Genomic DNA, 70,300 nt, shown 5'->3' with positions numbered 1-70,300 from the left:
CACAGATTCCCAGCCAGCCTGTGCAATTTAGTGAGACCTTGTTTCAAAATAAATAGAACTAGCCGGGCGTGGTGGCGCACGCTTGTAATCCCAGCATTCGGGAGGCTGAGACCAGAGGATCACAGTTCGCGGACAGCCTCAGCTACTTAGGCCCTCCACAACTTAGTGAGACCAGTTTCAAATTAAAGAATAAAAACTAGGGCAGGGGGTGTAGCTTGGAGGTCGAATGCCCCCGGGTTCCATCCCCAGACCCACCGCAATAAATAAATAAATAGAACTGAGATGTAGCTCAAAGGTAGAACACCCCTGGGTTCAATCCCCAGTCACACACACACACACACACACACACACACACACACACACACACACACCAGTGGCTCACATATATAAGGTCAATACCTGATCCTTTATAGATAGAACCAGCCCCTGGAACAACTCCACTTCACAAAATAGGGAATAGTCCTCAACCTGGGCTTCAATTTGAATTGCCTAAGGAATACTTGTGTGTGTGTGTGTGTGTGTGTGTGTGTGTGTGTGTGTGTGTGTGTGTGTACTAGGGGTTGAACCCAGGGGTATTTTTTTTTTTTATCTCCAAAGTACACCATTAGCCCTATTCTTTATTTTGAAGTAGGATCTTGCTAAGTTGCTGAGGTTTGGCCTTGAATCTAAAATCCTCTTGACTTAGCCTCCCAAGTACTGAGAGTATGCCACCATGCATGCCAGACAATAACTTTATTTTTTAAGTCCTGATGTCCAGACTTCCCTCCACACAGGACACACGAATCTCTGGAGTGGATTCCAGACTTTGGTGCTTGCTCTTCAGGGTTCCCCAGGTGACTCAGAATGTAGCCTGTGTTGAGAACAGCTTAGAATTAGTTGGCCTCTACCCACTGAGTGGAAATGCCTCATTTCTTTTTTTTTCTTTCTTTCTTTTTTTTTTTTTTTTTTTTACCTCTGAGCTACACCTTCAGCCCTATTTTTGATTCTTTATTTTGAAACAGGGTCTCACTGAGTTGCAAAGGACCTCACTAAGTAATAGCTGAGGCTGTCCACGAACCGCGATCCTCCTGTCTCAGCCCCCCAAATGCTGGGATGACAAGCGTGCCCCACCACGCCCGGGTCAAAACGCCTCGTTTCTGTTAGGGTAGTCCACTGCGCTTGGACAGAAGCTAAGCATCTAGAGGTGAGTCTGCCCTTGAGAGGCCATTGAAGCCAGCGTGCTGGTGCACACCTGTCATCCCAGTGCTTGAGAGGCTGAGACAAGATTGCAAGTTCGAGGACAGCCTCAGCAGTGTAGTGAGACAGTCTCAAAAAATTAAAAAAGGCTTATGGATATAACTCAGGAGTAGAATGTCCTTGGGTTCAGTCTCTAGTAAAGTGCGTGCACGTGCGTGCGTGTGCGCGCATGCACACACACACACACACACACACACACATGCACACACGCAGGCGCGCGCGCGCGCGCGGCAGTTAAAGAGCATGTACGTATGGACCTGGAGTCAGGACTGCTGGGACCTGGGTTAGCTTTACACACACCTCAGGATATAAACGGGGGAAGTTGCTCACCTCTTTGTTTCTTCATTTGTAGAGTGTGGTTGATAATAACATTCTTTTTTTTTCATAGGTTCTTATAGGAAGTAAACGAACCAATCTGGAAGTGCTCATTAAATGTTACCTATTTTTACTTACACTTGTTTATTATGTAGAATCATAAATGTCAAAATAGGAAGGAAGAATGGAAATCTGGTTCTACTTCCTCATGTTAAAATAACAAACTTTATTTTCATAGTCAGCGGAACCTTTTGTCTCATCTGTCAATGTCCATCAACCCATGATTTACTACTGGTTGTTGTAACTGCAGTGTGCATGCCCAAGTGCCCTTCACTAGCTGAACAACAACAACAAAAGAAACAAGTCTGTGGGCAGGCATGGTGGTGCATACCTGTAATCCCAGTACTTGGGAGGCTGAGACAGGAAAAATCACAGGTTCGAGGCCAGCCTTAGCAACTCAGCGAGACCCTGTTTCAAAATAAAAAATAAGCTGGGCGTGGTATTGCAAGCTTGTAATCCCAGTGTTTGGGAGGCTGAGACAGGAGGATCTCACAGGTTCAAAGCAAGCCTCGGCTACTTAGTGAGGCTCTCAGCAACTTGGTGAGACCCTATTTCCAAATTAAGAAGGGCCAGGAGTGTAGCTGAGAGGTAGACTGATCCTGGGTTCAATCCACAGTGCCAAAAAAAAAGTAGAAAATTATAAGAATGACACGGTGGCTTCTGCCCCACCTGGGAGGCTGAGCAGGACTCTTGAGCTTGGGGATCCCAGGCCAGCCTGGGCAGCATACTGAGACCCCGTGGGGTGAGGGAGACACTGCAAACCCAACTCAAGTTGAAAGTGTCTGTCAGTGTGGGTGAGTTTGAACAAAGTTGACCTTATTTGTATGTAGACTGTCATAGCCCCTAATGATCATAATGAGATTGGGATTGGGATGAATATGCCCACAGAAAGCCCATGCGTAAGGTCGTCAAGCAGGATCCTCATGGGCAAGTACTGCTGCTGCTCATTTTATTTTCCCTCCCTGAAATGGAAGTATTAGAAAAAGAGCAGATTTCTTTTCTTTTCTTTTCTTTTTTCTTTTCTTTCTTTTTTTTTTTTTTTTTTTTGGTGGTACTGGGGTTCCTGGAAGCCCTTCTACCTCTGGGCTACACTCCCAGACCTATTTGTATATTTTTATTTGGAAACAGGGTCTCCTAAGCCAGCGCGCGCGGCTGGCTTCGAACCCACGTGATCCTCCTGTCTCTGCCTCCCAAGTGTGGGGATTACAAGCGTGCGCCACCACGCCCAGCAAAAGAGCAGATTTTTAAAAATTATTTCTCTGAGTTCTTTCCACACTCTCAGTTCTTTAGTTTCTTCTACGTCTGCAGTTCCCTTTTCTTGGGCAGAAGAGAAAATGCTCACAGAGCCATTACATCATTTATGTTAGACCAGAATTTGAAAATTTCTATGTTTGCCTCACACAGGTCCTAATAACACATCGAAACACCTGTTAATTGCAAACTAATGTATTTTTTTTTCCCCAAGAAGACAAATGTTTGATTCTAAGGTGTATTCAAATTGCTAGTGGAACTGAAATTCAAGGTGAGTCCCTACCTAACTGAGGAAGCTCCTGGTACTTAGGAAGTCGCCATCAATAGAGTGGTTAAGAACAGTCCTTAAAATTTAACCTGCTAAAAATCTCCTGAAAATCTTGTGCAGCTGCAGGTCTGGTTCAGGCAGCCTAGGGTGGCTCCAAGCCTGCACTGCTGCTGGCCCGTGGACCACATTTCAAGCATCAGAGGTCTCTGCAGTCAGTTTTCATTCAAGACCCTCTGTACCACTTTCTACTTGCGTGTCCTGGGCAAAGCTTAAATAAGTGATGCCTTAAAAATCATCATTAGTAAAATGGTATATAGAATAAATAGGAGCCTACGTTGGGCCACTAGGGAATGTACAACGTCCTACCTACCTCTATAATTTCTTAACCCCTAGTATCTTCAGATGGTAGGAGAAAGAGCAGCTGAAGCGTACAGTCTTTGTGATAGCTGAGTATACAGCTTTCACTACCTTGACAAGATAGATGACATTTGTCTTAGACTACTCTCATGGGGTGTGCCTTCAAGGTACCAACCCCAGAGCTAGGCATGGTGGCATTCACCTGTAATCCCAGTACTTGGGAGGCTGATATCTCAGAGTTGAGGCCAGTTTTCCGTAATTTAACAAGACTCTCAAAATAAAAAATAAGAGGGGCTATGGGCATAGCACAGAGGTAGAACACTCCTGGGTTGAATCACAGTAACACACGTGCACACACACACCTCAAGTAGCAATTATTCTTCAGTTTCTATATTCAAGTTCCCACTACAAACAACCCAACTACTCTGTCTTTCTCTTTATAGTGCCTAGCACCTTTTGAGATAACCTCGTATATTTATTATCTGTCTCTTCCCCTTAGATATTCCACAAGAGCAAAGACCTGGATCTCTTGTTCATTTCTGTGTCTTCAAGTGCTTAACCTGGGGCCTGCGCAGCACATAGTATGTCCTAAGAAAGTTACTGAATAAATGAACCCCAAGATAGGTAGCTAGGAACTTAAGAAATGGTATGGAGAAGCCGGGCATGGTGGTGCACGCTTGAAATCCCAGCATTCGGGAGGCTGAGACTGGAGGATCGCGGTTTGCGGACAGCCTCAGCTACTTAGGCCCTCTGCAACTCTAGTGAGACCCTGTTTCAAAATAAAAAAAAAAATAAATATAGGGCAGGGGGTGTAGCTTGGAGGCCAAATGCCTCTGGGTTCCATCCCCAGACCTGCAAAACAAAAAATAAAACAAACAAACAAAAAAAAATGAAAAGAAATGGGATGGAGAGAATGAGTAGTTTTAGAGGTGGCTTTCAATTTCACCTTATATGGCATCTTCAACACACACCGTACATATTTAAAGAAGTGACAAGACAAAGGATAATGTCTTTGAGCCTAGGGACAGCAACTTGCAGGAAGCAAATTGGTCAATGAAGACTAGTCAGGAAAGTTTGTTCCTACAGATTCTCCTGGTCCCATATCCAAGCTGATAAGGTTAAAGGTGGCTTTAATGGTTAACCATTGTTCTCCCTTATAGAAGAAGTAGGGCCCTGGGCTTGCTAAGACTATGTCTTGCTTTCAGGCAACATAGGGAGGGGCAGAGAGTTCTGTAAGGGTTTCTTCTTTACTTCAGTTCACTAATCCTTCACATTTTGGGGTGGCATATTCTGGTCTCCCACAAGTGTGCAATTCAGAACTTACCAGATTTCTTGACCCTCAGACATAGGCTCCAATCGCTATTAAAATAATTAATTAGAAGGTCATCATACTAGACAGGCATGGTGGCTCAGGCTTGTAATCCCAGTACTTGGGAGGCTGAGACAGGAGGATTGAAGGTTTGTAGCCAGTCTCGGCTACTTAGTGAGGACCTCTGAAACTTAGGCCCTGTTTCAAAATATAGAATAAAAAATCGGACTGGGGGTGTAGCTCAGAGGTAGAATGCCCCTTGGGTTCCAACCGTAGTACCACAAAAAGAAAAGAAAAAGGAAAAAAAAAAAAAAAAAAACCAGCAACCATTATATTGAGGAAGCTCCAGGGCTCAGGTTCTATGGAGCCAAGCCCAACCCAGTGTAAATGGTAAAGTGAAATATAAGTGTAACCAAGCAGACTGTGAACTAAGCTCTAACTAGGGCCTTTCCAACTGGAGTGATCCAAGTAAGTCTATTCCACTTCAACACATCAAGTTAATCTTGGCCTCAACTTCCTTTCCTGCCCCTTTGGTAGAGCCTGGAACCACATACAGGCCAGAACTGTCCAATTCATGAATTACTGTCTGCTCAAATTAAGGCTTTAAAATCTTAATGTACCTAAGTTTCTCTTTGAACATTACCAATTCCAGTTTGTCCAAGTTCAGGATCCTTGTCCATGTCTATAAACGCTTAGGGTTTCCTCCCTAACACAACCGGCTTAGACTCCTTACATGCAAATGTTGGACTTACTGGATCCAGTTCTCCCCCCAGAAACCATCTATTTTTTTTTTCTTTCTAATTTGCAAGAAGGCACAACAGATCCAGTCTCAGCAATCTTTTTAGTAAACTACTGAATTTGGGTGGATGCCAGGAGAGCTTAGCCTATGAACTGGCCTTCGCAATCTCCTGCCTCCTCTCACTGCCCTTTGCTCTGCAGAGTGAATTCCTCCCCTGGCTTCCTGCACAGCTGTTTAAGAGCCTTCCCAGGGGATTTCTCCCTCTAGCAGCATTCAAAATTATTACTTAAAATAAAAAGTGCCTTTCCCCCAAACAGGTCCTGGTGAATAGGTGATCTCCACACCATTGCCCAAGTAATGACTTGAGTGGGTGTACCCTTTGAGAAAAAGGCAAATGTGTGGAGGGAAAAACTGTCCTTTGGTGGAATGCTAGACATAATTTACAGCAAAACTTCCCAGAGTATCTGATTATCTTTGAGCTGTTTTACAACTCTGTAGATTGCAGATAACTGATGATGGTGCCAATAAGTCTGTCAAGAGAGAGACCACTCTCCCTTGCTTTCCAAGGAGAGATCCAGTTTTGCAGCCTTTGCATATTCTTTTGTGTATTTCTGTTGTTTGACTTCTCTTTTGAGTTGACTATGCCTTTTTTTTTCTGGTTCCCTTATTTAATTGATGTGTTAAACAAAATTTTTGGCAGGTGTTATTTTATTGCTGTATAAATTTTGACTTTTTTTTTTTTTACCTGTTTTGAAATTTATCTTTCTCAGGTATCAAACAAGTTGGAGACAAGACATGATAAGCACACTCAAAAGGGAAATTGAGAGGTTGTTGAAGGGGCTATTTCCTGGGCTACGGGCTCAGCTAAGCAGGCAGTGATGGTTTAGAGCACCGCATGAGCAACAGAGGAAAAATAGGACTACTTCTAGGCTCACTGGTCACATGGAGAAAGCTATAGCTACACAAACTGCAGCTTGGCAGGAAGGGGTTGGGGTAATAAATATGATGTTCTCTTATGTCCTCTGAACCTCATGATCCTAGAAGGTAATGGAGACAGGGTGTTAAGTTCTAACTTATTTTCCATTTCTTCCCCCCATTCTTCTCAAAGTAGCCCAACATGATCATACATTTCCAGTAAATTTAGAATCTGGCTTAAGTCTGATATTACACACACACACACACACACACACACACACACACACACACATATATATATATATGTATATATGTATATATGTATATATGTATATATATACACACACATATATATATATTCACACATATATACACATATATATATACACATATGTGTGTGTGTGTGTGTGTGTGTGTGTGTGTGTGTGTGTGTGACTGGGGATTGAACCCAGAAACATTCTACATCTAAGCTATACCCCCAGCCCTATTTTATTCTTTATTTTGAAACAGGGTCTCACTAAGTTGCAGAGGGCCTCATTAAGTAGCTGAGACTGGCCACAAACCTGCGATTTTCCTGTCTCAGCCTCCCAAGTACTGGGATTACAAGCATGTGCCACCACACACCCAGCTACACAAAATTTTTTTATGCAGTCTGAGAGTATGATATGCTTCTGTCTACATGGTTAAGTAATTTAGTTCTTCAGCAAAGTCTTCCAAGGTTCTTCCCAGCTTCTGAGCCTTAAACCTTTGACTAAGAAGCAAAAAGAAATGAAAAAGAAAAAAATTAATTTGTATACCATTTATATGTAATTTTGCTTCAAACAAATTATGTATGTAAGTGGTTCTCAAAAAATCCTAATAAGGAAATAATTTTAAAAAAGCAATAATGATAAAAAATAGACACCATTTATTGAGTAGGTATGTCCTAGGCATTGTGCTAACACGGGTAGCTATACTATCTGTGTCAGAAGATCACTGAGAGGTGTTTATGCTCCCCTTTTTAGGAAACCTTAGGTTAAGAAACTCACGCAAGGGCAGAGAGCCAGCACACTGCAGAGCCGGGATGTAACCAGAACTCAGGCTCTTTTCATCTATCACTCTGCTTCTCACAGTGCTCCTGCAATCCTTATAAACTGTCATCCGACTCTTGACTAAAGGTCGTCGACAAGAACTCCGTCCTCCTCTAAAGCTCACTATCGCAGAGTGCAAGGGCTGTAACCAGTGACAGTTTCCCGTGTTGAGTCAGATCTGTCTCTCCACAGTATCCACCGTAAGTCTCCATCTGTTTTCTGGGCTACCCACGCAAACCTAATCCTTTCATGGAGCACAGGCTCTCTCATATTTGAAGCTATGGCACTGAAGGATACCACAATATGCTGCTCCAAAATATGACTCTTGGCATATGCATTAGTTCGAGCTAAAGACAACTGAAAAGCAGCAGATAGAGGAAAACCTATGAAAAAGGGCACAAATTGTTCTTTCATAAAGGAAATGTCCACTTATAAAGGACACTTGAAGTGCTTTTGTCTTGATATTTCTCTAACAATATATTGTTCTTTGTTGAAGATATCATATAAGCTGGAATTCAAGACCATCTTCTGAGAATTACTCATTCTCAGGGTATCTCCCATGTATGTATGAAATGTAGATGTTAGTAAATATCTAATACTGGGCTGGCGGTGCATGCCTGTAACACCAGGTACTTGGGAGGCTGAGGCAGGGAGATTACAAATTTGAGACCAGCCTGGGAAACTGAGGGAGAACCTGTCTCAAATGAACAAATAAATAAGGCCTAGAGATACAACTCAGTGGTAGAGTGTCCCCAAGTTCAGTCCCCAGCACCACAGAAAATAAATGAAAAAAACACCTTTCTCTTGTACATTTGTCTTTTGTCACAGGGGCATGTTCCAACTAAGGGATTTCCTCCCCTACAACCCCAGGGCCCCACACTTGTTTCCAAGTGGTCAGTGTTCCCCTTCATGCTAAATACAATTTGTTGAACTAATGCAACCTGAAAGGGGACTTTCATCTCATTCCTCATATTTTTTATACAAGACCTGACCACCATGGAGAAATGAAATGTTATTTTCTTTCTTTAGGAACTGCTGAAGATAAAGACACACACAGTCACATGATATACATATGTAGACATAGATCCTATCTAATTGATAAACTTCGCACCCATGGTAAAGTCATTTTGTTGCATCTATCTAAGACTGTAGTGTTGGAGTGGTTACATGAGGAAACAGCAGCAGAACTTAGACAGAAATGACTTTTACTAGTAACTACAGGCATTGCAGCTGTCTATGGATAAAAAGTAATAGAAATTGTCTACTGAGATGTTTACTATTTAGAAACCTGGAAAGGTGGCCTTAAGAAGACAGTTAAGAAGCTGAGCCCTGGTGGCGCTAGTTTGTAATCCCAGTACTTAGGCTGAGAAAGGAGTAGGAGGATCGCAGGTTCGGGGCCAGCCTCAGCTACTTAGTAAGGCTCTCTGCAACTTAGTGAGACCCTGTTTCAAAATAAAGAATAAAATGAAGGGTTGGAGGTATAGCTTGGAGGTAGATTGCCCCAGTACCGCAAAAAAAAAAAAAAAAAAAAAAAAAAAAAAAAAAAGGAAAAGGAAGGAAGGAAGGAGGAGGAGGAGGAGGAGGAGGAGGAGGAGGAGGAGGAGGCGGCGGCGACAGTTAAGGGCAATGAGAGTGGTGCAGGGATGCTTTAAATACCCTTCTGTCCAGAGAGGGTTTCAAGCTGGGTTACCAGTGATCTTCTCCTGGAATTGCAGTCGCTGTGTTATTAATTAGAGACACACACACAAGTGTTCAGCATTCGTATTTATTAACCACTGGCACGTGGGCACCTGAACCTTCTTGGGTCTCAGTTTCTTCACAGGTAAAATGAGGCTTGGCTGGGGCTGTAGCTCAGTGGTGGGGCGCTTGCCTAGCATGCTCGAGGTCCGGGGCTGATTCCCTGCACTACAAAAACAACAATAAAAGGAAATGTGGGACTTGCATCATAGAGGGCTCTTTGTGGAACGTGCTCCCGGCGTGACAGCGCGGCGTGCCAGCGCAGGGCGGTCCACTCCAGGAGCCAGAAGGCTGGGACTGGGAGGGACTAGGAAACAGGGAGGCGGGGTTTTGTTTCAAAAGGGCGTGGGGAGGGGGGCGCATCACACAGCCAGCTGGAGAGAGCGTCCCGAGCGTCGCGTCCTGGGGTCCACCGCCTCTCGCGGCAGGCCAGGGTCGGGCTCAGCTACCTGCGCGCTCCCCCAGGCTCCTCAGGCCACGCCCACCAGGGGGGGGACTCCCAGGCTCGCCGGGCCACGCCCACCAGGGCGCTCCCAGACTCCCGACCACGCCCACCGTGGGCGGGGACTGGGCGGGGCATCGGCGCTGACAGCCGCGCCCCGCCCCGCCGCCCGCCACGTCCCTCACGTACCGGCCGCGGCGCGGAGCGGCGAGCTGGCGCCCGGGGCTGCGGCTCCTCCGGCGGCGCTCGGCATGAGGCTGGCGCGGCTGCTGCGCGGAGCCGGCCCCAGGGCCAGCCGCCACCTCGCCTCGGGCTCGGGCTCGGGCTCGGGGCCGGCGCCGGAGCGCGGCGTTCCGGGCCAGGTGGACTTCTACGCGCGCTTCTCGCCGTCCCCGCTCTCCATGAAGCAGTTCCTGGACTTCGGTGAGCGCGGCGCGGCCTCGGCCTTTGTGCGCAGCCCGGGGGCTTCCCGCTTCCCGGGGGGGGGGGCGCTGCAGCCTCCCGGCCACTGCCCCGGGCGTGCGGCTTCCCCAGCTAAGGTGGGCAAACAGCTGGAGGGCCGCGGCCGAGCCCGCCCCGCCCGCCGCGCACCTGCACAGGTGTCCAGGCCCGCCCGCCCGGGCGCGAGGGAGGCCAGCGCGCGGGGTCGCGATCTGGGGTCGCGGTCGGGGTGGGCAGCGCGTAGAGTTGGCGAGGTGGTACCGGGAGCGGGTCGGGACGGGCCCAGTGTTTGTTTAGGGTGTTTTCCTTGCCAGTGGCTTAAGTGTGCTTCCACCAACACACGTTCATTTCATCAGCCTTAAGTCTTTAAAGTGCAAGGGCGCAAGACGCTGGAGTCCCATTGCTTTTCACGCTAGGTTTTTTTCTGGAAGTTGTGCAACCGATTGCAGAAGGAATTCGAGAGTTGGGCATTCGAACTTTGAATTCTCATCAGGGGCTGTAAGGGGAAAAGGAAAAAAACCCTTATATACACTCTCTGTTTGAGTAGAAAATTTACCTTCTGCTTTGTGTTATTAGGTCACTAACATGATCAGTGGGTTTGAAAGATACAGCAGCATGGCTGCCACCTTTATCTTAAAACTAGCTTATAGTGGCAGGTTTTTGTTTGTTTGTGGCTTAGAACCCTCAGTTTTTGTTTTTACTTTAAAATGACTATCCTGTGGGGAAAGAGTGAATTTGGTCTTGTTCACAAATAGGCCATTACACTTTCACAAGAAGATGTTTTCCTGTAAAACCATAGTTCTTGCTATTGACAATTTAGTTTTTGCTAAGATCTCCCCTGCTAAAGCAGCAAGATTAAATTAGCTTAACATACATTGTTGAAATAATATGACGTGTGAGTGTGTGTGTGTGTGTGTGTGTGTGTAGCTGGGGATGAAATCCAGGGGCATTCTACCTCCGGGCTACACTCTCAGACCTATTCTTTATTCTTTATTTTGAAACAGGGTCTCACCAAGTTGCTGAGAGCCTCACTAAGTAGCTGAGGCTGGCTTCGAACCTGCCTGATCCTCCTGTCTCAGCCTCCCAAGTACTGGGGTTACAAATGTGCACCACCACGACTGGCTCTAATATGACTTCTTAGTTTAAGTAAAGCTGCTTGCCAAAGGACACTAGCTATTCGGCTTAGCATTTTGATATAAGAGTGAAGAATGGGGCAGGTGGCTTACCAGGAATCAGACAATTGGATAGGTCCTACTTGAAGATGATTGCACAGGCACTGGACATTTGGCTTTCTGTTGCCTGAAAGCCCTCTGCACTTACTCTTTGCTTATGGTAATCAATATTAATAGTTCTGTATGGCATCAGTGAATCTTGCATGCACAGGTCAAATTTCTCTGTTTCTTAGATAAGGCTTATGCTTTTAATGAACCTAGAGTTGAGAAACACTATTTTTCCCCCCCCTGGTACTGGGGATTGAACATAGGGGCATTCTATTTCTGAGCTATACCTCTAACCTAATTTTAATTTTTAATTATTTATTTATTTTTAATTTTTATTATTTATTTGCAGTACTGGGGATGGAAACCAGGGGAATTCTATCTCTGAGCTACACCCCAGCCCTATTTTTTATTCTTTATTTTGAAACAGGGTTTCACTGAGTTGCAGAGGATCTCACTAATTAGCTGAGGCTGGTGGTGAACCACGGTCCTCCTGTCTTAGCTTCCCAAATGCTAGAATTACAAGCATATGCCACCATGCCTGGCTTTTTAACTTTTATTTTAAAACAAGGCCTCACTAAGTTGCTGAGGCTAGCTACAAACCTGTGCTTTTTCTAAATGATAGTAGCAACAGGGTATATAGAATAGGCTTTGCCCTATTTCTATTGTTAGACTCTGAGCTTGCTCAGATGTACTCAGGTTCTCTAAAAAGATTGTAAGAATGGAAATAAAGGAGACAGGAAAAGAATCTTAATTGCTGTAGAGAGCCATTGGAATATCAAGAATTGGGGGGGCTCAGTGGCACATACCTGTAATCCTAGTACTTTGGAGGCTAAGACAGGAGGATCTCAGTTTGAAACTATCCTCAGCAACTCAGTGAGGCTGCACAGCAGCTCAGCCAAGACCCTGTCTCCAAATAAAAGATAAAATAGTAGGGCTGGGTTATAGCTCAGAGGTAGAATGTTCCTGGGTTCAGTCCGTAGCAACACACACACACACACACACACACACACACACACACACACACTGGAAAGTTGCTGGGTGCGTACTTGTAATCCAGCATTTGGGAAGCTGAGACAAGAGGATCATGGTTTGTGGACAGCCTCAGCTACTTAGGCCCTCTACAACTTAGTGAGACTCTGTTTCAAAATAAAGAATAAAAAATAGGGCTGGGGGTGGTATAGCTGGAGGTAGAATGACTCTGGGTTCCATCCCCAGTAACACATACACACACACACACACACACACACACACACACACAAGAATTGGAAAGTCATTCTGGATTTGAGATCACTGGGTTATCTCTCTCCCCTCCCTCAGGCCTGGATATGTCTTTGCCTCCTAGTCCCTTGCTGTCAGTATGGTGATTTTTCCACTCTGGCCTTGCCATGTAAACCCCTCTGACTTCTCCTTCCTGATTTCTGGTGCCTTCTGGCTTCTGTTGACTCATTTTTCCACTGTTTGGTTTCAGGATCAGTGAATGCTTGCGAAAAGACCTCATTCATGTTTCTGCGGCAAGAGTTGCCTGTTAGATTGGCAAATATAATGAAAGAAATAAGTCTCCTTCCAGATAATCTTCTCAGGACACCATCCGTTCAGTTGGTACAAAGCTGGTAAGATTCCTATCATGGGGTAGCAATTTTCTTGGAGTTGTGGGCAAATACGTTTGTACCCTTTAGTGGAATCTTAAGGTAGTAGCAGTAGTCCTTCTCTGCTTTTCTGTGTGTCTTGGTGTATGTCCTTGCTTGTCCTCTGAATCCTGGACTTAACCACTCCTTGGGTTTGAGAAAACTAATCAGACCTGCACAGAATACAGATGTCAGATTTAATATTTATGTCATTAAATCTGCAGAGATTTTATGCACTAAGAAAAATATCTACCATTTGGGAATAGCTAAGATATTTATATATGTTACCTTTAATTCCTTCAACAACCCTGTTCTTTAGGTGTTACTAACTCCATTTTACAGGTGAGGAAGCTGAGGTACTTAAAGGTGAAGTCCTTTGCCTAATGTGATACCACTGATGGTGGAGCTTGGGATCCATCTCTTCTACACCACCATGCTATCCTCAGAATAGTAGAATGTATTAAAGGGTGTGTATAGTTTATAAACGAAGTTTTTCTTATTCAAGTTATCTTTTAATAAATCATAAAAACTATTCTCTTTTTAAAATTGACATGTACTTATTATACATATTAGTGGGGTTTGTTGTGCTGTTTCAATATATGTATATAGCATGTACTGATCATATTCTTCCATTGTGTGTGTGTGTGTGTGTGTGTGTGTGTGTGTGTGTGTGTGTGTGTTACTGGGGATTGAACCCAGTGGTGGTCTTGCTAGGTTGATGCGAGACTCACTACTTACTGAGGCTGTCCTTGAACATTACCTCCTGTCTCCACCTCCGAAGTACTGAAAGTATAGGCATGTGTGCTACTATAACCCAGCATATTCTTCCATTTTAAAACAGTTAGATGCAGGACCTGGTGGTACACACCTGTAGTCTCGTACATAGGAGGCTGAGACAGAAGGATTATAGGTTCGAAGCCAGCCTCAGCAACTTAGTGAGGTTGTCAGCAACTTAGGTAGGCCCTGCTTCCAAATAAAAATAGAGCTAGAGATGTAGCTCTAGCTCTATTAAAACCCACTGGGGTTTAATCCCAGCAAAACACACACATAAAACAAAAACAAACAGACAAAAAAGATGTTATTGGAATTGTATGAAAATTGTGATTTCTCTTTCCAAAAATGATAGTAAAGATGTTAAGGGTAAGGATTCATAGCAGCCACCAATCTTCAGCCTGTGTTAATGTGATTATTCTACCTCTGAACTACACCCGCAGCTCTGTCTTATTTTTTTATTTTGAAGCAGGGTCTCACTAAGTTGCAGATGGTCTCATTCAAGTTGCTGAGGCTGGTCATGAACTTGCTATCCCCTTTCTCAGCCTACCAAGTACTGGGATTACAACCATCCACCACTACACATAGCAAATGTAATTAATTTTAAAAGTATTATTCTCTCTCTCTCTCTCTCTTTCCCTCTCTCTTTCAATACTGAGAAATAAACCTATGGCTACTCTACTGCTGAGCTATATTCCCAACCCTTTTATATTTTTTATTTTATTTTGAGACAAGGTCTTGCCAAGTTCTCCAGTCTGACCTCAAACTTGTGATTCTCCTGCCTTAGTTGCCCAAGTCCCTGAGATTACAGGCATGCATAACCATTCCCAGATAAAAGTGTTCTTCTCGTAAGCACTATAAAAAAAATCTGGCTAGGCATGGTGGCACACGCTTGTAATCCCAGTATTTGGGAGGCTGAGACAGGAAGATCGCACAGGTTTGAAGCCAGCCTCAGCCACTTAGGCTCTCAGCAACTTAGTGAGACCCTGTTTTCAAATAAAATATAAAATAGGTCAGGGATGTAGCCTGGAGGTAGAAGGCCCCTGGGTTCCAGCCCCAGTAACACACACACACACACACACACACACACACACACACACACACACAGAGTCTGGTCAGAGATAAGTCTTAAGTGGAAAAAATTTAAGTGCAAGACATTTCCCAATTATAAAATAATTATAAATATGGTTTAAGTAAGAGGCATTGGTTTAAATGTAATAATCATGGAATTAAAGGAGAAAATATAATTTCCGAGGAAAGTTTTTCCTATTCCTAAAAATCTTCATTAAAAATAGTATGTGTACCAGGCATGGTAGAGTACACCTGTAATCCTAGTACTTGGGAAGCTGAGACAGGAGATTTGTGGGTTTGAAGACAGCCTCAGCAATGTAGAGAGGCTCTCAGCAACAAAGTGACACCCTGTTTCAAAATAAAAAGAAAGATAAGGCTGGAGGTATAGCTTAGAGGTAGAATGCCCCTCTGTTCAACACCAGTGCCCCCCCCCACACAAAATAATAGCATATGTTGTTATTTTGAAATCTGGTCTTGGCTATCATGGGATAGATATTCAAATATCTCTTGAATAAAGAACATACTTTGTCTTGACAAAGAAGAGAAATTTAAGGGTTAAAGCAGAACAGCAGCTATCAGAATCACTTGGCTTCAGAATGTAGTGAGGCCTGTTACTTGTCAGTAAGTTTTCCACATCAACATGGATTTTCAGATTGTGAATATACTTTTGTTACCACTGGATGCCTGGTAAAGGTAGGACAGTTGTAGATAAAGTACTTACAGACAAGTAAGGATACTGTTGTAAAGTGTAAATTATTTATGGACAAGCCAACAGTGTAAGGACATGTTGAAGAAGATACGTGAGCGCTTGTGAGGTATTTTTAGTCCTGGCCCTGTAGCGTCATTGTGCAAGGCTGCATGGCCTTCAGAAAGGCATTTGGCCTTTCTTCCAGGGCGTGGTGGTGCATGCTTATAATCGCAGTACTTGGGATACCGAGACGGGAATATCGCAGCTTTGAGGATGGCCTTAGCAACATAGCAAGACTCTCAGCTACCCAGCAAGACCCTGTTTGAAACAATCAAAAAGAGCTGAGGGTGTAGCTTGGAGGTAGAGTGGCCCTGTATTCAATCTCCAGTATAACAGCAACAACAAAATGAAAATCATAAGCCGGGTGTGGTGACGCACACTTGTAATCCCAGCATTTTGGAGGCTGAGACAGGAGGATTGTGGTTCACGGACAGCCTTAGCTACTTAGGCCCTTTGCAACTCAGTGAGACCCTGTTTCAAAATAAAGAATAAAAAAATAGGGCTGGGGGGGGGTGTAGCTTCTAGGCAGAATGCTCCTGGGTTCTATCCCCAGTACCATAAAAAAAAGGAAAATCAAATATCCCTTCTAATCTGCTCATTCATAAATAGGTGCTATCTTGAATTATTAGATACATTTAAAATCTATGTTTTCATGTCTTTTGTACTTTTGTTCATATAGTTTCCCAAAGGTGGTACTGCCCTGAGATGGAGGTGCTGAAAGGACTGGGTAGAGGGATAGTTGCCTTGGGTGCAAGTGGGGTGTTGAATAAAAACAAAGGGCCCAGGTGGGTGCTGTATACTTTTTTCCTGAAAAGGGGGCAGAGTCTGTGGTTTGAAAGAACCATAAATTTGAGAGTCTGTGCTTTAAAAGAACCATGTAGATGGTATGTTTTCAGTAAGTATTGGTTAACTGGATTTAAACATCTAAAATTAAGGATTTAAGTCACTGACCTTTTCTTTCTTTTTTTCTTTTTTTATGTACAGGGATTGAACCTCAGGGCATTCTACCTCTGAGCTACACTCCAGCCCCTTAAAAACAATTTTTTTTTCTATTTTGAAATAGGTTCTTGCTAAGTTGCTGAGGCTGGCCTTAAACCTGTGATCCTCCTGTATCAGCCTCCCCAAAGTAGACATATAGACAAATTACACATTTGTCTTACCATAATTGGCCTGACCTGTGCTACTTTTTTTTTTTTTTTTTTAAGGAGGGGATACTGGAGATGAAACCCTGGGACATTCTATTTCTGAGCTACACCCCTAGCCCTTAAAAAAATTTTTTTTAAAATTGAAATAGGATCTTGTTGCCAGGCATGGTGGTACACACTTGTAATCCCAGCATTTGGAAGGCTGAGACAGGAGGATCAGAGTTTGCAGCCTCAGCCAAATAGGGAGGTCATTTACAACTCAGTGAGACCTTGTTTCAATATAAAGAATAAAAAATAGGACTGGGGGTGTAGCTTTTTTTTTTTTTTCAGTACTGGAAGCCCTTCTACTTCTGTACTATACTCCCAGACTTATTTTTTTATTTTTGGAAACAGGGTTTCTTAAGCCAGCACGGCTGGCTTCGAACCTGTGCGATCCTTCTGTGGGATCCTTCTGATCCATGCCCGGCAGGGGTGTCGAATGCCCTTGGGTTCCATCCCCAGTACCGAAAAAAAAAAAAAAAATCTTCCTAAATTGCTGAGGCTGGTCTCAAACCTATATCCTCCTGTCTTAGTTTACCGAATACTGGAATTACAAGTGTGTGCCACCATGCCCAGCTCTGACCTATGCTTTTTTTTTTTTTTTTTTTTTTTTTTTGGTAAGGAGGGGTACTGGGGATGAAAGCCAGGAGCATTCTACCTTTGTACTATACCCCCAGACCTATTTTATTCTTTTATTTCGAAGTAGGATCTTACTACGTTGCAGAGGGCCTCACTAAATTGCCGAGGCAGCTTTGAACCTGCAGCCCTCCTGTCTCAGCCTCCTAAGTACTGAGATTACAAGCGTGTGCCACAACACCAAGCTTGACCTATGCCTTTAAAGGAGAGCATGCACACTTTCTACTACTTCATGCTCAGCACTTTACTTGAATATGATGATTATAAAAATCCTACTTCAACCATAGTTTATAGCAGTATTCTAAATTAGAAATTATAAAGTGTTTAAAACAGCTTTTTAAATCAGGCATGGTGGCGCACACTTGCAATTCCAGCTTGCTTGGGAGGCTGAGACAGGAGGATCACACAGGTTTGAAGCCAGCCTCAGCTACTTAGTGAGGCTATCAGCAACTTAGTGAGACCCTGTTTCCAAATAAAGTATAAAATAGGTCTGGGAGTATAGCCCAGAGGTAGAAGGCCCCTGGGTTCCACCCCCAGTACCACTAAAATATACAAACAACAACAAAATAAACCCATCTTTTTAGCTTATTTTCCTGATACTGAACTCTTGGAATATAGAACACACTTACCCTGTTGATTTTCCTTTTAGGTATATCCAGAGTCTTGAGGAGCTTCTTGATTTTAAGGACAAAAGTGCTGAAGATGCTAAAGCTGTTTATGAGTAAGTATATTAGTTTGATCCTATTCCAAACAGTTTTTTTATCCTTTAAACATTATATACAAATAATAATATTATTTGTCTATAATATTATTTGTCTATAACACAGGTTCGAAGCCAGCCTCAGCTACTTAGGCTCTCAGCAACTTGGTGAGACCCTGTTTCCAAATAAATTATACAATAGGGCTGGGGGTATAACCCAGAGGTAGAAAAGCCCCTGGGTTTCACCCTCAATACCACACACACAAAAAAAGAACATAATATATGTATTTATAGCAGCCTTATATGTGGGTAGGACAGGTAGCATAAATCAGTGAGTTGGACTGAACATAAGAAATGCTTCACACTCCTCTTTCCTATAAGAGAAGATAAAATTCAAGTGTGACGATCAGTGGAAATGTAGATGTAGCTTTGGTACCACTTGAACCGTAAACCTTCAGAGTGCATGCTCCTTCCAGTGGATAGCCCCCAGCGACCACTGATGGTGACGGTGTGGAAATCTTAGATCATCTCAGTTTTTCTGTGTTGTGTGTGTGTGTGTGTGTGTGTGTGTGTGTGTGTGTGTGTGTGTGTGTGTGTGGTACTGGGGATTGAATTCAGGGACATTCTACCTCTCAGCTACACCCCCAGCCCTTTTTCATTTATTACTTTGAAATAGAGTTTTGCTAAATTGCTGTGGCAGGCCATGAACCTGCGATCCTCCTGTCTCAGCCTCCCAAGTACTGGGATTATAGGCATGTGTGCCACTGTGCCTGGCTGAGTTTTTCTGTTTTTAAAGAAAAGTTACGTGTCTAGATTCTTCTTTGGGGAGAGGGGTATTAGAGATTGGATCCATGGGCATTCTACCATCAAGCTATATCCCAGCCCTTTTTTGTTTGTTTGTTTGTTTGTTTTGGAATAGAGGCTTATCAGGTTGCTGAGAGTCTTACTAAGTTGCTGAGGCTGTCCTCAAACTTGTAGTCCTCCTGTCTCAGCTTTCCAAGTACTGGGATTACAGGCAAGGGACACCATGCTAAATCTAGATTCTTAATCTAAATTCTCCCAATTGTTAAAGACTGGCAACTAGTAACAGTTGTTGTTGTTTTTTTTTAACTGAAGGGCTATAAAAACATGATTGTGGGTCTCTATGACCTGAGCCATATAAGGTAATATAAGTAATATGACTACTTTTATAATGAACATATCAAAATTGGTAAACCTCAGCAGGTTTTTGCTTATTCCAGTGAATGTTGCTCAAAATGTACCTCTGATCCTCAGAATTTGTTACACATTCTTTTGACAATCTTTAAATTTTTAATATGCTTTTATTGGTACATTATAGTCTCATCATAACGTGCACACAGCACTTAGTGCCCCCCCCCCGTCTCCCCATCTACCCCCATCCCTATACAGAGTACTGAGATTGGCATTGGTATTTTCACACATGTACACAGAGTTGATCATAGTAATTTCTTTCATATGAACCTCACTCTTCTTCCTCTCATTCCCTTAGATCACTTCTCTGGCTCCACTAAGTTTCTCCTCCACTATCTGGAGTGCCTCTGGTATCCCCATTACTCCCTAACTTCCGCGTATTAGAGAACACATATGACCCTTCACCTTCTGTGACTGACTAATGTCACTTAACATAATTTTCTCCAGGTCCTTGCATTTTCTTGCAAATGACATAATTTTGTTCTTTATTATTATTATTATTATTATTATTATTATTATTATTATTATTATTTTGTGTGGTACTGGGGTTTCTAGAAACTCGTCTACATCTGGGCTACACTCCCAGACAGATTTTTATACTTTAAAAAAATTTATTTGGAAACAGGGTCTCTTAAGCCAGCGTGCTGGCTTCAAACCTGCGCGATCCTCCTGTCTCCGCCTCCCAAGGGCGGGGAATACAAGCATGCGCCACCATGCCCGGCAATTTTGTTCTTCTTTATTGCTGAGTTTAATTCCATTCTGTGGATTTCCCATATTTTTGTAATCCATGCATCATTGATGGACACCTAGATTGGTTCCATAATTTGGCCATTGTGAATTGTTCTGCTATGAACATGGGTATGCATATACTACTGTAGTTCTCTGGTTTCAAGTCCTTTGGAAAGATACTCAGGAGTGGTATATAAAAAGAATAGCAATATTTCATTTTTTTTAAATTTATTTTTTATTCTTTTGGTGGCACTGGGGTTCCTGGAAGCCCTTCTACCTCCGGGCCACATTCCCAGACCTATTTTATATTTTTTGAAACAGGGTCTCTTAAACCAGCGCGGCTGGCCATGAACCTACGCGATCCTCCTGTCTCCGCCTCCCAAGCGCGGGGATTACAAGCGTGCGCCACCACGCCCGGCACAATATTTCATTTTTTAAACATGAGTTTGGTGTGAAAATAACATTCATCAAAAGTTCACCCTGTTTGTCGGTGTGGAGCAGACATACTGAGAAAATGTGTTTGTGCACAAAGAAGATTAGTGACTAGAATGTTATTAACAGACCGGGACTGGGACCCCATCAGTCTTACTTAAAAGTAAACATTAGCCAGACGTGTTGTGCATGCCTGTAATCACAGTAGTTGGGAGGCTCAGACAGGAGGATTGCAGGTTTGATGCCAGCCTTAGCAATTTAGACCCTCCTATAGAAACTATAGAATCTTCTGAAAACTATTGCTCAGAGTAAACCTAGAAAATAAGGTAAGCAATCATGCAGAATGAAATAATAAAGAGGTGACTAGAGCTATAATTTTTTTTAGGAACTTTGTTGTTTTTATTATGGTTTAATAGTTTGGTTTTGAAGCTGATTATAAACTAGGAATTTCAGACATGTTTGAGCAGTTAGAACATCCTTAGAATAAGTTAGTAGTACACAAGCCAGGTGCTGTGGCTCACACCTGTACTTCCAGTACTTGGGCCATTGAGAGGAGGATTGCAGTTTCAAGGCCAACTTGCAATAACTTTGCAAGGCCTTGTTTGAAAATAAAAGTAAAAAAGTTCTAGGGGTGTAGCTCAGAGGTAGAACTCCCCTCCTCTGGTTTCAATCCCTATTACCACACAAACATACAAAAATAGTACTAAAGATGAATACTCTGTGTGTGGAAGTGCTTGTTTAGAAGTGTAAATTCTGATGAGTATGTTAGGAGTTTGGTTTGTTACTTTACAATTAAGATTTCCTTATTTGGTTTCTTAAATTAATTATGCAGTTTCTCCTGAGTGACAGAAATGAAAAGGCTATGTGACTTGAAATTTTTTCTTTTAATACAGTAGTCTACTTTTCCTTTCCCATAGGATGAATGAAATTAAAGTTCTTTTCTTACTTTTTTGGTTTGAGTGGCTCTTTCTCTCTTTGAACTCTAGGGAATAATTCCAAAACAGACGGGCTTTATTGGCCCGTTCATCTTGATTCCTTACACAGCACGAGTTTCCTAGAAGCAAGTGCTCTGCCTTCTCATATGCAGAATGTCCTGGAATACTGTCCTCAGAGTGCTCAGATAACCTTAATTGATCATGGCTAAAGAAAACCTTTGACATATTTATGACTGCATGTATGGCAGCTGTGCTTGAGGAGTCCAAGAATTAAATTTTGGAAATTTAATTTCACAGAAGTCCTTATATTTTAATGGATTCAGTTTATTTTATGATACAGAATATTTTAAGTTAGGTATAGGAAAATATGCACTGATGCTCCTTTTACTGATCTAGGGATTTTCCACCTACAGTGTTTTATTAAGCTTATATTTTAGTATTAAATTCACTTGTTGGAATAATTGGCTGTTTTGACACTTTTCTTTTTTTTTTTGGTTTTGTTTTTAAGTTTTACAGATACTGTAATACGGATCAGAAACCGACACAATGACGTCATTCCCACAATGGCCCAGGGTGTGATTGAATACAAGGAGAGTTTTGGGGTAGATCCTGTCACCAGCCAGAATGTCCAGTACTTTTTGGATCGATTCTACATGAGTCGCATTTCAATTAGAATGTTACTCAATCAGCACTGTAAGTGTCCTGAAGCCAAGAGAAGAACCTAAAGAAATGTTATTGGTGGCCCATGCCTATAAATTCCAGCACTTGGAAGACCAAGACAGGAGGTTTACAGGTTCAAAAACCAGCCTCAGCAATTTAGTGAGACACTCGGCAACCTAGCAAGATCTTGTTTCAAAAGATAAAAAATAACAAAAGGGCTGGTATGTAGCTTGGAGGTAGAACGCTCCTGAATTCAATCCCCAGTATCTCACACACACAATATTTTATGTATTTTGGATTTATTTAGAGAACTTTTCTTCAGAGAGAACATTTAGTTTTAGTTTATTAAGAAAAGTAAATAAGCCAGGCATGGTGGTGCACATTTGTAATTCCAGTACTTGGGAGGCTGGAAGGGGAGGATCACAGGTTCGCTGTCAGCCTCGGCTATTTAGTGAGGCTCTCTACAACTTAATGAGACCCTATTTCAAAATAAAGAGCTGGGTGTGGTGGCGCACACTTGTAATCCCAGTATTTGGGAGGCTGAGACAGGAGGATTGTGCAGGTTCAAAGCCAGCCTCAGCTACTTAGTGAGGCTCTCAGCAACTAAGTGAGACCTGTTTCCAAATAAAATATAAAATAGGTCTGGGAGTATAGCCTGGAGGTTGAAAGCCCCTGGGTTCCAGCCCCAGTACCACAAAATAAATAAACAAACAAACAAATAAAATAAAAATAAAGAATAAAAATAGGATTGGGGTACAGCCCAGTGGTAGAAGGCCCCTGGCTTCCACCCCCAGTACCACAAAAAATGAATAAGTAAGCAAATAGATTGCCGTATAAAGGAGGAATTTTCATCAATTGTAGAATACTATGTTTATGCTTAAGGAAAATAGTTATCCTACTACTTGGTACCATTTAGAGAAGCAATATTCAGAGTTGGAAAAGGACATTAGATTTACTTATTTTATTTGTTTTTGATTTTTTATAGCTTTATTGTTTGGTGGAAAAGGAAGTCCATCTCTTCGAAAACATATTGGTAGCATAAATCCCAACTGCAATGTAGTTGAAGTCATTCAAGGTAAGTACATTTCTTCTTTCAAAACAACTACTACTTATATCATGAGACAAAATGTTAGGAGCAAATACATGGGGTTGAAAATCATTTATGACATTAATGCTGTATTATATATAGGGTCACTGTTTTGTTGATAGAATTCTTTGTTAGGCAAAATTTGGTGATACAATTGAGGGTATCTGTCTGTTCTACTTAAAAAAAAATTCAAGTTCTTACTCTTTGATAAGTCCTTTCTCTAGGAGCAGTAGTTTATAACACGCCAGGTGTGGTGGCACATGCTTGTAATCTCAATACTTGGGAGGCGGAGACAAGAGGGTTGCCAGCCTCAGCCACTTAGTGAGGCCCTCCTCAACTTGATGAGACCCTGTTTCAAAATAAAGAATAAAAAATAGGTCTGGGGGGTAGTTTGAAGGTAGAATGCCCGAGTTCAATTCCCAGTTTTAAAAAAAATAACAACTTAGATTGTATCTTTTCACCTTTTTTCTGTTTACACCACATTTTTAGGTACTGGGGATGGAACCCAGGGGCATTCTACCTCTGAACTACACCCCTAGCCCACTTAATTAAATGTATTTATTTATTTGTTTTGTGGCGCTGGGGATGAAACCCAGGGGCATTATACTTCCAAGCTACACCTGCAGCCCTATTTTTTATTCTTTATTTTGAAACAGGGTCTCACTGAGTTCCAAAGGGCTTCACTAAGTAGCTGAGGCTGTCTGTGAACTGCAATCCTCCTGTTTCAGCTTCCCAAATGCTGGAGTACAAATGTGGGCCACCACACCCGACCCTTTTTATTTTTGAATGGGGTCTCACTAAGTTTCTGAGGCTGGCCTTGAACCTGTGATCCTCCTATCTCAGCCTCCTAAGTAGTGTTATAGGTGTTTGCCACCATTCCCAACTGTTTCTACCACATTATACATATGTGCACAAAGTTGCTGTTTTGGGAAAAATGGTGTGCTCTATATATTTTTCTGCAGGCATATAAAAATCTTACTATGTTGGTACATGTAGACATATCTCAAGTTTTTGAGTGGCTGTGTAGAGTTTACCAGTATATTTAATCTCTTACTTTGATGCACTCTTAGGTTGTCATGGCTTTCTGTTACTAGCAACACTGCAATGAACATACTCAATTATATGCTGACTTTTGCTAGTATTTCATAAGGCAAGACTCCTAGAATTAAAAACATTAAATGCATTTAAAGTTTTGATATTTCCAAAAATAGATACTAAACAATTTCTTAAGCTCTTATCAACTCTCAGTTTTGATATGTGTACTATAGTGTTTTAGCCTGGTATTTTTCTTTTGCTGTACAACTATTTATAATTTTTTATAATCATAATCTCTCATTCTTCCTATATGGCTGTTAGGTTTTATCATGTTACACCGAGAAAAACTTTCCCCAAACCATAATTACTGAAGTATATTCCACAAAAAGTTTTACATTTTTATCTGTCGATACAATTGCCATCTTAATCTATGAAACAGAAGTAAATTGTCTTAACACTCTTTTTTGTTTTGGTTCACATCAGATGGCTATGAGAGTGCTAGGCGTCTCTGTGATTTGTATTATGTTAACTCTCCTGAACTAGAGCTTGAAGAACTAAATGGTAAGACTGATGCTGTCTTTTCTGTCATGATTAATGCTGTGCCTTTCTGAGAATGCATTATAAGAAGGATTTAGATTTGCTAGAAAAGAATGTTTTCATTAGCTTCTTCCCTGGCTGTGAGAGCTGCAGAAGAGCGGTCATGTGGACTATGCGAGTGTGAGCATCGACACATATATACGTATCTACGCAGACATAGTTCAGTTGGATTCTATGAAATTTTGCCTTTTCCTGCTCCATTTCCCTTGTAGGGTTTTGGTTTTTTTTTGTATTAGTGATTGAATCCACAGGCATTCTACCTTCAACCTATACCCTCAGCCCTTTTATTCTTTATTTTGAAACAAGATTTCACTAACTTGTTGAGCCTGGTCTTGATCCTGCAATTCTTCTATCTCAGCCTCCCAGTATTGGGATTACAGGTGTGCCACCATGCACAGCTTCCATTTCTTTTCTTTTCTTTTTTTTTTTTTTTTTTTTGGTACTGGAGGTTGAACCCAGAGGCATTCTGCTTCCAAGCTATACACCCACAGCTGTATTTTATTTTTAACTTTGAAAAAAGGTCTCACTAGGATGCTGAGGGTCTTGCTAAATTGTGGAGGCTGGACTCAAACCTGCCATCTTCCTGTCTTGGCCTTCCAATTACTGGGATTATAGGCATGTGCCGCAATGCCCAGCTTGTTTTCTTTATTTTTAATTAATAATTTTGACTCTTTGCTTTCTTTTAAATTTTCTGGTTATGACAAAAATGGTGCCAAGAAAATTGCTTTTTTTTTTTTTTAATTTTGAAAGAAGGTCTCACTGAGTTTCTGAGGCTGCCTCAAACCTGTGTTCCTCCTGTCTCAGCCTTCCAAGTACTAGGATTACAGGCATGTACTACTGTACCCAACTGCATTTGACTTTTATATACCCTTTTTTCTACTTCCTGAGGTATAGATGTGTGTGTGTGTGTTGCGTGTGTTTGTGTATTTTTTTTCTAAAGCAATGAAAAGATGGTATATAAAAAAGGAAAGAAGCTCATCTTGAGAATTTGTTTCTCTCTGGTCATTTGATCACCTTTTTAGACAAAGAAAGAGTTTAGATGTCTTGAAAGAAGATGGCCAAATCTCACTGTTTTTCCTGGAGTTCTTGTAGTTTGACAGATACTTTTAAGAAGGTTGTGGAAAGAATTTAATAGGATTTTACCTTGAGTGGGAGAGTGGTGGAAGAAGTTGCCCGTTTTAAAGTAGAGTTGTTTGGTTTTCTTTTCATGATGGTGCCATTCAGTAAATAAAAATCACAGTGCTAGCCGGGCATGGTGGTGCACACTTGTACCAGTACTTGAAAGGCTGAGACAGGAGTATCGCAGGTTCACAGCCAGCCTCAGTTACTTAGTGAGGCCCTCCACAACTTAGTGAGACCCTGTTTCAAATTAAAGAATAAAATAGGACTGGGGGGTGTAGCTCAGAGATAGAATGCCTCTGTGTTCAATCCCTGGTATTGGGGGGGGGGAGGAATCACAATGCACAAAAAATAGTTTGGGAACATGAACTGCTGTAGGCAGTTTCCAGAGGTCCCATTCATAATCCCTAGGGAGTATTTATTCAGAGAGTCTGATTTATTGGTTGAGTTTAGAAATCAATTAATTGGCTGAATTATTCTAAATTAGGGCAAGTCTCATTCCTTCACTCTACTAAAGGTCTGTGTGTAAGTCTACACACTCAGCCTCCCTCCTCTGCCCCAACTGGGCTCCTGTTAAATGTTCGAATGTAGAATTATTACCCCTTGAGGAATTGATGCTAGCTTAAAATTTTTATTAAGTTTTATGTCCATAAAAATGCCTGAAGTAAAACAGACAACATTCCACTACTGCAAAATATCTAGAAAATGGCTTTTTATTTAGTGTTTATGTGACTGTGACTGTGACTGTGGAATTTGTAGGCTTTAATGCTGCTCTCTGGAAAGTAGAATTCCTACTCAAGGTCAAGAGGCTTTCAAGAAGACTTGTTACAGAGAAGGATAGGAGGACGGGTTGGTTAAATTGTTAGGCCAAATAGTGAGAAAAGGCCACAGTACTCTTGCCTTTGTCACTTATAAATGTTTGTGATATGGGGTTCAAATACTAATGTAGTGAGGAAAGGGTATGGCAGATCTTCTTCAGATAGATAATGCTGTCTTTCATAGTTAATGTTTTCTTTTCATCACTACATAATTTATTCTTAAAAATGCTTTTAGCACATCTCTCTGTACTTTCATATTTTTCTCTTCTGCTCTGTAGCAAAATCACCAGGACAGCCAATACAAGTGGTTTATGTACCATCCCATCTCTATCACATGGTGTTTGAACTTTTCAAGGTTTGTAAAATGGTATTGCATAACGTTTATCAGTCCTTGCCTGAGGATAGAAATCTGCTCTGAAAGTCAAATATTCTTCTGGGTTCTATTTCATTAAATGATGTCATTTCATGTCAGTATCATGTCACATTTCTGGAGAACAGCCTTTGTTAGTACGGTTGGGCACCTCCATGAAGGGGTGAGTTCAGACTTACAAGTCAGACAGATCTAGGTGTGTGAATTCCAGTTGTATTACTTAGTATGTGTGCGACCTTGGCCAAGTCACTTAACCTCTCTGAGCCTCAGCTTCTTCTTATGTAAAACAAGCTTAATACCATCCAGAATTACTTATGTAGATTAGAAATAGCATACTAAAGTGTCCATGTCAACGATAGTACATTATACATACTTTAAAAAGTTATAGTTTTTTTTTTCTTTTTTTGCAGTACTGGGGATAGAACTCAGAGACATTCTACCTCCAAGCTTCACGAACCCACGCACTATTTTTTATTTTTTTTATTTTGAAACAGGGCCTCACTGAGTTGCAAAGGGCCTAAGTAGCTGAGGCTGTCTGTGAACCATGATCGTCCTGTCTCAGCCTCCCAAATGCTAAGATTACAAGCATACGTCACCATGCCTGGCTCATGTTTTTATAAACCAAAATATTTGGAAGAGTGATTTCTTAACCTTGAGCCCCATTGATATACCTTCCCCTCCCCTCTTTTTAGAGTCATTTATATTGACTTAGAGAGATTTTGTATATATTTGCTCTTTTTTTTTGTAGTACTGGGAATGAAACCCATGGGCTTTCTACCTCTGGGCTACACTCCCAGACCTAGTTTATATTTTATTTGGAAACAGGGTCTCACTAAGTTGCTGAGAGCCTCACTAGGTAGCTGAGGCTGGCTTCGAACCAGTGTGATCCTCCTGTCTAAGCTTCTGAATTACTGGGATTATAAGCGTGCACCACCACACCTGGTTTATATTTGCTCTTTATAACAAAATTTGAAAACTAACTAAGATTATGCTGGTATTTTATTTTTTCTCACTCCAGTGGCACTTGTTGGTAGGAAAGTGGGCGATGAGTGGCACAGGTTCCCGTATCTGAATCAACTGCCCTAAATCAGAAGCCTTGAGTCTCTTACTTTAATTTCCATGTCTTTAGGTGGTATTCTTCCCATAAAAGAAGAATATACTAAAACATAAACTAGATTATCTCAGGAAAGCAATGATTTCTTAGAATGTTATTTTCTTTAAGATAGTAAGAATACATCTAATACCTCACAAAAACCTAGCAAAGTGGTTTAGTAGTGCTTGGCACTTAAGGTGTTAAAATACAAAGACCTTGTGCTTTATGATGGTTTAGGAGAGAAGCATTCCATAGTCCATATTTTATGTGGTGCCAATGGTAACGGCTTTCACCTGGAAGTTAGACTTGAACCGCCTTGGGTGGAGATAACTTGGTCCCCTTCTCAGGCTGTTTGGACCTGAGTGGTGTGCTAGGGCCAGTGCACTCTTACTTCCAAGTTCAGTCCCAACTTTTGCCTTTCTTAGTTGCATCTGTTTTTTATTTTCTTTGTATAGTGCTGGGAATAGAACCCAGGGCCTCACACAGGCTAGGCAGCCACTTTGCCCCTGAGCTACACCCCTAGCAATTACTTTTAGTCTTTTTCAGTTTCTGCCCCAGTGCTACATGTCATGTTGCTATTACTTGATGCTTACAATATGTTGGCATTGAGTACATGTCCTTTAGAAATTGATCAAAACAGTTTTACAATGTAAATATTCTTAGTTTCAAGCTAGTAGTAAAGGAAGCTTTCGTAGTATTGCTGTTACTGCTATTAAATTTATGATGAGCTGCTTAAAAATAGAGCTGAAATTACATTTTCAAAAATAAGTTTTGAGCTGGGTATGGGGATGCATGCTTGTAAATCCTGTACGTAGGAGGCCAAGACAGGAGGATCATAGGTTCAAGCCAGCCTTGGTAACTTAGTGAGGGTCTCAGAAACCTAATGAAACCCTATTTCCAAATGAGAAATAAAATTGGGCTGGTGGTGTAGCTTGGAGGTAGAATGACTCTGGGTTCAATCCCCATTACCCTCCCCCAAAAAGTTGGGGAAGCTGGGTGTGGTGGCACACGCTTGTAATCCCAGTACTTAGGAGGCTGAGACAGAAGGATCACAGGTTTGAGGCCAGTCTTAGCAATTTAGTGAGAACCTTAGCAACTTAGTGAAACCTTGTTTGAAGAAATAAAAAAGGCTGGGGATATAGCTCAGAGAGGTAAAATGCCCCTGGGTTCAAACCTCAGTATCATCAATAAATAAAATTTCCCACTCTTTACCAAAATTATGAAAGTATTTGGATAAAATTTTCTGCCTTAATGCTAACTAGTTAAAAATGTTTACAACTCTAATTTTAGAATATATACAGAAGTTAGAATCTTTAAATCAAAGTGTTCCACAAATTCTCTCTAAAATTGACTCAAGTTTTTGAAAAGTAACTCTTTAGATATGGTTATATGAATTTTGATTCTTGAATTATTTCCATTTAATCTAATATTTAAATTCAAGTCATGCATAGGTACTTGAAAATGATAAGTTAGTTTATTTTTTGAAGTTGTGTTCTTACTGTATCCCTAACATATTTCAGAATGCCATGAGAGCAACTATGGAACACCATGCCGACAAAGGAGTTTACCCCCCTATTCAAGTTCACGTCACCCTGGGTAATGAGGATTTGACTGTGAAGGTAAAGTTTTATTTTGTAAATTGATGCACAGGCATGCAGGGAGAGCCATACACATAACTTCTAGGAGACATAATTTATTCTCAGGGGACAGAAATTGAGGCTCTAATAGATAATAAGCACATTGCTTCATTTACCTAGCGGATCATGGAATTATCTCCAGTCTATTTCTGTTATGGGCCTTACTCTAGGTAATTCAAGTTAAAGTAAATCCTGGAGACACACAGTTTAACAGTAATCATGAATAGATACTTTGATAAGTAAAATCTAAAACGTTATGGAGGGAGTAAATACATTTTTTTTAATTTGGCGATTGAACCCAGGGGCTTGCTATCTCCACGCTACACACCCAGACCTTTTTTTTGGAAACAGGGTCTCGTTGACGAGAGACTTACCGCTTGCTGAGGCTGTCCTTGTGTCTGTGATCCTCCTGTCTCAGCCTCCCAAGTACTGAGATTACATGCATGTACCACCATACCCAGCTAACTTTATTTTTAAACAGTGCCTTTCAATTTACTTTTACTTTTTCATTTGGTTCTCATAATTGCTCCTTAGGAGCACACGTACTTTTATTTCCAGTTTAAAGATGAGGCAACTAAGCACAATTAGCTTAGGATCACACAGGAAATTAGTATCCCAGGAAGAGGAATCGAGTGTTCTCACTCCGTGCCGGCCTTCCTACTATGTTGTTCAGATAGCTCAGTTTCTTAAGAGAATGATGCTGTCTCTCTATTTATTTATTTATTTACTTATTTATTTATTTTGCGGTACTGGAGATGGAATCCAGGGGCATTCTACCTTTGAGCTACGCCTCCAGCCCTATTTTTTACTCTTTATTTTGAAACAGGGTCTCACCGAGTTGCAAAGGGCCTCACTAAATAGTAGCTGAGGCTCTCTGCGGGCCGCCATCCTCCGGTCTCAGCCTCCCAAATGCTGGGATTACAAGCGTGCGCCACCACGCCCGGCTCCTCTTTTACTATATTTCTTTAAGGTATCCTTAGTGGTTGTTTTGGAGACTACATTTAACCTCTCAGCTTAGAACAATCTAATTCTGATTATGCCACTGTAACTCAATAATCTATACAGACTTTGCTTCTGTGTAGATCTTTCTCTTTGAGCTGTAATTGTCATTTTTGCACGCTGTATGTCCTTCTATACAGATTTATAATTATCGTTCCATGCAGTTGACTTTTAAATAAGAGAAAAAAGTTACAAATAAAAATTAAAGTTATACTATATTTACTTATATAATTACCTTTTTTTTTTTTACGGGTCTGGGGAAGGAACCCAGAGGCATTCGACCTCCGAGCTACACCCCCTGCCCCATCTTTTATTCTTTATTTTGAAACAGGGTCTCACTAAGTTGCAGAGGGCTTCACTAAGTAGCCAAGGCTGTCCGCCAACACAATCCTCTGGTCTCAGCCTCCCAAATGCTGGGATTACAAGCGTGCCCCTCCACACCTGGCACATAATTATCTTTATTGGTGTTCTTTATCTCTTAATATGGATTCAATTTACTGTCAGTGTTGGTTTTGTTTCAGCCTGAAGTATTCCCCTTTTACTTGTTTGCTTTTGCAGCCCTGGAGATTGAATCCAGGGCCTCATGCACGATAGATAAGTGTTTTACAAAACACTGAGTACCCATCAGACCTTTTCAAAATTTCATTTGGAGACAGGCTCTCACTAAGTTACCCAGGCAGGCCTTGAACTTATGAACTTCCTGCCTTCGCTTCTGGAGTACCTGGTGTTATAGATATGTGCCACTGTGCACATTTCCTTTAGTATACTTTTTAAAATCTGCTTATATTGGCACATTGTAATCTTACATCATAATGAAGTTCAAAGTGATAGGGACATTCATACACACAGCACTTGGTGAGCTTCCACCCGGCTTGCACTTGGCTCTGCTTTACTATTTCTTGATAGTGATGGGCTGTCTCAGTTTAGGCTTCTTTGAGAATATTTTAGCTGATTTTTGAATGGTAGTTTAGTTGGTTGTAGAATATTTGGCTGATAGTGTTTTTCATTTAACATTAAATATGTTATCTCATTCACTGCCTTCTTAGCCACCATAGTTTGGGGTAAGAAAATCAGCTGTTTATCTTAACGATGATCCCATATGTGTAAGGAATTGTTTCTGTTTTGTTTCTCAGACTGGATGATTTCAGGTGATCTGTCTTCCTTGTCACTGATGCTTTCATCACATGCTCAGATTTGCAGTTGAGTTTCTCTAGTGAATTTTTCAGTTCCTGTATTTTCAACCCCAGATTTTTAATTTGGTTTTCTTATATAATTCTTTTTTGCTATTTAGTAGTCATTTATCTGCTGTTTTGCGTTCTACAGTTTTAGCTACCTGCAGTAATCATGACCTGAAACAAACCATTCACAAGTTTTATGTTATTTATTCATTTTTATTTATTTTTTGAAGTACTGAGGGTTGAACCCAGGGATATTCTACCTCTGAGCTACACCCCCCAGACCTATTTTTTATTCTTTATTTTTGAAACAGGGGCTTCCTAAGTTGCGGAGGGCCTTACTAAGTAGCTGAGGCTGTCCGTGAACCCATATCCTTCGGTCTCAGCCTCCCAAATGCTGGGATTACAAGCGTGTGCCACCACGCCCGGTTTAAGTTTTATATTGTATATCATTCTGAGCATCATAATAAAATCTCACACCACCCTGCCCCATCCTACCCTGTCCCACTCAGGATATGAATCAGTCTTTTGTCCAGTGTGCCCATCCTATACACATGACTTACCTGTAGTCTCTTAGTATCTATCTTGTTTATCAGATTGACTATTGAAGTACGGCAATGCTTTGGTTCAAGTAACCTTTCTTTTACTAAATCATGGCCCCAAATGCAAGAGTAGTGATGCAAAGGAGACACCAGGGCATGAAAGATGGAAAGACAGATTAATATTGGTACTGTATGGCAGAGCTACGGGGCATAGAGTACAAATCATGTGATATATTTACACTTTCAAGCATCTGCTGGAGATCTGGGATATGCATTTCTGTTATCTCTTTCTAGTAAAGCATCCTCATATTTCCTTACATCTTTGAACATATTTGATATAGCTGCTTTAAAAATCTACATTTAGCCTAGCGTGGTGGTGCACATCTGTAATCCCAGTACATGGGAGACTGAGACAAGAGGAACAGCCTCAGCAAGTAGTGAAACTCTCATCAACCTAGTGAGACCCTGTTTTAAAATAAAAAATAGGACTGGGGTAGGTCAGAGGTAGAATTCCCCTGGGTTCAACCCCCCAGTACCACATACATACATACATACATACATACATACATACAGCTGGGCATGGTGGCACATGATTGTAATCCCAGCATTCGGGAGATTGAGACAGGAGAGTTGTAGTTCATGGATAGCCTCAGCTATTTAGCGAGGTCCTTTGAAACTAGTGAGACCCTGTTTCAAAATAAAGAATAAAAAAAAAAGGAATGGAGGTATAGCTCGGAAGTAGAATGCCCCTGGGTTCCATCCCTAGTACCACAAAAAAATAAAAAATAAGTCTATGTTTACTGATTCTTGCATTCCCTCAGATATAGTTTCTATTGATTGACACCTCTCCCCCCACCCTGCTTATGAGCCATAGTTTTTAGTTTCTTTTAATATCTTATAATTTGAACAAATCCTGTGAAGTTCATATTTTTTCGTGTGTGTGGCCGCTGATGTCTGTGCTTAGTTTAGTGGTCAGCAAATGATTGGGCTGAGATTTTTCTAAACGCCTGGAAAGTCTTCAGTCTTTGCCAAGGGACGGAGTGCCTTCAGGAGTGGTACTCTGGGCACTCAGTAAGGCAGTGCACGCCTTCAAAGGTCACTTAGGGTGGAGCACCAGGGCCTTCTCTGGTCTTTCCTGTGCATATGCATAGCCCTGGGCAGGAACTTGGCTGCTGAGCCTTTCAGATCCCCTGTGGCCATCTCATTCCCTTTCTTTTCCTGTTTCAGGCAGCCCTCAAATTAATCCATGACTTCTAATTGTTTCTGACAAGCATTCCTGGGGTGGGGAGGCGAGCACAGCCTTCCCGTGCTACCTGTCTACTGGCTTCACACTGGTGGCTTGTTGGGAGGGGGGGATTCATTAAAACACCACAGAGCTCACTTGCACTTATAAGAGATTCAGTAATTTTTGGTTAGTTTCTGGAATTCTGTCAAAGTTGATTCTGAGTATTTTGTCCTTTTTCTTTGTCTTCTGTTGGAGGAGAAAATTTTTGGAGGCCCTTCCTTTCCCTGCTATTTTTGCTGATGACGCTCAGGCTATTCCTGATGAGATGAGTTATGTTTATTACAATTCCTCTTCCTTTCTCTGTGACCAGTTTTACATATCTGGTTTTGTTTGTTTTAACTGACATTCTTAAGATCTTTTTTTTTTTTTTTCAGTTATGTCCTGGAATATACCATGATCTAACTCAGTTTGTACTTTTTCTCATTCATTATTTCCATGATACTTTCTTTATTCTCTTTCTGGTCTTCATATCAAGGATTTGGGGCCTCATGAAATCATTCCTTTTTTTCTAATCTTGTTTTCCTTCTAGTTTTTTTATTTTTGGTGCACTGTATTCATACATCATAATAGGATAAAAACTTGTGTAGACATACATGAACACATCGCCCAGTTAGCCCCTACCTAATTCCCACCCCATTCCCTCCCCATCCCTCCTTCCCATGCTTGGCTTAGTGGTTGACATCTAATATTATAGCAATTTATCCAAAATTAACAATTGATAATCTCATAACAGATTAATTTGTCTGATATCAAACTTTTGATCACTTAGAGATAACATTCCAGTATTTCTTTTTGCTTTCTTTCTTACCAGAGGATATTTTTTTTCTTTTTTTTAAAGATAAAACTATCATACATTTATATTTTTTTCAGAAAAAAATCTATCCTAACATGAAATATGAACTCTAAATACCCAAAACAATCTTGAAAAAGAACAAAGCTAGAAGATATACATTTTCTAATTTCAAACCTTATAGAGCTACAATAATTGAAACAGTGTAGTACTGCTAGAAAGGCAGATATATAAACCAGTGGAGTAAAATAAAAAGCCTAGAAATAAATTCTTCCCTATATGGTCAAGTTATTTTTGAAAAAGTTTCCAAGAACATTTGGTGAAGGAAATAATAATCTTTTCAGTAAATATTGTTGAAAAATAATAGTTACATGAAAAAGAATAAAATTGGACCCTTACATAACACCATATATAAATATTAACTCAAACTAGATAAAAGACCTAAATGTAAATCTTAAGACTATAAACTTTTAGAAGAAAACCTGGGTCATAAAACTTCACAACATTGAAATTGGCAGTGATTTCTTGGATATGATTTCAAAGGCACAGGCAACAACAGAATAAACAAACAAACTTCCTAAAAAATAAAAAAATATTGTAAATCCAAAGACAACGTAAACAGAGTTAAAAGTTACTCTTAGAATGGGATAAAATATTTCCAAATGCTATATCTGAAGGTATATTAATATTCCAAATAGAGATCCTAAAAATTAGCAACAATAAAAGCAAACAATACAATTTAGAAATACAATTTAGAAATAGGTAAAAGACTGAAATAAATAATGAATCTCCAAAGATTTTAACCTATAAATACATGAATATATTCTTCTTTGCTTAGTTGTCTGCTGGATGGAAAATCTTGTTTCTCTGGTTCTGGTGTGTATTACCTATTTCTTCTTTGTAGTTAATCTCTTTGAGTATTTTCTCTAGCACTGGTTTTGAAGACATAAATTCCTTCAGTTTCTGTTTGTCATGGAAGCTTCTTATTTCCCCATCTAATTTGATAGATAGTTGTGCTGGGTAGGAAATTTTTGGCTAGAAGTTGTTTTATTTCAGAATTTGGAGTATGTTACTCCAAGCCCTTCTGGCTCTCATAACTTGGTTTGGGAAGTCTGGAGTGATTCTAATTGGTTTGCCTCTGAATGTCACTTGGCCTTTTGTTTTTGTTGCCTTTAAGATTCTCTGCTTGGCTTCCACATTGGTCATTTTGACAATTATGTGGCGTGGGGATCCTCTTCTCTGATTCTGTCTAAAGGGAGTTCTATAAGTTTCCTGGACCTGTGTATTGATCTCTTGCTCTATGTTTGGAAAATTTTCTGCTATTATTTTTTTGAGGAGATTATTGATCCCTTTGGTTTCACCTTCTTTTCCCTTGTCTATTCCGATTATTCTTAGGTTAGCTCTCTTAAAATGGGCCCATATTTCTTCAATGTCAGATTCCTGCTGTCTGATTTTTTTTTCTAAGTTATAAATTATGCATTCGTGTTTGGAGTGATCCTCTTCTAGGAGCAAGATTCTATTCTCCATGTGGTCTAATCGATTGTTTATACTTTGAATTGAGGCCTTTACCTCAATGATTGTATCCTTTATGTCTTTTAGACTCTGTCTAAATTCTTTTCGAAGGTCCTGTATTATTTCTACAGTTATATTCCTGATTTGATCTTCTGGAGATCTCTGAATTTCTGTGTTATCAGGTTCTGATAATATGGGCACTTAGGGTGCTCTGTATCTCGAGTCTGTGGTAATCTCAGCTGCCACTACTCCTTTACTGGGTTGTATCGCAAAGTCTCAGATCCAGGGAGTTAATCGAGGCTCTGCGAGGCCATGGGGGTGCTGGGCTGGGCGTTTTCACATGGGAGCTGTGACTAAGGTGTGGTATCTCTGCCACTGCTGCTCCTTCACTGGGTTGGACTGCAAAATCTCAGACCCAGGGAGATTAGCAAAGTCCCTGGGCGTGTAGTACAGGGATTTCTCCTTTAGGGGCCACAATTTCACTCACAGTTATTGTGCATGCTGATCAGGAGCTGTCGAGGGCGGGATGAACTCGCTGTCACTGCTGGCAATATAGTGCCGCTGCAACGCCCTCACCGTGAGGCTGGAGCTGCTGGCAATATGGCACTGCTGCCACGCCCTTGGCTGTGAGGCTGGCGTATTTCTTTTTTGTTTTTGAGCTCTATCTGAGTCCCTGGAAGGCGTGATGAGCTTGACCACTGGGAGTTTTAGACATTCTTTGCGCTGAAAGAACTGCTGAATTACACCTGAATGATCTGCAGCTGCTTACCTCAGCTCCTTGTTTGCCTTTCCTCTCTATGAGGGAAGATGGTCCCAGCGCGCCCCGCTGCTGCATTGCAGGCTTGATTTCTGGTCTCTGGTTGTTCTTCTAGTCTTTTTTTTTTCTCTGTCCCTTGTGTTTACATTTTTTATTTCTCTGCTGATGGCATTTTCTGGCTATGAAAAGCGCTGATTTTGTGGCAATAGAGATCAAGTTTTAGTAGGGCTTGGAAACACTGCTTTTCTCAGTTGCCATCTTCCCGGAAGTCCTTCCTTCTAGATTTTAATCACTTTAACCTTTTATTCTATTCTGTGAGATTTCTGTGACTTTAAATTCCCATCCTTTCTATTGAATTTTACTTCTATTATCTTTTTATAAATTTCTAAGTTCTTATTTTTTTATTATTCTTCATAGTATTCTGTTCTAGTATTCACTCCTTTTATTATTCTGAAGATATTAACTACAGTTTTTAAGAAATTAATTTGCCTGTGCACTCTACACTGTCAGTTTCCTCTGAATTTGTTTTTGTTTATCATTCCTGTCATTCCTTTAAAAAATGTGAGGCACAAATAAAGTCATGTAATATGGTCAGTTTGCTGTAAATGTAATGTGATTATGTGTGTCACATTTTAAAATTTTTTTTTATTTTTTAATTTCTTTTTTAATTTGTATTGGTGCATTATATTCATACATCATATGTGGTAAAAAAAAAAAACTTGTGTGTACAAACATGTACACATCACTGATTTAACCCCTACCCAGTTCCCACCCCATTCCCTCCTCATCCCTCCTTCCCTTGCTCGGCTTAGTGGTTGACTTTGATATGTTTAAGTACATTGGCGTCACATTTTTTTTTTTACTCATATGTTCTTTCTTTCTTTTTCCTTTCTTTCGTCAGCCTCTTGCTTGGTGAGGTTTCCCTAGTTCAGAATAAATCCCATGTGTCCTCTGCTTTGGCACTTTTGTTGTATGATAGTGTGTCCTTTCTCACACCTTTTCCTGCTTATGTTTGATGTGCTTTAACATGCCAGTCTGTAGATGCTTCCCACTGCTTGAGATCAACCATCAGCACAGGGATCCAGGTTCACTGAGCTCCTGGGTTCTCAACAGAGATTCCTTCTTTACTGAAGGACTGGTTTCACTCAGGGACTCTGTGTCTATTTTATGTAAAGAAATGTTCATGATGACCCAGCAATTTCACACCTACATACGTACTCCAAGAATTGAAAACAAGTATTCAAGCAAAAACTTATACATAAATGTATATAGTACACTGTTTACAAAAGTCAAAGGGTGAAAACAATTCAGATGCCCATCAACTAATGGATAGGTAGACAAAATGTGGCATATCCACGCAAAGGAATGTCATTTGGCTATAAAAGAAATGAAGTATTGATCTATGTTATAAGGTAGATGCCACAACCTTGAAAATGTTATATTAAGTGAAAGAAGCCAGCTGCTTCTGATGTGATCCATTTATGTGAAATGCCCAGAATAGGCAAATACACAGGGACAGAACATAGATTACCATAGGACTGTTGTAACAGTTGCATATCATAAGTGAATATATTAAAAACCATTGAATTAGCCTTGGGTCTTACCACTCTGGCTGCTCTTTCAGATTTTGTATGTGCTCTCTATATAGCACATAATATAAATGTTATAGCCATGTGTCTTTTCACTTAAAATGTACATGTCTTGATTCATTCACTGTTGGCGATTTTACAAACTTGACAGTGAAAAGGCTGCTGGCTAAGAGACTGCAGGAGTTGCAGGCGCGTGCGGGGCTGGGAAATGCCTGGCTTAGGGCTGTCATCAAGTCAACAGTGGTTCCTGTCCTCTGGCTCTGAAATTGACATGAATTAGCCCAGGGAGCCCCATGTTATGGGGAACAGGAATTTATAGGTGGCAGCTCTTGGTTAGATGACATTGAGAAGTGATTTTGTTCATGAAGGGAAAACTTTGAAAATAGTTGGCAAACTTTTTTTTCCTTCTCAGCCTTCCTGCTGACATTACTTATCTTTTTTGTAATCTCTTCCTTAGCACAGGCTTATGTTCACCTTCTAGATTTTTTCTCCAAATTGTCATAATTAGAGGTTTCTGCTTAGTTTTCACACCCTCTCGGTGTATTTGTCATGAGAGTGCCATTCTTCTTGCCTAAGATATATGCGCCCCAGCAACTGTCTCTCCATTATTCCCTCCTTCCCTTTTCCTGAAGAGGTCAGATCCTCTGACCATCTGTTGCAGCTCTTAGTAACTCTTGGCTGCTTTAAGATCCACTGGTGCCAGTTTAATGTGTCACCATCTGCAAATCAAAGGAGATTCTCTTCATCTTTTTTTTTTTTTTTTTTTGGTACTGGTGATTGAGCTCAGGGGCTCAATCTCAGCTATTGCACCAGCACCATTTTACTTTTTATTTTGAAACAAGGTCTTACTAAGTTTCTGAGGCAGCCTCAAATATCTCATCTCCTGTTTCATCCTCCCAAGAACTGGGATTATAGGTGTGCATCTTCATGTCCAGCTCCCTTCACCAATTTTTAACCGTGTTCCCAAGTCTTAGTTTGACCCTCTCCCCCTCTGGTAAGATGCCACTTGTCACAGTCCCCTGTCCCTCATACTTGGCTCCTGTGCTGTTCTCAGGCAGCCTGAAGCTGGGATCACTTCTAGATTTGTATTTGCCACGTTGTTAGAGTCTCTCTGGTGAAAGGTTAATTAAGGAAAATATTTTCATTTATTCAGGTCTACCTTTTTTGTCTTAATATTTATTCTAATATATTGTTTACCGAGTACTTCTTACTCATGTTGCCTGCAAATGTGCAGCAGAGCATTGGATTATAGGACAAATAATTAACAAATTGATGGACTCGTGAAAACATCTAGAGTTCTTCTTCCTTACTGAAATATATTGCTTTATAAGTTTTTAAATTAATAGCCAAGAACAATTTCAAGTATAGTGCTACATACAGATTCTTAATAAAGTATTTTTATGTTTATATAATTAGTTTTAGATCTCTTAGAGGCAGATCTCCAAATGATATTTCAAGGCATATTTTTTAATTTAAAAAATTTAAAAGGCTGAGGATGTAGTTTAGCTGTAGAGTGTTGTCTAGCATTTGCAAAACCCTGGGTTTGATCTCCAGAACTACAAAATTAATTCTAAATAGCTGCAGAATTTCTGTTACACTACTACAATATACTGTGTAGTTTTTTGTTTAGGGTCTGAGGACTGAACCCAGGGGCACTATATCACTGAACCATATCCTCAGCCATTTCTATTTTTTATTTTGATATAAGATCTTGCTAAATTGCTCAAGATGACCTCAGATTTCTGATCCTGCTACCTCAGCATCCTAGGTAGCTGGGATTATAGGCATGTGCTACTGGGTGGGTCTGGTTTAGATTTTTAAATGATGTATAAAAATTCAGTTGTAAGCTACTCAGCTGGACTTATAAAATAGATATATTATTCGTTATAGATATGTTAAAAACATATTTGTTTTTTATATGCAACTATACTGTTACAGGTGATAGAATCAATTCAGATTTTGTGAAATGAAAATGGCTACAGTTGGTTATAAGCTACACAATAGCTAGGAAAATAAGTCCATATCAGCCATAAAGGTAAACAATAAAAATAATGTATAAATAAATTAATCAACCTACTATATGATTATTTGAACTGAAAAATGACAAAAGAATAATATAAGCACTTGTATACTATATTTCAAGTCACTGGAAAGTTTTCCCGGGTTCTACTTTATAAAATTGCTTTTAGATGTAGCCATAATGAAGTAGTTCTGCTTTTTCCTCTTAAAAAAATAATGAAATTATACTGTTTTTTAAACTTATAAGAGTAATCATGAAAAAAAATTTAGAGACTGAAAACTCAACAGAATATCACCTACTCCAGAGACAAAATTATGTATCATTCCAGACCTTTTTTTTTAAATGATATGGCTTTTTAAAAATTAGTATTCTAAATACTTCTTTCTAACTTGCCTATTGCTGCCTCGCAGTATTTTGTAGACATCACTCATGCCAAATACATATACTTCTACATAGTGTTTAGATAGCTAGATAATCTGTTTTAGAGTACTTAACTAATCCCCTCTTTAGATTGTTACCTAATTTTAGCCACTCTCCATACTATGATGGATTTCTCAGATATACTTTGCATGCTTTTCTATTTATTTTTTAGGATAAATTTCTGGAAGTAGCATTGTTGGATCAAAGGGTACTTGCATTTTTAATTTGATTCTAGTTATCCACTGCCCATCAGAAAGGAATAACAAATTGATAGGCTTTAGCGTATGCCTGGTTCTATGCTGTAATGTACTGTTAGTGGGACTTCAAGAAGTAAACACAGTCACATACTGTGAATTTTAGAATTTCACATAGTAGAGAAGTTGTATTAGCTCTACCAGTAGGCAAATGTTGTTTTTAAAAGTTGGACTGTGTGGTATTCATTTTCCAACGTATTGGTCTCCCGTTAGTAGTTACACAGGGGACACTGAGTATGTGTTGGTATTCTGCTGATCTTGGGACTTTGTCACAGAGCATTATCATTCTTATGTTAGATGAGTGACCGAGGAGGTGGTGTTCCCTTGAGAAAAATCGACAGACTCTTCAACTACATGTATTCAACTGCACCCCGGCCTCGTGTGGAGACTTCCCGAGCAGCACCTCTGGTATGTGATCCAGGAACCATAAAGTGTGAATTTGTGAATTGCCTTCAGCAGTTTCTGGCTGCCAGATGAGTCAGTTAAGTCATTTGTGTGGAGTACTCCACAAGGAAGAAGAGAAGTGCTTAAAAACAAGCACTTTTCTCTACATTTAAACAGTCTTTGGGGGGTGTATTCATTTCGAGTCACCCCTCCATGCCAGTCTGGTATGGAGCTGTATTTCTATTTTCTGTATTTCTAATAAACTTCATTAAATCTTAAAAAAAAATAAGCAGTCTTTGGAATGCTTTTTTTTTAAATTGAAATGGACACAGGGAAAATTCTTGTTTTGAAGCTCATGCTGCCAAGGTCAATGATGATATATTTGTGAAGAACCATATTTCTATATACTATTTCTAATGTGAAGAATAAATCACTGGCTTTACTAGTATTTGGTCAATATTAATTGAGTCCTTAATGTTGATTTTTTTCCTCAGATATTTGTAATTAGAAGGATCTTATATTTTAGACTCAGAAATAAGGCTAGAATTCCAATCTGTTTAATCACCAGTGTGAAGTAGCCTCAAATTATAATTGTTTTGATAGTGTTTTTATTGATCGTAGTATTGTCTACTTTCAAGTTTAATTAAGATCAAATTTTAATTGACTCCATCCTTATACTTACTCCTTCCTACCCCCCAGAAAAACACTTTGTCAAATACTTGCCCTGTAATTCTGAAGAAAACTGTTTTCCTAGGCTTTAAAACTTTTCTTGCAAATATGCTGGCATTAAGCTGTAACATGATGAAATATATCATAAGAAGGGTGTATTTTAGGCCCTTTCCTAGAAAGTTACCAGAAGGATTGTGTTCTAATAGTTTCACCTGTCTCATAGCACACATTCTGTGACTATAGCTGTAATGTAGTTCACATCTTACCAACCTTTAAAATGATTGTTTTAGGAATATACTTCTCCATTACAGACATGTGACTCCCAGGAGTAGGTATCCAAAGGCCAGGGGGCAAATGCTGAGTGCTAAATATAGGCCTCTTCATAGAATTTTAATTTTACTCTAAGAAATAAGGGGAGAGAAGGGAGGTGCTGCTTTGGCAATAAAGAGGCGTTGTTGAATGTCTGTGGAGAGCAGTGCCGTGACTCTTCCAGACTGTGGATAGAGACTGGTTTCTTTCCTAACTCGGCTGCGTCCCAGCACTGCAGCCTTGGGAACCAGTTACTGAGCTCTCAATACTCAGTTTACCAACTTTAAAAATGGAGTCACTGTGAAAATTGAGTCTAATATATGTCAAAATGCTTCCTGGTGCCTGGCACATAATATATGCCATGTAAGTGTTTGTTGTTTTAGGAATGCAAGGCTTATGTGAATTTCTAGGAGATCAGGAGACCTGACATGGAACTGGCTGCCCTATATGTCTCTGCCACCTTGAACAGGGTGAGATAGTTATTGGGCTCATGTGGATCCTCCCTCCTGCTGCCTTGAGCACTCTGTAAATGGACTCGAGTCAGTGAGAACTGGGAGAACTGGAGGGAGGCTGCTGATAAACACAAGAGAGGCCAGTCTGCCCACCTGACTATTGAGAGCTTCCTCCATGTCAATGCCTCTTGGTGGGAGTTCGCAGGGACAGAATATCCTCACACTGTAAGGGGAGCATGCACAGACCTCTCTCCCTGGCCTGCACATCAGCTGCCAGTTTTGTTCTGAGTCCTTGACTGGCCAGCCCGTTTTCCATTGTCCATACTGTTCAGGCTTACTTTCTACCCCTTCTTTCAGGCTCCTCCTCCCCCTGAGAAGGTCTCAGTGAAGGGCAGGCCACAGGGCGATGCAGACATGCTGGGTAGATCTGTCAGTGGCCCAGGCATTCTGTTTTCCTTTTCTTAACTGTTCATAGGGGAAGCCCCTGAGTTCTCAGGTATGGTCAGGGGAGAGGCAGTGAAGTGGGAACTTCAACCACCTGTTCATGCAGTCTTAGAAGCAACTTCCAGAAGCAATTAACATATCAGTTAAGATCCCAACAACAAAGACATGTGGCTCACACAAATTATGATAATTCAAGGAAAGCTTATATACAAAGAGACGGGATTCTTGTACTATCCCAACCACACTTATATGACTAGCCCCATTGTAAATAGGCCGCCTTTATTACAAAGCTATCACCACCCTGGATCAAAGGAATGGTGAGATGCAGTGTAGCAGAACCCAAAAGAAGGGAAAGTTGCAGAGCGCTATTTACTCTCCAGGGCTCCCTGCCTGTACTTCCTCACATGGAAGGAACCCGAAGATGAATACCCTGTCTCCCTCTGACCTCCTATGAGTTCCCCAAGGGCTGGATCCTCTGGAAGCAAAGGTCGTGAGAATTCATTGACATATGCATTCAGGTCAGCCTCCTAGGGCAGGGAGAAGTCTGCACACTGGATAGTTGATTTGGAGGGGCAACAGAAGCTCTGGCTAGGAAAGTCAAGTAATGATTGGGGGAAGGGAAAGCTAGAGCCTGGGTTTGTCAGCAGCACTGTGACTCCTGATTCCATTCAAACTTTTCAGCTAACATGCTATATGGAATGTCATTGAACACATAACTTGGTGGTATTTATTTTTACCATTTTAGATTATTATATTATTAACAACATCATTATGTTAATAATTATATCATTATTATATTATTTCTGTTATATTACTTTTACTATTTTTGCCTTTATCCAAGTATTTTGCTTTGTATGAAAACGGGGGTGGGGGGGAGAGGGCACCAAGTACAATTTAAATGTATACCATTTATTTTTAATAAAAAATATACAAAAAAAATAAAGAAAAGAAAAAAAAATAAAAGAGTCAGTAGGGTCTATCCAGGGAAAGAAGGAGGCCATTCCAGATACTGGGAACAGGATGAACAAAGACACAGAAGTGAAATGTTTTAGTAACTTGTGAGTAGGCAGTGTGGTTCGGCTAGGTGGGAAAGTGGAAGCAAAAGACCTGATTATATCAAGTCTAGAAAGCTCTCATTAGAAGGTTGCCTTTTTATCTCTACGGCAGCAAGTGGGGATGGTAGAAGTGGTGGTATGCTTTGAAGATTTTTAAGCAAGAAGGTGACCTGTCAGTGAGAATTAAGAAAGCAAACCTATTACAGATGGCTTCCAGGCGTAGAACCCAGGCTGGAGAGTCATGGTGTAAGTCATGGGACCAATCTAGTGAGGCTACAACAAGGGTTTTCTGCTCTTGCTGCTGAAAGATGTTTATAACAGGTTTTATAAAATATTGCCAAAACAGTTTGGGGATAACTTAGAGCAGGCCGGCATAGAAATGATGTGCTTTTTCCAGATCACCATAAGTCATTTTTCAGAAAGAATAGAGTTTTAAATAGCCAGAGGGGATTAGCTGATGTGGCGCTCAGCTATGCTTCAGCTCAATCATTGTGCTACTTACATATTAGCAGATCTCTCAGCTGCAGGCTCCCACAGCTCTGGGGTGCTCAGTGGCATTTATCTTAATTAGAAAAGTAGTTCAATGTGAAGCTTTCTGAATAGAAATTTGTTTTTCTAATCAAACAGGCTGGTTTTGGTTATGGATTGCCTATATCACGTCTTTACGCACAGTACTTCCAAGGAGACCTCAAGCTGTATTCCTTAGAGGGCTACGGGACAGACGCAGTTATTTACATTAAGGTAATTACTGTAATATTCTTTCTTTTGATGATAAATGTGCCAATAATTAAAGATATTTTAGTCACTTGATGCTGTTTCTTTTTATTTCAACTAATTCAAATAATTCATTGGTTTGTTTATTCTGATACTAGAGATTGAGCCCAGTGTTGTTCTATAAAAATAGCCCCAACCTTATTTTATTTTTTAATTTAAGACAAGTTCTTTCTGAGTTGTCCAGGCTGTCCTCAAACTTGGGAACTTCCTGTCTCAGTCCCCCAAGTGGCTTGGATTATAGGCATAGACCACTGCACCCGGCTTATCTGTTCAGATATAAAAGCACTGACATGGAATCTCATCCATTTTTACAGCCACTCCCCTGGACTATGGGGAAAGAAACATTCTTATTTTTTGTGATCAGAACTGAGATTTTTTAATAGGAAAGAAACTGGGTTAAAGTGGGGAATCCATAAGCTTATGTGTTGTACAAATTTAATTTTAGTATACAGTATATGAATGAACATTGTTCCACCAATCTTTGACGCACTCCCAAGGTCTTTTCCTTGCATAGGGTGTCTGCAAACTAGGGTGTCATGTTGTCTTTTTTTGCACAGATGATACTTACAATCATTTTCATTTTTTTATTTCTATCTCTTTATTTTTATACTTATATTGTTGTAATATAATACGTTATAATGAGATGCAAACATACATGAAAACATCACTTGGTTATTTTAATTTCTTTAAACAAATAACCAAGTGTATAATCTTTTTGAATTTTTATGCAGCACTTCTGACTCTGAATTGACAGACATTTTTATATGAGTTTCTTTCATAAATCTTTCCACGGCTTTCATCTTAGTTTTTAAAAATACCCTTCCCATTTTTTTTGTACTTTGCTCGTATAATACTTCATCAAATTTTATGACTACAATGACAGCTTTAGTTGCATAAACAGGTTTGGGAGCAAGTCAACTCTTGGTAAGCATATATCCTACCTGGTGGGAGAAGAAGCACTTAGCCTATTGGCCTGCGGTGTTTAATGTGTTTATAGAGGGATCAGTATATTTTTTAAGGATGAAAAAACACTGAGACCAATCCCTGGTTTAAAAGTACTGGTTAATTCCAGTACTTGGGAGGTTGAGACAGGAAGATCGCAAATTTGAGGCCAGCCTAAGCAATGTAGCCAGACCCTGTTTCAAAATAAAAAATAAAATAGGGCTGGAGCTATTAGCTTGAGGTAGAACGTCCCTGGATTTTATCCCTAGTTCCAGTTAAAAAAAAAAAAAAAAAAAAAAAGTGCTGTTTAAGTGGTCCACCTTTGATGCTTATTTATCTTGTGATGCTAGTTTCTTTTTTTGGCCACTAGATGGCACCTATTTTATAGAAAAATGCTGAAAACTTTATAAACTTTATAAGAAAAATAAATGTATTCTGAGAAGTTCTAATTCTTCCTAGATTATAGTTTTTTCTTAACCATGTCATTTGTGAGAAACTTAAAAATTATGATATTGATGCAGTATTTTTTATCACCAAACATAATGTGTGTGTGTGTGTGTGTGTGTGTGTGTGTGTGTGTGTGTGTTACTATAGATTGAACCCAGAGGCATTCTACCTCCCCAGCCCTATTTTTCAAAGGGCCTTACTAAGTAGCTGAGGTTGGCCACGGACCTGCAATCCTCCTATATCAGCCTCCTAGGTACTGGCACTACAAGTGTGCACCATGCCTGGCTCAAGCATTACTTTTGGTCCATTCTGTAGATCCAGACATTCTAGAATATGTAAAGAGAACACATAGGTTAATATTTTTAGTTAAATTTTGAGAAAACCAGAAGCATATCTTATTAAATCATGAAAGTCTTCTATCTTAAATACTTTACTTTGCATTATCAAGAGAAATTTCTAGTTTCTTATTTCCTATATGTTGAGGAATGCCAGTGGCCTGAGTTTGAATTTTTGAGAAATTCTAACTTGAAGAAAATAGCAGGGAATATAGATTGTCTCCGGTTCTAGTGATTTATAGGAAACTGAACTACAACAGTGAGTTGATGGTAATGATAGAGTGAAACATGAAATTATACTTGACAAGGAACCACTGGTATGACTGAAATTGTTGGCTTTAATGGCAGGAAAAGAAAACACAAGATCAAACCCACAACCAAGAATTGTTTGTGGAAAAACTAGGATGCCTTAGACATGGTCTATATTTATTGATAATAATGTTGTGATGAGCTGATAGAAAATACAGTGACTCTACTGAAAAACATTTCTTCTGTTAATTAATTAAAATAGACCTCATTAAATCTATATACATATATTAAGGTACATATATACATTTTTTATGCTTTTACTTTTAATTGACTTTTTCAGGTAGCCAGCTTCTGGTCTGATCTGTATTTTGTAAGAAGCATCTACTAGTTTAAAATTTCAATCCAGTTGTAGCCAGGCTTGGTGGCACATGTCTGTAATCTCAGTACTTGTGAGGCTGAGAAATGGGATCACAGGTTCTGAGGCCAGCCCCGGCAACTTAGCGAGACCCTGTTTCAAAGTAAAAGTAAAAATAAAAAGGGCTGGGGGTGTAGTTTGAAGGTAGAATGCCCCTGGATTCAAGCCCCCATACCAAAAAAAAAAAAAAAAAAAGAAAAGAAAAAGAAAAGAAAAAATCAGTCCAGAAACTTCCAGGCTGGCTGAGAAATATCCACCAACCATAAACCTATTCAACATACACATCAATCAGTGCCACAGTTTTAGTAAATAATATATTTCAAATACGTACTCTTAAAAATATCTGTGTAAATCAAAGTATATAGATGGTATTATGGTTAAGATACCAATAGAGTATTATTTAATTTTTAGTGATCTTTTTGCCATTGTATAATTTCTCAATGAATTCTTAAAAATGCCAGTCTTATCCAGGAGTGGTGGCACACACAAGTAATCCCTGTACTTGTACTTGAGAGGCTGAGTCTGGAGGATTGAAGGTTCAAGGCCAGCCTCAGCTACTTAATGAGACCCTGTTTCAAAATAAAGAATAAAAAATAGGGCTGGGGATGTAGCTCAGAGGTAGAATGCCCCTGGTTCAATCCCTGGTACTTAATAAAAAAAAAAGAAAGGAAAAAGAAAAATGTCAGACTTAAAGTCCTCTTTTTCTTCAGGCTCTCTCAACAGAATCGATTGAAAGGCTCCCCGTGTATAACAAAGCTGCCTGGAAGCATTACAACGCCAACCACGAGGCTGACGACTGGTGCATCCCCAGCAGAGAGCCAAAAGACATGACCACCTTCCGCAGTGCCTAGGCGCACAGGGACGCTCGGGGAAGCCGCGCGGGGATTTTGTGTTACGTCTGGGAGGGGTGGTGCGCAGAGCTGCCTTATACCAAATATTTCAATGTGTCGTTTTCACGCTTCACTCTTTGGGTAGATTAAATGGAACTGTATTCCATTTGTGCCTATTAAATGTCCTAAAGGATAAGACTGTACCTATTTTACATGTATACTTTCAGTTAATTGAACCTGTTTTTAAACAACTGTACTTTTGGTCAATTTTCCTCTTCTTGGTAGACTTCAGAAGTTTGGAAATTTGAGTTTATATAGGAAGCTGTGTAGTTATTTTTTTTAAACACCTTTCTTTTACATCTGCCAGCTACATTTTCTAAATACTACCAATTAGTTGGTTAGCTATCGTTCTGTTGTATGGAGGAGTCCTGCCTTCCTTAATGAGTAGTGACAACTAATAAGCTGGTCTTGGTGCTCACCAGAGCACTCGTAGGTGTGGAACCAGTCACTGCTCAGTCTTGATGTCATTGTCCTAGCTCTGAGGCTAACTGCCCATTTTATAACTTTGTTGTGATGGTGTGTGTGTGTGTGTGTGTGTGTGTGTGTGTGTGTGTGTGGTGTGGTACTGAGGATTCAACCCAGGCGCATTCTGCCTCCCGAGTACTGCACCACCACATCTGGTTCTTGTGATGGATTTTTTTTTTTTTTTTTTTTTTTTGCGGTAGTAGGGATGGAACCCAGGGATATTCTACCTCCGAGCAACACTCCTAGTCCAATTTTTTCATTCTTTATTTTGAAACAGGGTCTCACTGAGTTGCAAAGGGCCTCACCAAGTAGCTGAGGCTGTCCTCGAACCATGATCCTCCAGTCTCAGCCTCCCAAATGCTGGGATTACAAGCATGCACCACCATGCCTGGCTTGTGATGGATTTTAATGACTAGTTTTCTGTGAATCTAAGTCAAGATCATGGACAGTCTGTTCTAAGTGTGCTTGGAGTTAGTGCAGAGGAACTTTTGATACTAAAAAGAAACTGGCAGCTACTAAAATTACAGAGGATAAATTGAGAACAAAGCTGTGAGTTTCCCAGACTGGACTAATGGGTTATCGAAACTACCTGGGTGAGCTTTAGAAAACAATAGGGTTTTTCTGGGTCCTACTTCAAACATATTGCAGCAGAACTTTTAGGGCTGGAGCCCAGAGACCTCAGTTTTTAAAACCCTTCTGAGGTGAGCCTGATGCTAGTTAGAACCACTTTTCCAAAGTAGATAGGGGTAAGACTACATTTATTAAAGTAACAGATAAATTGCTACGTTTGGGTTTCCACTTATTGAAGGCCATATTTCTAGACTCTAGAAGAGACAGACTGAATCTTGGGCCCGGTGCAGATAGAATAATGAGAAGTGGGAGAATGAGATGAGTGCCGAATAGTCAGTTAACCAAAGGGGCACCTGTTTTGAATTTTAAGTGGTGACAGCAAATATTTTCTAAAAATACCCAGATTTTAGCCAGGCGTGGTGGCGCACGCTTGTAATCCCTGCACTTGGGAGGCTGAGACAGGAGGATCGCACAGGTTCGAAGCCAGCCTCGGCTACTTAGTGAGACCCTGTTTCCAAATAAAATATAAAATAGGTCTGGGAGTATAGCCCGGAGGTAGAAAGCCTCTGGGTTCCACCCCTAGTACCACCAAAATAAATAAATAAATAAATAAAAATAAAAATACCCAGATTTTGTTGTCAGGGAAAAGTCAACTTGGGCTTATTAGAACATTCCATTGCATTCATGTGATAAATTACAATTTGTAAATGCTCTCAAATATTTTAAGTTTATTGGTCTTCAAAACAATTGATACCATCCTGGTTTCCCTACAGAATGACCCAAAACTCACACAGAATTGTAGCCAGAGCCCAAGCTGTCTCTGCTGAACACCCTCCAACTGGCAAGTCCATGGGACTCTGACATTCATACCTCCTCATATTTTAAAGGGACAAGGAAAGACATTAAACTAAATATTAAAGTAAAAATTTGACTGTTTAGGGTATAGCTTTGCCACTTAAATAGGGAGCTTTTTTAAATCTGAAAAATATATTGAGATACCTCTTTGAAAGAATTATGTAAGATTAATAATTCTTTGTATTTTATACATGTATCAAATTATCATACTGTGCCCCGTACATATGTATAATTTTGAAAAAAAAAGCCAAATCACATATACATCACAAAATAAGATTCCCATATTTGACAGGGAAAAAATTACAGAAATTTATAGATTGGGAGGAATATTAAAGGCGGTTAGTCCAGTGCTGAGACTGAGCGCCTGTTGTGGGCCCAGGGCTGCTTAGCTAGAGAAGAGATACCTTCCCTAACCTAGCGCTCCTTAATCATAGATTTCATGAGAAACAATAGAGTATGTTAATGCATGACTTATATTAGTTCAATGGATTATAATTTTTTAGCTTTAAATTACACTTGTAATGTCAAAGTATTTAGAAGCCTTTGAGTTAAAATATTCACTTTCTTTCCTAGATGAGACATTTGTAAAACTAACATAAACTTGATGTTTTTACTTATGAAATATCTTACTTCCCCCCAAAATTAGTTTTCCCCTCCAAACTAAGAAAAAGTGTTTCCAAAGGAAAAGTGACATTATTTTCTTTTAGCTTCTTTTTAAGGTATAACAGCTTTTTACTGTTATTGTGGTAATGGACAGAAAATTACATACAAAAAATATTTTGAGAGAGCTTTTTCCTACTTGGTTTTAAGTCATTGAGCTACCTAAAAGGTTTTTAGATTCTTAAATGAGCTATTTTGTCTACCAGCATTAATGTTACGCAGTGTAGATATAAAAAAAATATCGAAGGACAGGAAGTGGATACTGAGTGGTTTTTATAACCTGAGCAGTTCATGTGCCAATGCTGTTTTAGAAACAGCAAAAATATTCTGTCCTCTGCCTACTGGCTGGCTTTGAATGTCTTCTTACAGAATAGTGATCACTTTACTGCACTGTAAAATTTTTACATAAAGAGATGAAAGTGAAAGCCTACCATATTCTTTTATAAAATTATTTCTGTATAGCAATAAACTGCGAACATAGATCAACTTTTGTTTTGGAAATAAACTGAGTCAGTTTAGAATTTTTAAAAATACAATCATGTCTTAAATAGAAGTCTTCTCCACTATCAAGTCTCAATTCTCTGTAAACGTCCAAAAACTTGTAGCAAGGTAGGTTGCGCTAAATCTTACTCTCTTCAAGAAGAGAATGGTTTGGAATTTAGATTTCCAGAGTGTATATTCTTATGGGAGAAAAATAAAAGGCAGAGTTTGTATGGTTTGAATTTAACTAGATTTTCATTATCTAAACATACCATAGATGACTGACTTGCATAAATGGAGATCTGTTGTATGATCTTGAAAGCTATAAATAAATTTGGAATTTTAATAACTTTCCACAGTTTAAGTAATTGTAGGAAGAATCCTGAATTAACCAGCACTAACCTCTCTTTACAGCAGTTCAATGTCAGAACTAAATTTCTTAATAGATGCTATTGGTCACTGATAGGATATAGGCACCACAACTTACCTTCACTGCTGAAGCCAGTAAGTTCCATAGCAGAACTCCAAGGGGAGAGAAACAGTTAGCTTTATGGTCCCGCTGTGGCTTTGTCAATGGTTAATCAGAGAGGAAACAAGCCATTCAGCCATTCTCGGTGTGTCTAATGGTATACAACGTAAGGCGGTTACTCGGAGTAGAGTTAGGTGGTTTGCAGATGTCGCTTTGTTGGAGGAACTTTTCATCATGGTTAACTTCTGCCCCAGGAATTAGTTTTCTCACAGACAGATCCAAAATAATATGATGAGTGCTGTGTGAAGGAGTTTTTGCATGTTAAAAAATGATGCATTACTAATTTGCTTAGTTCTGGCATTCTGAAACCACTGTGCCATTTGTTCACGTAAATGTGTTTCGAAAGAAGAATTAAACATGTCAAACTGCTCACTTTTTTTCTAGTTTTCTTGCTTCTTTAGCCGTCACTAACCAAAAGTTTTAATAGCAAAAGACAAGCCTGGCTTGGTGGCATCTTGCCGCTGAACTATACCCTCAACCCTGTTTTGTTTTTGAAACAGGGTCTTGCTATTTAACATGCGCTGGCTTCATGCAATCCTCCTATCTCAACCTCCCAGGTACTGGATTACAGGTGTGGGCCACTGTGCCTGCCTTTTTCACATTTTTTCATAATAAAACCTTTCTTTTTCTGCTGAAATGAAATTGACATGACCTGAAACAACTTAAAGTGTGATAGAGTAGCCTCCAATACATCCACATTGTGTAATCACCACCTCCATCTAGTCTAAACTTTTTTGTTGGTGGTGGTGGTACTGGGGCATTCCACCAGGAGCATTCCACCTCCCAACTCACCCCCAGCCTTTTTAATTTAAAAAAAATTTTTTTATTGGTACACTGTAGTCATACATCTTAATGGGGTACAAGATAGTGAAGGCATACATGTACACATCACCCAATTAGCCCTTACCCAGTTCCTGCCCGATTCCCTTCTCCCTCCCTCCTCATGCTTGGCTTAGTGATTGACATTGATATGTTTGTGAATGTACATCATGTGCATTAGAGAATTTCCCTCTTCCCTCCTCCCATCCCCTCAGCTTGTCTGATTTGCTCATCTGTAGTATCTCCTTCTTCATCTGGAGTTTCTCCTATGACCCATTTTCTCCCTAGCTTCCACATATTAGGGAGAGCACCTGATGTCTAATCTAGTTCTAAACTTTTTTTTTTTTTTTTTTTTTTTTTTTTTTTGGTGGTACTAGGGATTGAACCCAGGGGCTTTCCACCTCCCAGCCACACCCCCAGCCCTTTTTAAAATTTTTTTGAAACAGGATCTTGCTAGGTTACTGAGAGTCTCTCTACATTGCAGAGACTGTCCTTAAACCCGCAGTCTTCCTGTCTCCGCCTCCCAAGCACTGGACTGCAGGTGTGTGCCACCACACCCGGCTCCAGACATTTTCCCCCATTTATTTATTTGTTTGTTTGTTTGTTTATTGGTGGTACTGGGGTTCCTGAAAGCCCTTCTACCTCCGGGCTACACTCCCAGACCTATTTTTATACTTTTTATTTGGAAACAGGGTCTCTTAAGTCAGCGCGGCTGGCTTCGAACCTGTGTGATCCTCCTGTCTCCGCCTCCCAAGCGCGGGGATTACAGGTGTGCGGTGGCGCGTGCTTACTTTTTTTATTTTTTGGTGCTACTAGGGTTCCTGGAAGCCCTTCTACCTCCGGGCTACACTCCCAGACCTATTTTATATTTTTGAAACTGGGTCTCTTACGCCAGCGCGATCCTCCTGTCTCTGCCTCCCAAGCACGGGGATTACAAGCGTGCGCCACCACGCCCGGCATGTGCTTACATTTCGAATCCCAAAATTAAACATCCAAAATAGCAAGTGCATTGGGCTTTTTTTTTTTAATGAGTTTTGATACAGAAACAAATAATTATGAGATTTATTATTGGGTAAGTTATATACATAGTTCTTCCCAAAAACCCTGCCATTTACACAAAAGATGTGTTTTGAGCCAGCCAGGGATTATGGCTTTAGCACGTGTCTAGTTGCCCGCTACCCCTGGGCCAGCATCAGACCAAGATAAGACATGCTGTCATCCCGAGACAAGCTGGTTCACTGTGCTGGCGGTGACGCCACTGCAGCCCAGGCTGTCACGTGATGCCAACCTCTGAATTTTTTCTAACTCCTGGATAGAAGGGTAGGCGGGACAGTGGTGATGGGGAGCCCAGACTGGTGTAGGAATGCAGTGGCCAGCTCAGCGTAGGGGAAGGGTCAGGGTCGGCAGGAGGGCCCTGAAGGACCAGCAGGCAGCAGGGGAAGGAAGAGGAGCCCCGGGTGTGACAACCAGTGGCAGAGCAATTGACTGACACTTAGAATCTAAAAAATCTAGTCCAGGACAGTCCATCATATTCAGTATATACTTACACTCTTCAACAAGTATCTAGAAGCAAGGTTTTAGCTTTTAAAAATATTCCTTATTGACCCATAATTATTGTACAGGGGTACAGTGTTATTTCAATCCCAGTATATGATGTGTAATGAGCAAATCAGGGTAAATGGCATGTATACTTGTATAATTTTTTAAATTATCACATACTTGTATAATTTTTAAAATTATCACATACTTGTATAATTTCTTTGGGGAACATTAAAAATCTCTTGCCAGGCATGATGGTGCACACCTGTAATCCCAGTGCTTGGGTGGCTAAGACAGGAGGATCACAGGTTTGAGGCCAGCCTCAGCAACTTAGTGAGATCCTGTTTCAAAATAAAAAAAAAGAGGGCTATAGGTATACCTTGGAGGTCAAATGCCCCTGGTTTCAACTCCTAGTCCCTTCATAAATCCTTTTTTCTAGATATTTTGAAATCTACAATACATGATTAACTGTAGTCTAGAGTTAAGAGGAAAGGAAAATCTGTGCAAGTCATAAAGAAAGCTCAATGGTACTTTTAGTGCTTGTGGGAGCTGGCAAGCTCTGATTCGTGGGCAGGCGCAGTAACCATGTCAGGTTAGTCTTAAGGTGCCGGTCATCAGCCTAGCAGAGCAGTTCCTGGAACATTTGTTTGTGACCTAAGCATTTTTTCCCAATGGCCACATTTTAAGAAATACATGGACTGGATAAAAACAGCATAAATGAAATACAGATGTATCATGTCTTAATTATCAAAGCCACAATTTTAAGATGTATTTCCTCATTGGGAAAAGGGCATTTTCTAAGTATATAATGTAGTTGGAAAGTTTATAATTACTCCTATGGCATACATTTTACTGGCTGAAGCTAATAAGCACATTTCTGTTCCCAAGACCCACCTTCACACATTAACGTGAGTGGATACATCATTGTACAGCCAGGACAGCAATGTCCAGATCCAGCACTGATGCACCGCCTGGCTCACGCTGAAACTCTTAGGGGCAATTCACTGATCCATGAATTGACATTGTTTAGACGTCAGCCTCTAGAACTAAATGAGGTGATGTATGGGAAATGCTTAGCACACTTCCTGGGATGTAGTAAATATGCCATAAATGATAGTCATTGGTATCAGTATCATAAATCAAGAATGTCATGAGCTTTTCTACATTTATTATTGCATAAGCATGCTTTAAAAAGTAAAGCATTTTCAAGATTTGGATAAATTTGTTGAATCCCTGGTCCTAAAGTGATGGGAACACCTTTATGCTTTTCTAAACCCAGTCACTAGTCTAAGACCCCAAATTTCCATTTTAAAATGTCCCAATAGCTGGGCCTGGTATCCTATACTTATAAATCCCAGTACTTAGGAGGCTGAGACAGGAGGATCACAGGTACATTATCAAGACCCTGTTTTAAAATTAAAAAGGCTAGGGGGGCGTGGTGGCACACGCTTGGAATCCCAGCACTGGGGAGGCTGAGACAGGAGGATCGCAGTTCGCGGACAGCCTCAGCTACTGAGGCCCTCCGCAACTTAGTAAGATCCTGTTTCAAAAATAAAGAATAAAAAATAGGGCAGAGGGTGTAGCTTGGAGGTCAAATGCCCCTGGGTTCCACCCCCAAACCAGCAAAAAAAAAAAAAAAGAAAAAAGAAAAAAAAAAGACAATAAAATTAAAAAGGCTAGGGCTGTAGCTCAGTGGTAGAACCATCTCTGGGTTCAGTCTCCAGTACCACAAAAATATAAAAATGAAAATACCGAATACTTTTATTCTACAGTGGGCTTTGGCCACATACATACTGTGTATGTCTGTCTTTAGAAACAAAAGCTACTGCTTGGCTAGTGTTTTAGTAAAAACTTTGTTATAGAAAAGAGCAGGTGGATCTTCTGGGAAGCATTTGCAGAGATGGAAGCCAGAAAGATTTACTGGGGAGACGCTAGGGCGCCCTGTAGAGGTGAACTGGGGAGGAACAGTACTGCGCAGGGATGAGCCAGGAGCTGGGATGCCAGCGAGGACACCCACTCAGGGCAGGCTGGCGCGGCGTCATTGGTGGGGGCTGCCCCGGGAGGGCGTGGCCTTGGTTTGAAAGCTGAGCAGATCCGAAAGCACCAACAAATAAGTGTACGAGCGCATTTACACACCTTACCTGAATGCAAGATTACAGAGCAGCGCGTCTCCATGACTCCAGAAGAAACGCTGGGGACCCCAAGTCCAAGAAAAATCCTTATTTAATTTTGGCTGCCAATGACTCTTAATTCTTGCTGAGTTATCTCCTGCTCAAAATCCCATGAGAAAGGCGAGTTCAAAACCATGCTTCTGTGCAACACCTACCAGCTAAAAATATGGACTAGTAATCGACTCCTAATTCAAAAAACATTTAGATAGCCGGGCGTGGAGGCGCACGCTTGTAATCACCGGGGCTTGGTAGGCAGAGACAGGAGGATCACGCAGGTTCAAATCCAGCCGCGCTGGCTTAAGAGACCTTGTTTCCAAATAAAAAGTACAAAATAGGTCTGGGAGTGTAGCCTGGAGGTAGAAGGGCTTCCAGGAACCCCAGTACCACCCCCCAAAAAAGGTAAAATTCTCATTAAAGTTAAGGTAATAGGTAGCCGGGCATGGTGGTGCACGCTTGTAATCCCAGCACTTGGGAGGCTGAGACAGGAGGATCACAGGTTTGTGGCCAGCCTCAGCTACTTAGACCCTCTGCAACTTAGTGAGACCCTGTTTCAAAATAAAGAATAAAAAATAGGGCTAGGATCCAGGAGTGGTGGTACATGCTAATAATCCCAGCATTTGGGAGGCTGAGACAGGAGGAAAACAGTTGGAGGACAGCCTTAGCTACTTAGTGAGGGCCTTTGCAACTCAGTGAGACGCTGTTTCAAAATAAAGAATAAAAAATAGGGCTGGGAGTAGCTTGGAGGTAGAATGCCCTGGGTTCCATCCCCAGACCCGCAAAAAAAAAAAAAAAAAAAAAAAAAAAAAAGGTGGGGGAACTGGGATGTAGTTTGGAGGTAGGATAGCCCTGTGTTCAATCCCTGGTAGACTTTTCTGAATTTTAAGCTGTCTTCTATAAGTTTTTCATAGACTTGGTATCTTGTAACATGCCCGTTTACAAGTGTTAGGCCACAAAAGTGACAGAACACTCAGGAGGACCTGTTTACACTTTTTCTTGAATGTGATTTTGTGGATGTGGTTTTATACTATATACTTATAGCATTACTATACTATGCTTATAATAAATATTTTTCTGTTAGGAAAATATTGCTAATTTGTTCATTTTTGGTGTTAGAACCAACATTTTATATTTTTTTTCTGGAAAAAAAATGCTATGTTCTAAAAACAGCTGCACTGAATTACTTAGCCAGAAGAAAAAATTTAGGGGCTGGGGGTGACACTCAGTGATGGAATATTTACCTAGCATATGAACAGCCACGGGTCCAATCTCCAGCACCAATAATGATAATTTTAAAAATTTAGAACTCCTGCAGGGCACAGAGCACATGCCTGGAATCTCAGTATTTAGGAGACTAAGACAGGAAGTCATAGGTTTGAGACCAGCCTCAGCGACGTAGCAAGCCCCTCAGAAACTTAGCTCAGACTCCATTTGAAAATAAAAAATAAAAAAGGGCTGGGATATAGCTCAGAGGTAGAATTCCCCTGAGTTCAATCCAGAGAGAGAGAGTATATTATAACTCCTTTATTGCCATTAAAACGAAATAACAGAAGAATTCTGTTTAACCAAAGATATTTATGCAAAATCATCTTAATTATACGAACAGTTTTAGAAATTAAAAAATCAATTATGCAAAACAACCCATTATTAGTCACATACTAAATTGACTACCTAAGGAAACTTCTTAAACTACAAAGTTAAGGAAGTAAGGCTTATGGTTCCCAATGGTTAAACGTCATTCTTAAATTAACCAGTCTGCCCCCCAAGTCTTACTTTGCACTGTGAGGACTCGTTCATTTATCAAGGAACACTTAAGGAGTGCCTGGGGGCACGCAGCACGGTGGACACAATGAATGGAGAACTGAGTTAGAACGTTTGCTGGGGGTGTTCTCAGAAGCTTCAGCTGTGAGCCCAGGAGCCTCGCCACGAAGGGAGGGCAGAAGGCAGGGCCAGGCAGGGCCGGAAGCCTCCGGCAACATGGCAGCGGCTGAGGGTGTGACCAGTCCTCTGGAAGCTGGGGCAGCACTTCAGAGTCATCCTGAGTTGAGGTGAGGGGGCTGGGCCACTTTCTTCTTGCAATAGCTGGTCTCTGAACACAGGTCACCCCCTGGAAGGGCAGGACTTTGGATGAAGCCATTAGGATTTTGGCTGATATCACCAGCAGCTGAGGGTAGAGGTCTTGATCTTAATGAGGGCCCTGGGTGAAGAAGTGCTGTATCATGCACTACAAAACAGAATGTAGTCTCTTCCCTTCTTTCTCCCCCTCTCTTCCTTTTCCCCCTTCTCCCTTCTCTCTCCCCTACCCCCGCTCTCCCCCTCTCCTCTCCCCTTTTCTCCCTTCCCCTTTTTCCTCTCTCCTCTCTTTCCACCCTCTCCTCTCCCCTCTCCTTTCCCCTCTCCTCTCTTTCTACTCTCTCCTCTCCCTTCTCTCTCTCTCTCTCCCTCTCTCAACTCCCCCCTCTCTCTTTCTCTCTCTCATATCCTGGGAATTGGGAATTGAACCCAGGGGCATGCTACCCCCATCCCTTTTTATTATTTTGAAATAGAGTCTCACAAGTTGCTAAGAGTCTGAAAGGTTGCTATGGCTGACCTCAAACCTTCGATTCTAAGAATGGGGATCACCAGTGTATGCCACCACACCTGGCTAGGAATGTGGATTCCTTTCTTCCTGGTACCCATGAATTAATAAACAACTCCTCATCTTTGCATGACTTTCACCACTTCTGTGTTCCCCTCGAGCCCATGGGAAACATTCTGCTATCCCCCAGATGCACTGGGGAGAGCAGGGATGTGCGAGGCTGTCTTGGGCTGCTTAAATGCATTTTTTTATACATGTCCACTCATTTCGCTTCTTCTGGGCAAGAGAAAACCTTCAAGCCCAGCCTCATTCACAGCTGCCCACATTCTCTCCTTGCTGGGACTTCCAAACATAAGTAGGTGTTTCTCCCTGCCCCAGTCTGAGCAAATTTACGTGCTCAGTAGATCAGGGTTGGGATCAAGGGAACCAGTGCCACCAGGAATAATTTTTTATGACCTGGGTTCCCTCCGGGCCTAGCTGTTTTGTTTTTTTTTTTTTTTTTTTCTATAATGTTTAAAGGCACAAGCTTCGGAAAATAGAAAATCATTTTCTTTACTTTTGTACCATAGGAAACTATGGTAGTAGTTTCTCTGAGGCAATAAACACATTGACTAAATAAATGAATGAAGGGTAAAAAAGTTTAAAAATTCAGAGAAAACATCTTGGGTAACATCTCAAAATATTATCCTGCCACAATTATATCCAAGGATACTAACAGGACTTGTGGATGACATTAATGAAACTTGTAATAGTCTTTGCTGGCTCATGGCCAAGGGAAAAGGATCCAATGAATAAAGTCAGAAGAAAGACTCGCGTTCTTCTATACAAAGAAAGAAGATGCTACAAATTGTAGACTGAGTAGATTTTTTTGTCTGTTTTTTGGCCAGGACAGAACCCAGTAGCATTCTATCTCTGAGGTATACCCCCAGCCCTATTTTTTATTCTTTTTATTTTGAAACAGGGTTTCAATAAATTGTGGAGGGCTTTACTCAGTAGCTGAGGCTGGCTGTGAACCTGTGATCCTCCTGTTTTAGCCTTCCAAGTACTGGGATTACAAGCGTGCACCGCCACACCAGGCTGGTAGGTTTTTAATAGCATATAAGTATGCATGCTCAAGGGCAGCTGGAACTCTTTAACTGGAGCTCACAAGAGCTGGGAGAGCAAATCTTATTTTGGTGAGTGGAAGCAGACAAGGACTCCTTTGTGAGAGGCTAGCTTCTCCTGTACACTGGTGGCTCGGCTCTTCCTCATGTCATAGGCCACTTAGTGTCTTATTAATCATATCTAGCAGATCCTAGAAACTCTGCTTTGTCCCTGTTCTTTGAGCATCCTTCATCAGCCCCCTTTTTAATTGTTCAGTCTGAAAAGTCAAGGTTGAGGAGACTGTGCATTTCTTCATGTGGGCCTGTCTCAAGCTTGCACGAGAAACACACATCTCCATGTTTCTGTGTTCACATGAGGCACACACAGAGTGGGAGCAGAGGGGGGTGGTAGTGCAAATGACTCAGTGAGTCAAGTGGATTTTTGTTGGTTAGCTGAGAGCTGTTCATCAGGTACCACCACCAAGTGGCAAGCAGATGCTAGTTCAGATATTCCAAAGTTGACCCTGAAGGAAACGAGGCTACCTGGCTCTTGAGCACAGCGAGGACCTCCCTGCATCCCTATAGTAGCACGTTCTTGTAGGAACCATTTCCATTCATTATAGAGTCAGATCTTCTGGGCAGCAACTTCTTCATTAGCATGTTTCCTGCTGTATCCAAGACCTCACTGATATTTTGGATCTCAAGATTACTTTATGTCCTTCAGTCATGGTGGCAGTTTCAATGAACTCCTCCAAATAGCAAGATAATAATTACCTCTTAAGTGACGGAGCCATATTGCCCCATCTGTGGATGTATGTCCCTATCACTCTGAACTTTATTATAATGTGAGTCTACAATGCATCAATAAAAACATATTAACAATTTCTTTTTACCTTGGTGAGTCTGTGTTGGGGCTGGTACCTGCCAGCAGAACCTTGTCAAGCCAGTGATTATACACCATCATGGAAAACATTCACACTCGTCTCTCCAGGTTCAAATATCTCAAGACTATCCACACAGCCCAGCCAGACCACACAGCAAAATCCTCCAGCTGCAGCAACTCATCTCTGTCTTCAGGCACCCAAGCAGCACCTGTCAAGACTGTGAGTTAACAAACCATCCCAGAGCCTGTCTTGAATGGCCACAGGGACTTTATGTGGCAATGAACAGATCCAGAGGGTCTGTGAGTTTGCAAATCACCCCTGTTGAGGTGGGCGAGGGGGCTACAGCTGGGGAGAGCAGAAGCCAGAATTAGCAGAAAGCCCCAGGGATATTTGGGTGGGAAAGACCTAGAGTCGGCAGTTCATAGTGCTTTTGTCTCCAGCGATCACCACAGGACCATCGGCTGTGATATCTGTGGGGTGAAGTAACTCAGCCAACCAAGTTGCAGGCTCATAACGTTATAAACTCATGTGCCCTGTGTTTGGGCACTACGGGCACCAAGGTCAGAAGCCAATAAGGACTCGCATGATTGCAGCTGCCCAGAACAGCAACTGTGTTCCTGTGGCTAAATAACTGAGTCACCCAGCCCCAGGCTCAGAACAGTACAATCTCTCCCTGCCAGAGTTTGGGCCCTACAGCAGGGAGTTCAGAGGCCAGAAGGGGTTTGTGAGATCACAAGTACAGGCTGAGAACTCAGCATTCTCCCCACCAGCAGAGTTTGTGCCTGGCATGCATGCATACCACAGACTGACGGTGCCCAACGTGATTGTAACCAGCAGACCAGGAGCAGTGTCCCTGGACCATCAAACCTCAGTGAGCCAGGCTACAACCTTGGAACACAGCAATCTCTGGCCCTGCTGAGCTTAGGCCCAGTGACCACAGAGGCCAGAGGTCAGTTTCACAGGTTTACAATTAGTAGAGCAGCAGTGGTGTGTGTGGGGCATTAAATCCCAACCAGCAGGCTGTAGGCTTTATACAAAAAATATAGTCTCTGGCTTGGAGAGCATGGTGGCCTGAAGCCAATCAGAGACTCCTGTTTGCCTGCTCTAAGAACTATATCATGTTAGGCTCTGGGGTAAAAAATCAAAAGTTTGATTATATGAGACTGATTAGTAGAGGCAAATATATATCCCTAATATAGACTTTATTATAAAGGGAACAAATAGACATAAAACTTACATACAAAGAGGAAGAAGATGCAAAGACAGAAATATAAACCTGAGAACACTAAAAACATGAGAATGAAGAACAATGAGGAAACAATAAACTCCCATCACTCAAAAACAAGGGGGATCACCAATTCTGAGCCATGGGAAATGCCAGAAGGAGAATTCTGAATTTTGATTTTCAATATGAGCATCAGAAATGCTGGGTATGGTTGCACATACTTGTAATCCCAGCATTTGGGAGGCAGAGACCAGAGGATCACGGTTCGCAGATAGCCTCAGGTACTTAGAGAGGTCCTTTGCAACTCAGTGAGACCTTGTTTCAAAAAATATAAAGACAGCTATGTGTGGTGGCGCATGCTTGTAATCCCAGCATTCAGGAGGCTGAGTCAGGAGGATTGTGGTACGAGGACAGCCTCAGCTACTACTTAGTGAGGCCCTTTGCAACTGAATAAAAAATAGGGCTGGAAGTGTAACTTGGATGCCCCTGGTTTCCATCCCCAGAACTGGGGGGGGGGGGGAGCCACAGAAATAAAATCAGAAAAATTCTACAGGAATAACCCTGCATCTTCTCAGATCATAATGGAATGAAAGCAGAAATCAACAATAGGAAGACCAAAAATAATTACATAAATACATAAATACATGGAGACTGAATGATATCCTTTTAAATGAAGACTGGGTCAGAGAAGAAATAAGGAGAAAGATGTAAAAATTCCTAGAATTAAATGAAAATAAAGACAACATATCAAAAATCTATAAAACACTTTGAAGGTGGTTTTAAGAGGAAAATTTATAGCACTAAGTGCCCATATAAAAAAATAGAAAGTCACCAAATGAATAACCTAAAAACACACCTCAAGGATCTGGAAAAACAAGAACAGTTTAATCCCAAAGCCATTAGAAGGCAGAAAATAATTAAAATTAAGGTAGACATCAATAAACTAGAGACATAATAATACAAAGGATCAGCAAAACAAAAGCTAGTTCTTTGAAAAGATGAACAAAGATTGACAAACCCTTAGCTAGCCTAACCAAAAGGAAAATAAAATCAATTCAAATTATTAAAATCAGAAGTGAAACAGGAAACATCACCAGAGACAGAAGAGAAATCCAGAGGATCATCAGAAACAATTTTGAAAACGTATACGCCAATAAACTGGAAAACATGGAAGAAGTAAATTTCTAGACACATACAACCTACCTAAATTGAACCAAGAAGATACAGAAAACCTAAACTGACCAATAGCAAGCAAAGAGATAGAAACAGGGGGGAAAAGCCTGCCATCAAAAGAAAAGCCCAGGTCCAAATGGATTCCCAGCTGATTTCTACAAAATATTTACAGAAGAACTAAACCAAATATTTCACAAATTATCCCGTGAAATCAAAAGAGATGGAGTTCTTCCAAACTCCTTCTATGAGGCCCGTATTATCTTAATACCAAAACTGAATAAATATTCCTCAAGAGAAGAAAATTACAGACCAATATCATTAATGAACATAGATGCAAAAATTCTAAACCAATACTAGCCAGATGCATTCAAAACCACATCAAGAAGATTGTACAGAAGGGCACAAGAGTCAGCCTGTCTGCCATTCCCCCGAGCTGCCCGCCGAAAAGGGCCCCCAATCCCAGATCAGCCCCCCAGCGTAGCCCCCCAGGCCGGCCTCTGGAAACTCCATCATAAACCCACCTCCAGCCGGGCGTGGTGGCGCACGCTTGTAATCCCCGCGCTTGGGAGGTGGAGACAGGAGGATTGCGCAGGTTCAAAGCCAGCCAGGCTGGCTTAATAGACCCTGTTTCCAAATAAAAAAATAATATGAAAATAGGTCTGGGAGTGTAGCCCTAAGTTAGAAGGGTTTCCAGGAACCCCAGAACCACACACACACAAAATAAAATAAACCCACCTCCAGGACCCAGTACAACAGAAAGAGCTGGAAATGGTCACCAAGAGGACTGTTACCCGCATCATCCGCACCTGTTGCTGCTGTGCGCTGGCCCCTGGAGCCAACAGAGTCGCTCTAGAGAGAGGGAGGCAGAGGCGCCCTGGACTCTTGAGCAACAGAATCACTCCAGAGAGACCAGACAGATGCGATGGATGAAGCCAACTTTCTGGATCCTGACTTTGGCCAGAGTGGACTCAGCTGCAGCGTTCCAACTGCACGAGCTTCTCCACACAGATTCCAGGTGAGAGGTTTTTGTCTAGGAGAAACCAGACTATTTTTCTCAGGAAACTCACTCCCCTTTTTCCTGAGATGATTCTTAATAAATTGTTATGAACTTTATAATAAAAGTGAGGTGCTTTTTAAAAAATAAATAAAATGATTTATAAACAACAAAAAAATTTTGGCTTGAAATCCCAGAGATCACCACTAGGTGGCATCCATAGGCTTTTATCATCACTTCTAGTCTGTGAAAGTGCAAATTGCAGGAACTTCCAAAAACTGTTACCAATCAGCCTTTAAATTCAGCCTTTCTCTAGGTAGTCTTTTTGGAGGGGAGGGTACTGGGTATGGGACCCAGGGGCATTCTATCTCCAAGCTATACCCCAGCCCTATTTATTTATTTTTATTCTTTATTTTGAAACAGGGTTTCACTGAGTTGCTAAGGGCTTCACTAGGTAGCTGAGACCATCCACGAACCGTGATCCTCCTGTCTCAGCCTCCCAAATGCTGGGATTTCAACGTGCTCCACCACGCCCGGCTCCCAGGTAGTCTTAATGGTTAGGAACTATTAATAGCACCAGATAGGTCATGTGTATCCTCTGAATCCAAATACTCAGTCTAGGGTGTATTCCCAAGTACGTGGGAGGCTGAGACAGGAGGATCGTGGGTTTGAGGACAGTCTCAACAACTCAGTGAGATATTCAGCAACCTAGTGAGACTCTGTTTCAAATAATAAATAAAAAGGGCAGAGGATGTAGCTCAAAGGTAGAATGTTCCTGATTTCAATCTACAGTACTACAGAAGTATAAATAAATAAACCCAAACAGCCCAACCTGGCACCATCTCTTACTTGGTTCCAGGGTAGATAATGACAGCAATCTATTTTTGCGTGCTCGGGAATGTCACCGATGGATTCTACCTGAGCGCTCCAGAATGGGGGGAGGGTCCAGGATCCCTGCTGGATCCGTCAACCGCCCTGTTAGTCCTGCGTGTCACCCCTGCACGTAAGCCGGTCCCAGCCTGTTCTTCGGTTTCTGAGGTTACATGGTGTCACCAGTATAGCGTGTTATCACAACAGTGAGCTGAAGAATTAAAACAACCATGTTGGTAATACAAGAAATTTAAATTGGAATACTTCCCGATGAAGGAAAACTGAGATGAGCTCGTCTCTCTCTGAGATTATAATGAAGAAGAACAGCATTTGCAAGATGAGTCGCCGCGTGCCCGTCTCTTACCTTGTCATTATTTGCACGTTGAAGGCGTCTTGGGGACCGCGCAAGCTTTCAGTGGCGCAGCATTATTCAGGCCTCAGTAATCAGCTCTAGTCTCCATGAGCCACTTGCCTTTCTCTTGGTCCATGTAGGGATTTAGGACAGAGAATTGGTTGGTACCAGAGCTCAGCTTCTAACATCACTAATTTAAGTGGTTTTCTCTTTTTGCCCACGGGTACCTAGCCAATACTATTTCAAATTAACAATGCAGACTCCAGCAATTTTATAGATTCCCACTTACTATGTCCAGCAAACAGTGGCCAAAGGGCTTCAATTATACCACACTAGGTATGTAAAGTGTTCCCTAGGCAGATAGCCATCTCAGTAATGGAGGAGACTCAAGCTCTTCACATAAAATTTGTTCAAACAGCCAGGCGTGGTGGCACACCTTGTAATCAATCCCAGCACTTGGGAGGCTCGCATAGGTTCAAAGCTAGCTTCAGCTACTTAGTGAGGCTCTCAGCAACTTAGTGAGACCCTATTTCCAAATCAAATATAAAATAGGTCTGGGAGTATAGCCCAGAGGTAGAAAAGCCCCTGGGTTCCACCCCCAGTACCACAAAAAAATTTTTTGTTCAAATATTATCCCACATGAGGAAAACTCCAGGGGAATTCCATCTCATTTGTTGTTGCTATTTAGTACTGCGGATGGAACCCAGGGGCATTCTACCTTCAAGCTACAACCCCAGCCCTTTTTTTTTTTTTTTTTTTTTTTGTGGTACTGGGGTTCCTGGAAGCCCTTCTACCTCCGGGCTACACTCCCACGGGCTACACTCCCAGACCTATTTTTTAACATTTTTATGTGGAAACAGAGTCTCTTAAGCCAGCGAGGCCGGCTCCGAACCAGCGCGATCCTCCTGTCTCCGCCTCCCAAGCGCGGGGATTACAAGCGTGCGCCACCACGCCCGGCAACCCCAGCCCTTTTAATTAATTGATTTATTTTTGAAACAGAGTCTTGCTAAGTTGCTAAGGGTCTCGCCAAATTGCTGAGACTGGTTAGGAACTTGCGATTCTCCTGTCTCAGCCTCCCAAGTACTGGGATTACAGGTTTGCGCCACCATGCCCCGCCTGTTTTTTGTTTTGTTTTGTTTTTGATAGTGTCCTGGCCAGGCAAAGGCTGTTGAAATAAAGTATCTGGACTTCAGCAAATAACTTGAGGGTCTCCCGAGATGTCATTATGAATAAGATACAAAAATGGGACCAGATCACAGAAGGGCTTGAAGATTTGTAAAATGAGAACAACCATGCTCAAGGGGACGGGGACAAGGTCAAAGCAAATGTCAAGACAGAGGTGGCTTTGGAATCTGTGACACTCAAGACACTCAAAAAAAAGGTTGGACAGAACTGAGAACATAGAGTCTGGAAAAGAAAAACCTTGTTTCCGGTGAGTTTAGGGCTCCTCCTCTGTAGGCTCATTCTATGGGGCTCAAAGGAAACAGAGCAGGGCAAATGTGTCTCAACAGCAAACAAAAATAAATACCCCCCACCCTGAGATGTCGAGAGGTAAAAAGTTTACCGGCCTTGTAAAGTGGAGGGGAGTCATTCATTCCACTAAATGTATGACATGTCTACACTCAGAATTTACGGAGTGAGGCAGGATGACTTCTGAGAGCGCCTGCAGTTCCGAGCAGACGTGATTCTGTTCTTAGAAGAGCCACGTGCAAAACCCAAACCACGTGAGTTGTCACTTCTTTTACTCAACAGTTTTACATGATTTACAGAAAAACTAGTGATTTGTAAAGAATTTTATAAAAGACTGTGGATACACTCAGAGCCAATTTTATGGCTCATGGCTGACAATATTAATGGAAGCACTAATAGAAGTTATGATACACAGTAATAAAAAACCTAAGCATGGTCTTATAAATCATAGCCCAAAAGGATCTGCCAGGGCAGTTAATTTTTTCTTTGTGATTTAAGACAGAGTAGACTTTACGCGATACTTAGCGGTTCCTCAGGAGACCTATAAACTTCAGTTTAGGCTAAAGACTGAGGTGAAGCTACACCATTTCAAAGATAAAACACCAGCGAACATGTAGACATAAAAAATGAAGCGCTCTAGACTCACAGTGGAGATGCTTTAGTCATCCCTCTTGATATCAGGAGAGCAGAGGGGGCTGCTCACTGGCTACTACTATTCTGAGATTTGATTGATTCTCTTACTTTGAGCTCTACCAAATTCCTGGACCAGAGATTGATGATGAAGTAGAATGTATGCGGGCTCCGGTGACCACCGTTATGGGCTTGGTGTCTGCTCTTGTTTTGAAGCGACTCCCCAGCCTTCTGGACCAGAGTCCTTCTCTGTCCTGCTCAGAAGGCTCCTTTCACACGGATGGAGCAGCCCAACCAGACGCTTGGGTGGTGACTCACTGGGGATATCTGGCCCAAGGAGGTCCCTAATTCTTTTTTACGCATTATTCAGGATGCCAGGAGGAGGGCTGGAAAAAGCTTATTTCCTGAGATAACAAGCACTAGAGACATTCTGAGTGGAGGCACTGGGGACCCATCACTGCTACCACAAGAAGAGAGTCTCCCTAGGAGGACAGCAAAGCCAAGAAAAGGAAGGAGGCACAGAGCCTGAATCCAGCTATGTTTGCATCCATCAGAAGCCCTGGACTTTCAGGTTCATGAGACCCTGAATTCTTGTCTACTTAAATTAGTGTGAAGCCAGGCATGGTGGCACATGCTTGCAATCCCAGTACTTGGGAGGCTGAGACAGGAGAATCACGGGCTTGAGGCCAGTCTCAGCAGTTCAGCAAGGCCCTCGGCAACTTAGTGAGACCTTTTTTCAAGATAAAAATAAAATAAGGTTGGAAGTATAGCGAGAGGTAGAATATTCGCCGCTGGGCTCAGTCCCCAGTATAGAAATAAGCAAACAAACAACACAACGTGTGAATTCAGTTCTGGTACTTGTTACCCAGAGACTTGATTAATTGTTTAATTAGCCATGGCAGAGTTACTTGTATGTGGTAAGTAAAACATACTTACTTACTAAGGTGGTAGTGCATTTTCTAATAATTGTCTTCAAGAAACAGAGACCCCAAATAAAAGAGCTTTTTTTTTTGTACTGGGGGTTGAACCCATGGGCATTCTACTTTCAAGCCACACCCCCAGCCCACCCTTTTTATTTATTTATGTATTTATTTTCATTTTGAAACAGGGTCTCTGAGTTGTTGAGGATCTCACTAAGTTGCTGAGGCTGGCCTTGAACTTGTGGTCCTCCTATCTCAGCCTCCCAAGTACTGAGATTAGAAGAGTGGGTCTCAGTCCCATAGTGCCCAGCTAGAGGAGATCTTTTTAACGATGGCTTACAGAAGACTTAATTTATTCATTTATTTTGTAGACGTCACCCCCTCAGGCCCAGGACTTAGGAAGGAATCGTGCTGCACACCAAAGCTTTCCTGGAACGGGAGCTTCCTTTTGAGAGGAAGCGAGCTAGTCATTGTGACAGATTGTGTTTTCCAAAAATGTCTGCACCGATTTATCAATCCCATCCCACATCCTCTTTGCACAATGCGGCTGACACGCCTCCTCCCAAGAGAGGGGCTCTAGAGTGTCTTCCTTGGGTAAGATGAGGGCTTGTGACATACTGGATTTCTGTGGCTACTGACGCTGGGCTATAAAAGGTGAGAGCTTCTGCCTGGCTCTCGGAAGACCTGTGTAGGGAACCCAGCTCCCATGCGGTGGGAACTCACAGAGCCCACGAGGAGAAGCCCACCTGAAGAGGAGCTGAGGGCCCAGTGGACGGCAGCGCAAAGCCCAGGGGTGTGAATGAACAACACGTCGATGACTCCCACTGCCACCGTGCCCTGTCTTGAATGCTGGACCACTAGGAGCCGTGAGGGATGAGAAAATACTATTGTTTTGTTAAGCCAGTCAGTTTTGGGGCAATGTGTTAACAATGTTAACAATAATTAACAATGCTTGTTTTAGTTGAGATGACAGATATTGTGCTGAAAGAAAAAAAAACATGAAAGTATATATGTGTGGTTAAAACCCTATTTTCTCAGAAAATTGAGGTAATGGCAGAGTTATTTGGGAGGCTTAACGTTGGTGATTACATGGTCTTTGGAGAGGAATGAGAACTCAGGTAGCAAATGCATAACTTCTGGGCGTGGTGGTACGTGCCTGTAATCCCAGAATTTAGGAGGCTGAGACAGGAGGATTTGAAGCCAGCCTCAGCAATTTAGTGAGACTCTAGGCAACTTGGCAAGACCCTGTTTCAAAGTAAAAAATAAAATTGGGCTGGGAATATAGCTTGGTGATAGAATGCCCCTGGATTCCATCCCCAGTAGAGAGAGAGAGAGAGAGAGAGAGAGAGAGAGAGAGAGAGAGAGAGAGAAGGAGAGAGAGAGAGAGAGAGAGAGAGAGAGAGAGAGAGAGAGAGAGAAGAGAGAGAGAGAGAGAAAGAAAGAAAGAAAGAAAGAAAGAAAGAAAGAAAGAAAGAAAGAAAAAGAGGAGGGTGGTGGAAGTCACAACTGT

The 70,300-nt window shown here is 41.1% G+C and overlaps 1 protein-coding gene across 1 annotated transcript; it reads left to right on the top strand.

Annotated features, from left to right (window-relative positions):
• Positions 1–9,950: 9,950 nt before the first annotated feature.
• On the top strand, positions 9,951–48,488 carry PDK1 (pyruvate dehydrogenase kinase 1; the record flags this gene model as incomplete). Its single annotated transcript, XM_080690161.1, has 11 exons — positions 9,951–10,122; positions 12,829–12,970; positions 18,045–18,116; positions 21,912–22,096; positions 23,049–23,138; positions 24,669–24,746; positions 26,998–27,074; positions 29,703–29,801; positions 41,460–41,570; positions 45,103–45,216; positions 48,348–48,488. The coding sequence occupies 11 exons, from the start codon at positions 9,951–9,953 to the stop codon at positions 48,486–48,488; spliced, it is 1,281 nt and encodes a 426-aa protein (XP_080546287.1).
• Between the last annotated feature and the right edge of the window lie 21,812 nt (positions 48,489–70,300).

The sequence above is a fragment of the Muscardinus avellanarius genome (genome assembly GCF_963383645.1).
Source record: "Muscardinus avellanarius genome assembly, chromosome: 2".
Classification (NCBI taxonomy): Eukaryota; Metazoa; Chordata; class Mammalia; order Rodentia; family Gliridae; genus Muscardinus; species Muscardinus avellanarius.
Note: the sequence above shows the minus strand (reverse complement) of the source record. Positions and strands in the feature narration are given on the sequence as shown.